The sequence below is a fragment of the Cupressus sempervirens genome, chromosome 11 (assembly GCF_028749045.1).
Source record: "Cupressus sempervirens isolate cs-2001-9-10 chromosome 11, ASM2874904v1, whole genome shotgun sequence".
Taxonomy (NCBI): Eukaryota; Viridiplantae; Streptophyta; class Pinopsida; order Cupressales; family Cupressaceae; genus Cupressus; species Cupressus sempervirens.
This window is the reverse complement of record NC_143128.1, coordinates 216,921,647-216,993,735: the sequence shown is the minus strand read 5'-3', so window position 1 is coordinate 216,993,735 and position 72,089 is coordinate 216,921,647. Positions and strand designations below refer to the sequence as shown.

Here is a 72,089-nt window from a genome sequence, read left to right as displayed (position 1 = left end):
AGTATTTCTGGTCCCCACACTTATGATGATGAGAGAAAATAAGTTAAGGAACCCATAATAAGTTCACCAAGAGCACGAGAGTAATCGAAGATATAAACTTAAGATATGATCTAAAGCCAACATATATATAGATATCAGAGGTCATGGATATAACAATTGCTATAAAGGAAAAGAAGTTTGCTTCAAGTAAAGGCAATTCAAAAGTTGATAAATAGGAGATAATTTCTACAGTAAGTCAAATTGTGATATTGCTATCAGGATTTAATGGTGTGATTTTGAGTCAAACTCATTGACCCATGTTTCATGAGTAGTGAGCATCACCTAGATCCAATGAGTGCTAAGTGTTTCATTTATTCTCATGAGAGATGGATTCATGTTGAATCACTACTCATGAAACATGGGTCAATGAGTTTGACTCAAGATCACACAATTAAATCCTGATAGCAATATCACAATTTGACTTGCTGTGAAAATTATCTCCTACTTATCAACTGATGAGCTTAAAGGGCTTTCTAATTAATGGTTCATAAGGCACAACATTTAGTGAAGGTTTTGCAAATGGGGTTGCAAGCTTTGGGTTTAACCATGGAAGAAACTCCATAGTTAAGCGCACTCAAGCTGGAGTAGTAGTGGGATGGGTGACCTCCCGGAAAGTTCCCTTCACCCCTATGAGCATCACCTAGATCCAATGGGTGCTAAGCGTTCCATTTATTCTCATGATTCATGTTGAATAAACAGAGAATATTTCACTAAAAGTTTTTTTATAGTATCCTACTATCCACCATGATAGATGACTGATGGCAAAAGAAAATTGGAAAGATTTCATGCAAAGGCATTAACTATTCATGACTGCTAAAAGATAAATTAGCACAAGGTAAAGAAAGATTAATACTTATTTCTTGATAAAGTGTAATTTCTCTTATGGGTAAGTTATCTTGAGTTTTCAAGATATCGGACATGAGTATGCTTTATCATAAATTAGATTACAGCATCGATCACAGAATTTCATAAACAGACACGATTATTTTTTCTTTCTAGATACTAATATTTTTTTTCCAAGTGCCTCAGATCCTACTCGCAGATCAACAATCATAGTTAAGGATAGGCAGAAATAAGTAACAGCTTACATTGAATATATTCAAATTGGCTGTGTTTCAAGCGACAGTGTCCATTACAAACCACACTAGTATCAAATGGTTTTGGGTACCGTGAGCTTCATACAGTTCAAATGAACAACCACCCCTGGAAGTTGGCACAACTTTGCAAATTTATTAATATCCTTAGAATGTACAGCCATCATGAGAAAAAGAACCAAAGTTTTCCTGAATTCAAAAAGCAATGTTGCTGAATATGATGCGATTTTCAACAGCAATGATACGAAGGATTATGATTTATCATAAATGAAAAGAACATTTACATTTGCACCATAAGTTGCTTATGATCAATATAATAACAACTTAAGAAGAGTAAAATGATACAAGGAAATGTTAGCAATGGATTTGACTCTCCCAACCTCATAAACATAAGCAATTTGTCCATGGTTGCGAAGTGAAACAAATTCCAGTATAATCTTGGGAATTCATAATAAGAATAATTTGAACTCTCCATAGAGCATAACATGTTCTGTTCAGGCTTTCATGCATCTAGAAAGTATCTCCATAACATGAGATAAATAGATTCACTTGCAAAATGATTACACAGGAAAATAACTTTCTCCAAGCAAATGCTTGGACTAGTTTTGTTATGTACCAGAAGTCCTATGAAGAGACTTTTGAACATGATTTCTGCATCAAAACTGCTTCCGAATTTTGTAATCTTTAGACATCGAACAGTTAAAATCTGACACTCAGACTACTCAGGTACGATAATGTATAGGGTGACGTTGATTTACCAAACAACACACACCAATCCGGAAGCTTTTCTAGTATTCGAGCCACTTTAGGTGTAATGGTATTTAGATCTGTTCTCAACTTTAAAAGATCATTTTCTTTATTCTGATGTGATTGAGTTGTCAGATTTGTCAATTTATGAGGCCAGAGTAGCGAGAGAACGAACTTTGTGGGTCCACCCTTGTTGCTGACAAATTGAATAGTATGCCACCCATCAACTCCATCAATGTTCCCCTCGGGAACCAAAGTTTCATGTATATCCATCACATGAGAAGAACCTATGCATGTCAAGAATAATTAGATCATCCAAGCTTCAAAACAATGCTAACAAAGATGTAATTTAAGAATAAATGAGACCTCAGTTTCAAATAGAATGAAAAGGATGATGCTTTTGACTATTACATAGTCTCTTTCAATAAGAATTAGGAGGTCTTACAAATCAAAACAGAAAAAAAAAAAAGATTTTATTATATATATTCTTATGGTTTCCTTCTAGTTCCCAATTTTCTAGTAACTATTGATCATAAGCTTTTCGTATACATTAGAAATTTCATATCAGGTACGGATCAAAGAGTGTACAAGAATCAATGTAATCTTCTAGCGATCCTTCAACAATGATACATTTACTTTGGGGCAGAAATTTGCTTCAATGTCTCACCTTGTAGAAGGATTTTACCACTTTTAAAGAAACGAACCACTAAAAAGACCCCTTTGATATTTCGAAAAGAAAAATTACCGAAAATCACCAAGGACTTCAAGTGAATCATTATAGAGTAAGTGTAAGCCTCCACTAAATCCAATGAGTGCCTATCAAATCAACCTTGAAGAATACTTAAGTGAAACTTTCATGTCCATGATTTAAAATTATTGGACATTGAAGGGGCACGGTGGGAACTCATTTGGATCAATCACCCAAAAATCTTCAAAGAGTTCAATGTTGGTTTTATAAGCACCAAACTTTGAAAGTTTATCTGCGGTCTAATTCACATCCTTTAGAACATGAGAAATTTTGAAATCTTCAAATCTTTCTAAGAGCCTCCGGATTTTCTTAATGTGTTCGTTAAGGTTCTAAGCCTCTAGCTTCCCTTTGACTATACCATGAACAATAGCCTATAAATCACCCTCGAGGTGGATCTTAGGCACCCCAATTTTCAACCCAAGCAAGATTTCTTCAATTGTATCTAGGCATTTTTTTAATTGTTGGTGTCATTTGCAATTTGTTTTGAAGACATTGCCACAATGCTTCAAGCCACTACTCTAACTCCAAAGATCTCTGGATTCCCTTTAGGAGCCCTGTCAAAGTTAATCTTAATCCATCTAGATTCTAGTGGAGTCCATTCAATTTTTTCCTTTTTTAACTTCTAGTGATTAGCTCCCCTCCCAAGCCCATTAACGGGTCTAAAACTAATAAACAACCATTTCTTTTGGATCAAAGAATCTAATCGATTAGTAGGAACTTGTTTTGGATTGATTTCAGAGGCTGCTATTGAGACCAATTCTACAATTGTTCTATCCAAATTGTCATGGAATTTGGAGCAGTCTACTTCCTCGTTTTGGAATATCCTTTTATTTCATTCATTCCATAGGGTCCTTAAAAGTGTAAAAGGTAGGATGTTCCAAATAGCTGCAAAGGTAGAGGTCTTAGATTTTATTGGTCATGATGATATCCATTCTCTAATTCTCTAAGGTATTGGCCCTTGCCAAAATGGCCTCCTAGACTACTTTTGTGTAGTCATAGAGTAGAAATAAGTGATAAGTTATTTCTTTGTACTTAGAATACAAGACATGCCTAAATTCAACAAAACCAAATCACATCAGTCTTTAACCAATCAAGACTCACTCGTTGCCTACTAACCATGTGAAGGTACCTGCCTTGGGCATTCATGAATTTGTGCCCACATAGGTTGTTTTTCTATTCAATTTTCCTTTGATTATTTTCCAATAGTGAGTAGCCGACCTTAACCAAATATTCTCCATTTTTTGGCCCACACTGCTTGATCACATCTGGCCCTATAGCTCCATAAACTACCCTGTTCCTTAGGATTCCTTTGAGCCTTGTTTGATCCTCCATAGACAGACCCAATCTGGCAACATTCTTCCAAACCATAGCTTTACCCATTTGATTTGAACCATGCTCAATGAATTCTTTAACCTTCACTCCCCAGCTTCTGGTAATAGCTTCAATAATATTGTTTGGTACTGCTTTCTCTAGCACTTGGAAGCCTTACCAAGAATCCTTCCAAAAGTCTTATTTTTCTCCATTACCTACTTGCCAAGTGATCTTGTCTATGATGAGACTTCTATAGCTGATCGAGATGTTCCAAAGTGTGGATCCTCTGGGTGGATTATCTATATTAATAATCCTATCATCCTCTTGGATGTCTAGATATTTTGATCTTAACACTTGGACCCACCTCTCCTCCAGATTTGTTTATAATTGCCAAAGAATCTTAACACCTAGTGTTGTGTTGAGAATTTGTGTGGGATTTATCCCAATCGATGCTTTGTTCTAATGCCACGTTGTAGTTATTTAACACATTTTTCATCGTACTTGCCTCTTTTGTGGAGGCTAGGCCAAAAAAGCATGTATCATCAATGAATTGTGAGTGGGGTGTGGCTTCTAGGCCCTTTGTAATGTGTATCCCTTTCCACTAGCCACTTTTGATTCTCCTTTGGATTTCTCTCCCTAAGACTTCTACTAGGAGTATGAAGAGAAATGGTAAAATGGGGTTACCTTGTCTTAACCCCAATGATGTGGAGAAAAAGCCTTGCAGGCTATCATTAACCAAAATCAAAATGTGATAATCCATAGTCATACCCCCAATCCACTTCACCTAACCTTCACAAAATCCAAATTGCCTCACTCTTATTCCTAGAACCTTGTCTACTTTAGCATAGGCCTTCCAAATGTCAAGTTTCAATATCATGTATCTTCTTTTGTGAGTTTGATCAGAATGAATAACTTCATGTGCAACAATAATCCCATCAACAATGTTTTGATTAGGGTTAAAGTTGCTTTGTTCAAGGCAGTGAGCTTGTTGATAATTAACTTTAATCTATTTGCCACAATCTTAGATATAATTTTATATACAATATTATACAAGGAAATCAATTTGAATTCCTCATAAGATGTGAGCTTCTCCTTCTTGAGGACAAGAGTCACCATTGTGTTATTGAAATCTCTTAGGATGAATCCATTTTTATGTGATTCTTCAACTATTGATAATAGTTCTCTGTGTAACATTAAAAGCATGCTTGAAATCTATCAGGACCTATAGACTTATCACTTCCCAAGTTGAAAATAGCTTGCATCAACTCTTCCAAGGAAATCAGCTTCATAAGCATCTTATTGTCGTCCCTTGACACTAATTCCAAAATTACGTGGGAGATCTCCTCTTGTTCTTGATTCCTATCTTCGTTGTTTGAACACCACAGATCCAAAAATAAATTTATTGCTTTGTGATTGACAGCATTAGAATCTTTGTATACTATTCCATTTGAATCAGTGATTAATTCTATTTATGGATTTTTGAGATTTAACCGAGCAATGAAATTTTTTTGTATTTTTGTTGCCTTCCTTTAGCCATGTCTCTCTGAACTTTTGCTTACAATAGACTTCTTCTCTTAGAAGAATTTCCTCATATCTTCCCATAAGATCTTATTCTATAACATATTCTAATTCATCCATACCTTCTAACATTACTTTGCAATTTAAAGCTTCCAGGTTTGCTTTCAATTTCATGTTTTCCTTTGAAGATGTCACCCAAAGCGTTCTATGTTCTAAGTTTTGAGGAGTTGCTTCTTAAACTTTTCAAAGAATTTGAAAGTCACATTTCCTTCTTTTAAGGGGGTTGATTTCCACCATTCCTCTACCATTTTCATGAATCCATCTACTCTAAACCACATTTTTTTTGGAAATTAAAGGGACACCTTGCTGGGAGGCCATCCTTGTGAACTAATAAGGATACTAAAAAATGGTATGATCCGAAGATGCCTAAAGTGTCTACTTCAAAAATTAGAGATAATGAGTTTCAATTCTCTACTAAGAAAAATCGGTCCATTTTTTATGCTATGATTCAGAACCATTTTTCCTGCTATGTTTGAGAACCCTTGTCTTCTATTTGCCCATGTGAAGAGATTGCCTTTGGATTCCACTTCCCAAAAATTGCTGGATAAGACAAATTCCTTAAAGTCCTTTTGATGTTGACTGATCTGAGAACAACCCCCTCTTTTTTCATGAGGGGAGAGAGTTGCGTTAAAATCTCCAGCTAAAAGATTTGGCCCCGAGTTGTGCTTGTTGATAAAGGCTAAAAAATTTTCCCAAATTCATTGCTTATCTCTTGTTTGAGTGGGGCCATAAACATTGAACAATATCCCTACAAAGTTGATGTCAAAGCATTGAAGACACTGCTTGCCATAGTCTTGATTTTAGTAATGGATCTAGCTTCATTATCCTTGGATTCCATGAGATCCCAAGTCCACCTGAAGCCCCTACTGCATTCGAGAAACAACCCATCCAATGTTGTTGCCCCCCAGATATTTTGTTCACATCAACCTCCAAGAGTTTTGTTTCTTGCATACATACCACATCTGCTTTTTCCTAGACCAAGCCATGCTTAATCGGAGGCTTCTTGCCAGAGGCCAGAGGCATTGCAGCCCCTGACATTCCAAGTTAAGAACTTCATAATGTCAAGTTAAGAACTTCATTTCGCCTTGGGAGAGACCGTGTCCCTCCCTAATCTTAACTTAGTCTAGCCTTTGGAATTCCCAACATCTTCCGACAATTATACCATGTTCTTTCTACCTCTTTTTAGATTGCATGTGCCTAATTTGGTTGATTTATTCTTAGACTAGTTTATGGTTCTCTTTTTCAATCCCAATTTCATTTGAAATCCCTAAGGGGTCTTTCTCAAAGCTACTCTCATTCTCTAGAGTTCCCGCCCTTTCCAACAATGTCCCTTGATCCAATAGATCTCTGGATGGGCATGCTCCATCCCATGGACAAGATGTTGACCCAATAAAGATTTGTCCGACTTCCCCCAGAACCCTAGAGTTGCTAGCCTTTTCTCCAGACTTCGTTCTAATAATTACTGAGGCCACCTTGAACCGAGGGGTCTCCTTGTCCTTCGAATGGTCTGCGAGTATTCAATTAAGATCATTTAAGATTAGAGGTTAGTGTACTAGACTCAATTGGACCTCCACATTCTCTAAATCTACTTCCCATGTTGTTTCCTCAAGGTTTTGGTTGTGTATATCCTACTTGTCATGATTCTCCATGTTCAATAATTTTGATTCCATGGCCCTATCTTCATTACCTTCAACTTTTTTTTGGATCGAGCAATCTTGTTCTAAATGCCCCCATTCTTCACATGCTTTACATTTTTCCATTAGCTCCTCAACCTAGATTTCCTGCCTCCATAGCCCTTCGATGGTTCTAATCTCTAACCTTTGGCAAGAGCATATGTGATTTCCATAATATGCATATCTAAGCATAAATACTAATATCTTCTTTCGCAATCACTTCATCGGTCTTAATGAATTTACCTAGTTTATTTCCGATGCATTCAAATATTTCTTCAAACCAATATTCGTGGAGCAAGTTATATAAATGGACTCATAATGGTATCTCTTCCATAGATTCCTTAGCGAGTTATATAAATGGACTCATAATGGTATCTCTTCCATAGGTTCCTTCTTCAGATTGAAATTTGGGATCCAATATTAGATGTAGAAACCAACCCCATCCATAAGGAAAGGACCAGCAAGCAGAATTGGATCCTTTTCCATGATAGACCCTGTGGTGATGAGATAAAAGCCATTTGGTAGGGTTTTAATAGAGATGTGTTCTCCCCATTCCAGATCGACCCACTTCTGAATTTTTTGAAACGTCAGCCATGCTCTACCCCATTCCATTAAAAAAGTTCTTTCTTTCATCATTTGTGTAGTGGCTTTGTTTAATTCAATACTTATGTTGACCGCTTTCCCATCAAAGGTTGAGAATTTATTTTTAGGGCTTTGTGTCCTATGTCTTGTTTTTTTCCTCCAGACCATTTTCTCCTTTACTCTAGATCCCCTTTTCACCTTGTTAATTATACTCGCACTCCCCCATTTATTGAACTCCAATTGGATTATGCAGCCTCCATGATTTTCCATGCAATGGCTGCTTCAAATTTGAGTACCCATCGTGTCTATCTGCTTATCTGTTCTCTCTTGCGGGCTTGTTTCGCTCCCATTTTTCTCCAGACTACCATCTCCCTTGTGCGTCCAAGTTCTGATATGTCTGTCTAAATGGCCCTAGTGGCTTCGCTTGTCGACTCTGTTGTTGCCCCTACCTGCAATCCCATGCGCTCACCATTTACAAGTATGTCGTGTATAGACTTAGGAGGCGAAAAGTCTTTTATATTATCAATATTGAAGTTGTAAATTACAGAAAACTTACAAGAAATGTTTACAACTACATTCTTGAATACATCATGAAGGATTGGTCATTTATAGAATTATTTTTTGAGGTTCTATTGAAGCATTTATTTAACATCTTAAATGAAAAACTCATGAAGTTTTTGGAGGACAAAAGAAAGGATGATTAAACCTATACATTATTAACATTGCTCATTTTTGTAAAACAATTTATTTATATCATAAATCATTATTAATATGGTTAATTTGAACTTTCTCCATTTTTTAATCCTATTTTTACCCTATCAGTATTATTCAAATATATTTTACAATTAGTTTAACCATTGCACCTCCCCCTTTTGGTGCAAGTGCTAGTTATATATTCTCCATATCTCACATCTTCAATTCTATCATGTTGTATTTGTAATGTCTCTCTCACTCTAATCTACATAGTAGCTAAGCAAATCCCCTTCGTAGCAACCTATATCTCATTTGTAAATTCCTTGTTACTTTAAGGATATGTTCAGTAACTTTCCTCCTATTTATGATCACCCATTAAACTTTGACTAATATCCTTATATGACACCCATATTAACTCCATGTAATGTCCTCTATCTCAATGAATTTTAATGCAAACTCAAGAATAATCTCTTTGGTTTGTATTGAGTTTCCAAACAATTTTGATATGATACCATGAGGACTTTTAGTGACATGGTCTTTTACTTCAGATTTCAATATGATGTATTTGTTAAAAATGTTTTATCTTTATTAATATAAAATTACTAATATACTTGATTAAGATTATAGTTAAAATATTTCTATTATTTATTATTTATTATTATTAATTATTTATATATAATTAATATTATTTATTTATTTTGTTATTTAATATTTTCATATTATTCTTTTAATTTTATGAGTACTAAATAATGTTTGATTTAAATTTATCTAGTAATTATATAATTATTATTATGTATTATTAGTCATTTAAAATGTAATATTTAATTTTTATAAGAGCTTAATATTATGAAATATTCATTAAATTAAGGACAATGAATTATTTGATACTCAGTAATATTCTAATGGAAATCAATGATAGTATTTTTGGTCCCCACACCTATGATGATGAGAGAAAATAAGTTAAGGAACCCATAATAAGTTCACCAAGATCACGGGAGTAATTGAAGATACAAATTTAAGATTTGATCTAAAGCCAACATATATATAGATATTAGAGGTCGTGGATATAACAATTACTATAAAGGAAAAGAAGTTTGCTTCAAGTAAAGGCAATTCAAAAGTTGATAAGTAGGAGATAATTTCTACAGCAAGTCAAATTGTGATATTGCTATCAAGATTTAATGGTATGATTTTGAGTCAAACTCATTGACCCATGTTTCATGAGTAGTGAGCATCACCTAGATCCAATGAGTGCTAAGTGTTTCATTTATTCTCATGAGAGATGGATTCATGTTGAACCACTACTCATGAAACATGGGTCAATGAGTTTGACTCAAAATCACACAATTAAATCCTGATAGCAATATCACAATTTGACTTGTTGTGGAAATTATCTCTACTTATCAACTGATGAGCTTAAGGGGCTTTCTAATTAATGGTTCATAAGGCACAACATTTAGTGAAGGTTTTGCAAATGGGGTTGCAAGCTTTGGGTTTAACCATGGAGGAAACTCCATAGTTAAGCGCACTCAAGCTGGAGTAGTAGTGGGATGGGTGACCTCCCGGGAAGTTCCCTTCACACCTATGAGCATCATCTCAATCCAATGAGTGCTAAGCGTTCCATTTATTCTCGCGATTCATGTTGAATAAACAGAGAATATTTCACTAAAAGTTTTTTTTATAGTATCCTACTATCCACCATGATAGATGACTGATGGCAAAAGAAAATTGGAAAGATTTCATGCAAAGGCATTAACTATTCATGACTGCTAAAAGATAAATTAGCACAAGGTAAAGAAAGATTAATACTTATTTCTTGATAAAGTGTAATTTCTCTTATGGGTAAGTTATCTTGAGTTTTCAAGATATCGGACATGAGTATGCTTTATCATAAATTAGATTATAGTATCGATCACAGAATTTCATAAACAGACACGATTATTTTTTCTTTCTAGATACTAATTTTTTTTTCCAAGTGCCTCAGATCCTACTCGCAGATCAACAATCATAGTTAAGGATAGGCAGAAATAAGTAACAGCTTACATTGAATATATTCAAATTGGCTGTGTTTCAAGCGGCAGTGTCCATTACAAACCACACTAGTATCAAATTGTTTTGGGTACTGTGAGCTTCATACAGTTCAAATGAACAACTACCCCTGGAAGTTGGTACAACTTTGCAAATTTATTAATATCCTTAGAATGTACAACCATCATGAGAAAAAGAACCAAAGTTTTCCTGAATTCAAAAAGCAATGTTGCTGAATATGATGCGATTTTCAACAGCAATGATACGAAGGATCATGATTTATCATAAATAAAAAGAACTTTTACATTTGCACCATAAGTTGCTTATGATCAATATAATAACAACTTAAGAAGAGTAAAATGATACAAGGAATTGTTAGCAATGGATTTGACTCTCCCAACTTCATAAACATAAGCAATTTGTCCATAGTTGCGAAGTGAAACAAAATCCATTATAATCTTGGGAATTCATAATAAGAATAATTTGAACTCTCCATAGAGCATAACATGTTCTGTTCAGGCTTTCATGCATCTAGAAAGTATCTCCATAACATGAGATAAATAGATTCACTTGCAAAATGATTACACAGGAAAATAACTTTCTCCAAGCAAATGCTTGGACTAGTTTTGTTATGTACCAGAAGTCCTATGAAGAGACTTTTGAACATGATTTCTGCATCAAAACTGCTTCCGAATTTTGTAATCTTTAGACATCGAACAGTTAAAATCTGACACTCAGACTACTCAGGTACGATAATGTATAGGGTGACGTTGATTTACCAAACAACACACACCAATCCGGAAGCTTTTCTAGTATTCGAGCCACTTTAGGTGTAATGGTATTTAGATCTGTTCTCAACTTTAAAAGATCGTTTTCTTTATTCTGATGTGATTGAGTTGTCAGATTTGTCAATTTATGAGGCCAGAGTAGCGAGAGAACGAACTTTGTGGGTCCACCCTTGTTGCTGACAAATTGAATAGTATGCCACCCATCAACTCCATCAATGTTCCCCTCGGGAACCAAAGTTTCATGTATATCCATCACATGAGAAGAACCTATGCATGTCAAGAATAATTAGATCATCCAAGCTTCAAAACAATGCTAACAAAGATGTAATTTAAGAATAAATGAGACCTCAGTTTCAAATAGAATGAAAAGGATGATGCTTTTGACTATTACATAGTCTCTTTCAATAAGAATTAGGAGGTCTTACAAATCAAAACAGAAAAAAAAAAACAAAAGATTTTATTATATATATTCTTATGGTTTCCTTCTAGTTCCCAATTTTCTAGTAACTATTGATCATAAGCTTTTCGTATACATTAGAACTTTCATATCAGGTACGGATCAAAGAGTGTACAAGAATCAATGTAATAACAATCAAGTAGACTTTAATAAACAATCCTTGCATAAATAATAGAAGGGATAAGGGGAATCAATATGCTATGGAAGGCCTTTTCTAGATTTAAATATTCATACTCAATATGTTGGACATAACACACAGGAGTCCATCACAACTTTACTAAGAAAGCATATAGTAGCGGAATCAAAATGTGATTAACAGACCAAATATCATCTTCATGCTCAATACCAGAAAGAGAAAGAGTTGCATATCATTGTGTGCATAATCTTTAAAATATTTTTAAAAAATTGAATGAATGAATGAATGTTTTTAATAATATCCATGAGGTCAAACAGTCTATGGGACCCACATATACCCAGCAAAAGCAATAATAAGCACGAGAGGAGCCCACAACAGAAAAACCTGAAGACACTGCATGTACTTCGATTGACTACTCCAATTTCTTTACTATATCCAGATACAGATTTTTAACCATAATTTGCAGAGACAATAATCAAATGTTTTCTTTTTTTTTGTTAAAATATAACTAAAGTTTCTATAGCATTAATCTGTTCATTGACAAGTTGTTTGGACACCTATTACTTGTTTTAAAACAGCACAAAATTCACTGAAAAAAACAAAATGCCTTCACAGGCTCACAAGTGCCGAAGTAATGGCATAAGATTAACAATAAATATGTTGTCCAACTGAAAGTCTCAGCCATAGCAAAAATGAAAATCAGTATCCAACAGGTTCTCTAGCCACCTTTATTTACATCTCCAATAATTAGCAAATTAAAAAAATTAGAATATCTTTTGCTTTCGGTATGAAAATTTTAGAATACTTAACAACATAACAGCTAATATCTCATTCTAATTTTCTGTTTACTCTTCTCACTAATTAAATGAATACATGAATTAATAACAGAGATGATAAGGCGCAACACACAGAAAGTATATCTTTATAGACACATGAAGTGATTAAACAAGAAAACAAGAGATAATCAGCCTAGGATCTGATCATACAGCTTTCCTTGACGACACACCATCTATTTAAAGAACCTAACAATTGTCAAAGGAATAGAACCACTGAGCACTGACACTTACAAGTTTATAACTACCCAAAGCTGACAAGCAAGTAATAGATTGCCGGACAACCCATACTATGAGAATGTAATAATACTAATAGTCATTGACAATTGTACACTAACTACATCATCCCTCCTTCAAAAAGAAAAATGTTTTCTAGACAAAAAGGAAAACAAGAAAGCATCCAGTAAGTTGTCTTATATCTCATATAATTGGAAACTTGATGAGTTGTACAATACTACATTGAATATTCCCATAGGGAATGTACTATAAAACACAATTATACAATGAAGAACATATTGTAGAACATACTGTCGATGGATTCTTGACTGAACTTTGTTCATGCCCTCTTCTAGGGCCACTTTTTGTTGGCATGACGATGGAGGGTGGCTCTTGAAATAGCTCCTCCACATGATAATTCTGCTTTTGAAGTTAACAAAATCTGATTTTCGCGTTCAGACCTTTCTAATGCCATTTTTTAATGGTGTGTGTTTTATGACACAGACAACAGGGAATGAAATACCAGGGCTACTTATCCTCTCTTGAACAAAATCCTCTAATGTGCTCAAGAGACGAACTATTTAATCACAGACGAACTATTTAAACACAAAGATGACTGCAAGGTTTCAAATGCATGTGTTGTTCAGGATAGACTCTCATGGTATGATGGTTTCCTCAAATCCTCCAAAGGGACTTACATAGTTGTTCAAGATTTTATCCTTCAAATAATTTTGCCTTTGAGCTTCTGGATTCTACTTCTACTAAGATCTTGAAAAAGAATAAAGATTAAGGGTTGAAGAAAATTATTTAAACTCTAAACTAGACCTACGAACCTCTGGAGACTAGACTGCAAAAGAATGGAATCTGAAACCTACCCTTGCTTTGCCAAATTCAACAACTCTACAAGAACGGTGCACTCTTCTAAGATTTTCTAAGGATATCCAAATCACAAATATTCACCAACATTCTAACAATGAATACAATAATGGAAGTTAAGTTTCTTATCACAAGTTTAGACTAACTTTGCAAAATAGTTGAAAATCATCTAACAATCAAAAGTATGAACATATTGATTCTATAATGAACAATTTCATTGAGTCCTTCATTCAATATAACAACTTGACAATAAAATCTACTCTAAGTGAATGATAGGAAAAACCATGGAACTTAGAAAAGACATTAAATTCACCAACAATTCAACAATGAATTTACTTAAGAAGTGTTTTATGCAACAATTTTTTAATCTCCCTTCACAAATGAGACGAGTGGGGTTTGTATAGGAGCTCTAAAGAAAATGAAGGGTACTGATCAATTAAGATTGACAAACAAGATTAAGATAACTATACCCTAATTAGGATTTGCAATTCTTATCTAACAAGAACCAACGAAAAATAAACAACTCATCAATTGCTTTCTTGTAGAAGAAAGTGCCTCTTATCCTAATGGAAGAAAAGATTAGGTTCATTGAACTTGAACGCCTTGTCACGAAATATTTGATTGGTGTAGACAGGTAGTTGCTATCTCAGCATGCTTATCTCTTTGGCTTTGAACAATCCTTATTCAATTTTGGGAATTTAAGATTTTGGAAAAATATTACCAAATTATACCATCTTTAAACCTTCCCAAACTTGGAATTTTCTGCTTTTTAAATATTCTTTTTTGATATAGGAATTTGGACTTGCTCGTGTGAACTTTGAAATTAGGAAGACGTCTTTGAAATCTTCACTTAATCATCCATCCTTCTTTTGTCTTGAAATTCTTTGTAGGTGACGAAATCCTTCCCTTGTTTTTCCCATTCGTGAATTTTATCTTTTCTTATACCATTTGAATTCCTACCATTGATCTTAATCTTTGGAAACCTAAGGTTGTTGTAGCATCTTCTTCATCTTTGTCTTAAATCTGGAGGTGGTCTTGTGAATTTTGGAAATATTTTACCAACGAAGCTAAAATTATTATCTGTTCACTTTGACGATAATTTAACGCATTCCCTTTCTCACACCTAATAAGATGAACCAGACATATGAGAGGTTACGTGCAGTCTGATGAATGGAGTAGTGAACATCTAGTTACGCCCAACAATTATCTTATCCTTCAATAGTGTCATCTGTATTTTACTAATGTAAAGAGTAACATCTGACATGCTAAACATTGAAATCATTACAGCCGTAGTTTGTGTGCAGATCCTAGAAAGAATGGAAAATACCCTTTGCTATATCACTATGGAAAAGGATGATATGAGGTAGTTTCCTAATAACGGTTTTTCTATCAAAATTATTTCTGATTGGTGTACAGAAATTTGTGACAGAACTCAGGTAATTTTAATGGCATATCCTACAACGGCTAATGAAGTAAGATATTGTACCTGATGCAAAGATCTCCCGCAGATCATTACCTGATAGCAAGTATGCGTCCATAAGATTGAAAAAATGTCTTGAACGAGTTTCTAATTAGTTGAATGGTTGATCATCACAGTTGACAGTTTTAATTCCAGCATCTGGTGATTGTATTACGCTTTATTCCTCGTAAATTTGAGAGATTTTTTAATTGCATGAGGATTTTGTATTTGAAGTTGGCTGATTGGGATTAATATTTATAATATGGTTGTGTTGATCCTTGGCACAAGACATTCATTATATCTCTGTGTGTGGCCATCTAGAGTCAATCATTACGCAGAACACAAAATAGTATTCGACTGGAACATTACCAAGGAAGCAGAGCTCATTCACAGGAGTTAAGGTTACATGGTCATCCTCGATATAATTCTCCTCACCCGCTTCTTTTGATTATAGTAGGTTCATTGTTATTTTTTCCTCTTCATTTTAGGACCAGAAATGACATGAAAATATAGTATGGCAGCAAAGTATTCTAAGACGTGTCAATTTCTATTTGGTGTTGAAATAATGTGCTAAAGACGAATAGTTTCTCTATTTAGAAAATTTGAACTATACTAGCGAGTTTGGAGTGATAAGGGAAAATAAGTTATTTGTGCATTTCACCACTCTAATATGGTGAAATCAAAATTCATATGACAAGACGGAAGGAATGACCAAAGTTATTCATAGACTGGGAAATGTCTTCACCACTCCTATCAAGTAGACTATTGAGTTTGGACTGATATGTGATCTATTGGTTACACATATTAATATGTCCAAAATGAATGATTCATGCCAAGAAGAATAGAAATTGCAGCAACCTCTTCATATTTATAAGTATCTTGGTGAAGATATATTGCTAGGAGTGACTAATTTGAGAAAATGGTATGGCTATCCTCGACAGAAGTATCAAGACGTAAGCCTCATTGTTCTAAACTTGTTATCAAGTTCTGATGATGAAAGTTCACTTGATGACACAGATATTACGAAAAAAATAAATTAATGATGCTAGCAATGCATTAGCACTATAAGCCTTTAAAGCTATGGAGGTTGGTGACATCGGAGGATGGAGGAGCTTCCATCACCTCAAGTCAGCCTCTCATTTTGAGATGGTGCTCTATATGAGGAGCATTTTTGGAGTTTTTGATTTTTGATTTTGTTTTTCGTTTTGATGCTCACAAATGTGAAGAATACATGTTTTGTGAAGCTTCATTTTGGAGACAAGTTTGGGACTTTATGGATTGCTGTCAAGCTAACTTCGAAGTATATGATCAGAACTATACTCTTTCATGGTCACTAGACAATGATAGAGGTTTGTCGTATCTCTTAGGGATCATTGTTAAATAATTCAAGACTTTGTGGTTTAAGAACATAACTTGATGCTACAACTTTCCAACAGTCACAAGACAACTTGAGGGAGCCTTTCATGGTTCAGGGTCTGCTACTTCAGAAAAAGCATTTTCTCAAAAAATGTATTTATATTATACATTCAGCATGTTTTGCTATGTAAGCCTTAAGGGAGGGGAGCCTAAGGTAAGGTGTTATTTGATGTCTTTAGGATCAGCGTATTAAGGGGAGAATGTTGGCATAATAGCATTGATGCCATAACTGTCTAACAGCTACGAATAAGTTCATATCAGTTATAATAATACAGTTATCAAACTGCATATCTCTTCTGTATAAAATGATGAATATCTGTTGAATAAAATAACTAATGCATTCTCTGCTTTCAGATATTTAAGCCTTCCCTATTTGAGTATCACGGAGATACAAAATTGTAAAAGTGGAGTTCTAAAATATCTAGAGAAAAAGCACAATTTAGCATTTACTAAATCTAGAGAGCACAGCCTTCGAAGACAATGCTACAGGTCGTTTGCTGCTGACTGATAGCATTGGATAAATATAGGACATTTGTATACTATCTGAACTTCACATCGCACTTTTTCCTCGTGATGGGATCGAGTGAAGGCTCGTTGGAGAACTGTCAAAAGAGAGATACATGTGTCGTTATTAAACTAAGTGATGGTTCAAGGAATAACTATTATTAATTAAGTGTTCTTTAGGGAATGTGGTGTCCTACATAGGTGTGTCTGGCTTGTTCTCCGCTGGCTCATCACTGTGCAATCTACATTAGCCATTTGTTTAAGGAGGAAATCAGGGTTATGATGCAAGGGGAAATAAGTGGAGATGGCCTCAAAGTCAAGGAAGAGAAAGGTACTGAGGGAAGAAGCTGTGGCGAGTTCCATGATGAATTTAGATAAAGAAATGAAGGATTCTTATTTAAGGTCATTGGTGGTCAATATACTTAGATATGAAAATAGGCCAAGAGTTTGAATGAGTCTCCTGGATTGTGTATTAGATAGGCATTGGGCAAGTTACTTTAGATGTGGAATATACTTCTGGACACTAACACTTTTTGATGCTACTCATTCAACATCCTATTTGGCCATTCTATCCATTGTGTCAAGATCGTACATGTTGCACAATGATGTGCTGGAGCAAGGAGAGGTTCATTTTGCCAATGTCATGGACCATTTGCATGTCATTAAATGACGACAAAAAAATTCACAGATTGCAGATAGGTGATTGTGAAAAAGCTTCAGACAATTCTTACAGAAGAGGCCATTCCTCTGTTTCTGGGTTGCTAGAGGAGGATGAACTCAAGACAGAGAAACAGAGAAATTCAAACACAAATGAGACAAACGTGGCACATCCAAAGTGTAAATGTGAATGTATTAGAACAGTGGGCAAGAGGCCAGTGAGATTTGCCTATGCCCCTGCTTCATAGGCTGAACTCAAATTTATTGTTCATAAGCATTATAACGGTGGCAGTAAAGAAAGCAGCCTATCTGGGTATGGGGATTTATAAGTCTTCCTTTTTGGTTTGATAGCTCGCAGACCAAAAATACTTCATTTGTGGATGTAAAACAAGTTTTAATAACAAAAGAAATTTAACATAGCACTTCTTAGAAGCAGGTCACCATCTACTTGTAAGATGTACAAGGGAATATGGGTCAGAAAATTTTATTTACCGCAATTCTTACCATTTCCTTTAACAGATAGTATGCAAAAAATATTGAGATAAAGCAATCTACATCAAAGGACATTAACACTTGCTCCTACCATTGAAAATAGTAGTTTAAAATTTAAACTTTTCTTTGCTGATGTTTGGAATGCATTCAAAGTTCAAAAACAAACCTATTTGAGCCTGAAGTATGTATAGTCCCTAGAAAATACATATAATTCAAGGTTTTTCATCTGCGCAGGTGAAAGGAAGTAGCATAATAGTTTGTTTCAAGATAACTCCGAACTGAAACTCTATGCATTATTTCCATTCCATGTAATGAACAAAACTATAATATCCATATACTTTTTAGTACTAACCTTCACCTGCAGCCACTTCTAATTTAAAGCCTTTGATCTCCAGGGAATTGATTGCCATAACCCAACGGATGGATAACATGGTATCTACAAAAATAACTGTCTTTCGCTTTCCTTCAACCATATTATCAGAATGAACCTGTATCACTGGACGGTCTCTTTCACTCCATCCATTGCTGGTATCAGCTGAACTAATACAGCCATAATGAACAGAATATGTTACAAAATCGGTAGGTCTGGCCCTTCCACAAGTGAAATTCTCATCATTCAAATATTTTATTTCCTTTGTCAGTTTCCCTGCAGTTAGAGATGACAGGGAAATATAAGACTCTGACTGAGAGTGACTTTCACCATTGCTCGGGGTTTCCACCACATGAACAACCTACAAAAGTGAAGGAAATGATATAAAGCTTTATGCAAGCATGATCACAAACTTTTATCCGATACACTCAGCCCAAATATGCAGAATAAAAACAACAATTAAATTATGAACTCATCCTAATATTGCCATTACCAATTATGACAGTATAACTCTAAGATTTCTTATGTCAACCTGTGTAGCTGATAGACAACTAGAAGAATTTTCTGCAAAATTATGGTTTAGAGAGACAATCTGAGAGCAGTCTATGATTTTCTAATTATTCTCTAATTACCCCTAACAAGCTCTGTGCCCAAGTCTTGCACATTATAACAAAACATCCTACACATTTTTAAAATGCTTTTGGCATCAGGGTCATGTGAACAACATAGAAGGAAATCATTACAAATATTGACATAGAAGAAAAAATAAACTTCCCATGTTCAATGGACAAAGAGGCCTTTATGGAAAATCTGCATTCTAATATTATACAAGCTTATCAATGATGCCAGTCTGATATACTCGTTAGTTGCCACAAACAAAAACTAGAACTTTAAGGGCGGTTCATATTTGCATTGGAGATTAAGACTTGTGTAGCTAACTGCATCTTCCATATTAGAACATTGATAGATCTCAATGCATTTTGATCCAAATCTCAGGAGCAGTTTGGGGGATGACACTAAGTTTATCATTTTTTTTAAAGATGGAAACAATTTGTACTTCTATTTTTCAATAGAAACTAGAGACAATGAAAAAGGAGATGAAATTATAAACATGTCAAGAAATAAAACATGTGTTCTGGACCACACATATACCAAAATTCAAATAACTTTAACTCAGTTTAATAATCGATAAAAAGATGTGAAATCTAGAAATCTATGGACATAAACACTTTTAGAGCTAAAGACCAAACCCATTTAAACTTCCATGTCACATTATTAAAAACCTAACTGATCCGTAACTGCAAAGATTAGTCCCTTATACAAATTATCAACACACAGCTTAACAAAGATTACTACTTGATCTGTTCCCAAATGCTGTAAGACAAAGAACATATGAAATTGAACATACATGAACAGCTATAGCAATCACACAAATAGTAAACAACAGAATAATAGTTATATATGTTCATAAAGCTGCTATACCAACAAAAGTATACTTAATGTGCAGATATTGAATCAACACATAACTGAAGTAACTTAATTGCATGCTACAACACTAGTGAACCACTGAACATACGCAAAAGGGAAAAAATCAATAGCAATCGCATTGAAAAAGGCCTGACCCCTGCTATCTTCAACTTGCCAACAACTAAAGTGAAAATACAGAATTATCACTCCAAAAGAGAGCTATGGATCACTGTGACTCCATGCCTGAACTTCATTGATATTGATAAAAAGTATGATATTCTTACTCCATCTTCCATATCAATTTATGTAGGAATGTCATGTGGCATTGTTGCTTCTTCAGCAAAGGACATCTGATATCTGATTTAAAAACATCAAGCTTACACGGATACGGGGGTACTCTGAGACTTTGGAGACAGGTACCAGTACCATTATTGCGATTTTTTCACAATAGATGGGGATACTTGGAGACATCAATGATGGATACCTATACCATTATGGCTATTTTTCAAAATAGACAGGGGCACTTGGAGACACCATTTTTTTTAATATAATTTAATAATTGATAGAAAATCTGAAAATATAATAACATTGAATTTTCAAAATGAGAACAGTGATGACTTTTACTGCTAAACATTAACTTCAAAAATTAATTACACAAATATCATACAACCATTGTGTCACAGTTTCAAACTGATTACATATTGAAACAAGCTTGATAAACAGAAAACCAACACGTAAACAAAAAACTGAAACAAAAACAGAAATCTTAGTCTAGTTTTATATGCCTTCATCATCCATATCATGGTCCTTTGGTATGATGCTCTCCAAATAGTCATCACTCTCAAACTCAGGTTCCTCTATTGGTAAAATAACAGACATAAATCAGTAATGTGATCTGCTTCAACAACTTCATCCACAATGGCTGCAACTTCTCCATTAAGTGAAACTTGATCCCATTTTGATGAAAGGCCCTCATTATATCCAAGATCTACAGAAGGCAGAAGACAAACTGAGCTATGTACGCTAGGTTCTCCGCTTTCTTTGACCCTGAACAGTTCCTTTTTACTGAATGAATGAATCCATAAGTACTCTAATTTATCTCACAAGATGAAGAGCTATCCACTTGTCAGAGCAATCTCATTGCTTATGATTGCAATTTAGGGGTTTCACCTCCGTGGTTCCGCCACCACTCTATAGGTTCTTTCTCTACTTTCATATCATATAAAGCTTCCATGGAATAAAAATCACCTTGTCCACGTAAAAAATTATTCCATTGACTCCTCAAAATTAAAGCATCCTCACCTCGATCACAAACCTTTTTAATTGCGGCCCAAAATCCTTTCATCACCTCTCTATCCTAAATTCAGGGCCTCTAAATAGTCACTCGTATATCATACTATTTAGGATTGAGGGAATAGGCAACACAATAAAGAGACATGTTAAGCTTATTTCATCTTCTGCGTAGCTTTTCCTCTATCAAAGGATACAGATAAAGATACTTTTGCATTTATTTGTGTCTTAACTCTTTCACACATGGAATTTGTTGCTTCATAAACTTCTCCCAAACATGCCTTGCTTGAATCTGCAAATCTGGTTAACTCGTATATGGGCTTAATAAAGTCCACACCAAATCTAATATCAGCCCAAAATGCACACCAAGAACCATACCTCTTACCTCGGTTGTAGTATCTGATGTAGATTATCTCCAAGCTGCCCATGCATCACTAACAAACCGTGGAAAGAAAAGCTCCTTTGACTTCACAAAGGCAGTCAAGAAGAATAAAGTAACTTGATAAATTTACAATAAATAGATTGTGTGTGATGATGGTCACATATGATAAGATAAAATATTAATGTCTAACAAGAGGCCACAAAAGGGCCTACAGGATTGAAAGTGCAAACAGACACTAGAAGGCAGGGGGACCACCAAATGTTGTCCCCTATACAAGATAAGCTACAAAACCGCCAAACAACCAATGGTTTGTAGTCGTCAAAAAGTAGCTCAACACCAAAGGATAACTATCTATGTGCAGAGAAGCCCAAACCCATCGCCAGAGAGAGGAGGGTTGTTGTCACTGGTGGTGCATGTGTGTGTGATCTCTACACAGTCTCATCGATTTGATGTGAGTAGAACTAGACGGGCTCCCACACTTCTTGATTCCTCTAGGAGAGGTAACTAGATTGAAGAAGTGATAAGTTGATGAAAGGATGCAAATCCAACAGGGGAAGACTCCCAAATAGTGAGATCTTGAAGACAGAAGGCCTCCTGCAGATAGAGTGCAAGGCATCATCGATCATCATACCTGAAGGAGGATAGGAACTTTCACTCTTTGAATATGAAATGGAACTTCCCATGAATCTCATAGTAGATCAAATAGTAGAACAAGAAATGGATCTTAGTCTCAACCACACCCAAGTCAGAACATTGACAAAACCACTCATCTCTATTGGTTTGGTGATCATTTTGGATACGGAGTCGGTGAGAACTAACTCTGAAGGAGCCTAACTATATCTATAAGGCATGAGGCCACCACCAATAAGAATAGTAAGGTCGAACAATAATACTCTCTTGAATGTCAATATAGTGTTCCACATAGAAGGCCATACGTGGGCGGAGGCCCCTAACAGATCGACCCAAGTCACATGAATAAACTTCCTATAGATGACCATCTTGGTAATCTTATTCAACTCCAACCGAGGGGGGATGAGATGAAAGCAAGTGTCCATGGAATACTAAAAGGGAGGAAGGTGGTCAATATTGATACCCACAGAGCTAAGGAGGCTGGAGGCTTGAGCATACCAGCACCGAGCATCACCAGTAGGGTATGAGGCTGGAACCGAAGATGAGGAACCATAGGCCGAGTAGGAATAACGGTATCTGTCATCAACAGAGGCCGCAAAGCCCTTGAGTCTATGAAATAACCAAACCAGATAAAAGATCAGGCAAAGTCTAAAGGGATGAGTACCAAATTCAGCCAAGATAGTAGTGGTAGGAGTAGTTGACTGATAACAAATGAGGCGTCAAAGAAGAAGAGTTTGCACCCTCTTCACCAAAGCCCAGTCAATGGCGAACGGGGAAGGCCCCTAGACAGTCATGCCAAATAGGATAGTAGGTCTAACTGATATACATCTTAGACATGGTATTCTAGAAATGGTGTCTGAAGCATTGTTTGTCAAGTAAAGCATGTGAACCTAAAGCCTTGCTAATCCACGGCATCATGGTTGGCCTTAGACTAAAATGCGACCCAGAAAACCCGATGCCCAAATAGATGTAGCTGGAAGTCATCTCAATCTCGGTCCCTCTAAAGAAGAAATGGAGATGAGAAGTTTTCAAGCAATTGAAAACCATAACCCAGGTCTTGCCCAAGTTGACCACCCACTATCAAGAATCACAAAGGAGGCCAACCCATCCAAAAGACGTTGTAATCCTTCAGAGGAACACAAAAGCACCACATCCTCGACAAAGAGAAGGATGGAAATCAAGACTTGATGAAGATAACACCCATCCTTAAGAAGCGAGAAACTCCTTAGATAGGTCTCAAGATCATTCAATGTAAATACAAAACAATGTAGGAGAAAGTGGGCAGCCCTACTTAACCCCAATAAAACTTTGAAAAAAATCGAAGAAGCCTAGAGGAGTCTTGATATGACCAACAACCCTCTTGTAATGTCTAATAATGACCACAAGTAGAACCTCGCAAACCCCAATATCCCAAACTCTCTGAACTAATGTCGAGCGGGAGACAAAATCAAAGGGCTTTGCCAAAGTCTACAAAGCAACAGTAGCTTTTTGTCAAGTAGTGTTGAACCTCCTCAATAATGGTCTTGAGAGTGAGAATGTGGCCAGTAGTCTGAAAATCCCCTCTGAAGCCAGCCTAGCCTCTAGCCTTGCAACATAGTCTGTCTAATTGTCTCGTGAGAATAATGTGCAAAAATTGTGGCATAAAGTTTGGCAAAGGTATGTCCAATCATAATGGTCCTATAGATCCCCGGATTAGAGATTGGCCCGGCCTTGTGCACTAGATCAATAATATGGTGAGACCATGACAGTAGAAACCAGTACACAACACTTTTTTCAAGAGATCAACAAGATACAAACCAAGAATAGAAATCCCCAACTTGAAGAGGTCCACCCAGAATCCTTCCTCATCTATAGCCTTGCTACAACTCATGGCTCTAACGGCCTTAGCAATGGTGGAAATGTAGAAGAGGTGGTAGTAGAAGGGGGTAGGTGGGAGGGGAGAGGGGTGATGCAAAGGGGAGGTCGACCAAGAATTTCATAAAGGGTTACAATGTAGGAGATGAGGGAGCTGAAATCTAGGTCAGTAGGGAAACAAGAGTTGTGTGGGAAGAGCATACACCAGTAGTGCTTCGAGGAGGCTTGAAGGGAAGAGTTGAGGGACCTGTGATGCTCATGTTAAAAGAGACGTTTCTTCCAACAAAGGAAGCTATGGTAGGAGAGCCTAACCTAGGGAAAGGAGGTATTCTAATTGGTGAAGGTGGAGCGAACAAGGCGATGACAAGACTTGCAATTGTCATCAAACTAAAAATTCTTGGGACAAGAGCTGAGTCGAGAGGGTCGAGCAGCAAGAGGGGTGGAAAAGTGTAGGAAAGAGAGGATGGTGTCCTCCCAGATCATAGTTGAGATGGTATCAAACATGGTGGAAGCATGGGACAAGTTTGTGAAGGGAATGGCTCGAAGAGAGCATCTGAGGTGGCTGATGAAAAGGTCACAATTGGCATCCATGAAGGAAAAGGTGGTGCGGAAAGGGTAGCACAAGGGGGTTGAGGAGGGGGCAGACAGGGTGGCAGAGGGCATGGGATAAGGGGCACGAAAGGTGAGACTAAGGAAGGAATGGTCAGCAAGTCGAAGGGGGGAACAAATAAGTGGCTAATGAAGGGGATGAACGAGGTGCAGGTGAGGGCGTAGTCAACAACACTAGCACCACCACAATGGGGCCAACAAGTAAACAACCCAAAATCAAGGAAGCAAGGGAGCCATCTAAGAACCACAAGTAAACAATATTGGCACCCTGGCTGTGATTTGATATAACATTCATGATCACAAGTTTGACGGTAGTCCAAATTTCACATGTTTGCAATGGAATGGATTCAAGACCACTATTTGTCAATTTTGTGACAGCTTGGCATTGCAATATCGATGGGAAGCCATCAAGAAATAGTCTAAAATGTAGTAGTGCTCATTTAACCTTAAATCAAGGATTTAGTCTTTAATCAAAATAGGTGGAATTGCTCCAATTACCATTCTAATTCCAATTTGACATAACTGAGCATTATATATTAAATTAAATATAAAAAATTGAGGTGTACTTTACATAAATTGATCACATTTTCCTCTGCTTTCTCATTGATCTGCTAAAAGCATTCTGATAAATTGTTGTTTTCACAGTAAAAGGATCAATATTTTGTATGTCATGATGTAGTTGTCCAACATCTCCAAGTTAAATTCATCTTAGACCATGTATTACCCTTAACTAGAGTAGGGAGGGGTGTGAACTAGTGATAAATTTTGTGGTGTGAACAACTCTTTCTTTGCACTAGTGGGGCATAAAGGAGATAAAGAATCTTCAATCGTAATTGACCATGAAATATCTAGAGCTAGGATAGTATCCAAATGAAGGTAACCATTCACTTAGGTTCTTCATTTTAAAACACTTTGATTCCATAGAGGTATTATAAAAAACTAAATACAATCTAGAATCCAAATTAGGCAATACTAACACTTTCCCATGTTGATTGTCCTTTGCTTTTGCAGATAACAAAAAGGATGTTGTTAATTTTCCCAAGGAGGATATCCTCAGTAGCCTGGATGAATTAAAATATTCTATTTAGAAACATTTTGACAAACCTACATCCACTAAGGTATGTGGAATTCATATATGACTTGAAAATATTTAAATGTATTTCTTATCTATAATGTAACAAGGTGCATCCTCTTTTTGTTTCTCTCCAGGCATAAGAGAACACATATTGAGTGGATTCTTCAATCATGTATGGAAGCTACTTCCTAAGGAATATACCGAAACATTATAAAAAGCCTTCTTTTAGGGTATTGTTATAGTGACCATTCTATTAGTTTCAATGGTTTATATTGACCAAGACATCTTCAATTAGAAATGTGGGCATGTCAAATGACAGTTCCATAAGAACTAGACTTCACAAGGAATGACTCCTTGGCTAATGCCAGATTTATGGCTAAAAAAAATTTAGCTTTCATTATACCATATCTCTAAAACAACTCAATTTCAATTACCCCAAACAATCACCTACAAATCACCCTCGAGGTGGATCCTAGGTACCCCAATTTTTAACTCAAGTATGATTTCGTTGATTACAGCTAGGCATTTTTTCTAATCATTGGAGTCATTTGCAATCCATCTTACAGACATTTCCACAATGCTTCCATCATTGTTTCAAGCCACTACTCAGACTCCAAAGATCCCTAGATTCTCTTTAGGAGCCCTGTCAAAGTTAATCTTAATCCATCTAGATTCTGGTGGATTCCATTAAGTTTTTTCCTTTTTTAGCTAATGGGTATTAGCCCCCCTCCCAAAACTAATAAGCAACTATTTCTTTTGAATCAAAGAATTTGATCAATTAATAGGAACTCGTTCTGGATTGATTTTAGAGGTTGTTATTGAGACCAATTCTACAATTATTCTATCCAAATTTTCAAGGAATTTGGAGCAGTCTACTTCCTTAATTTGGAATATCCTTTTATTTCATTCATTCCAAAGGGCCCATAAAACTATAGAAGGTAGAATGTTCAAAATAGTTGCAAAGGTAGAGGTCTCATATTTTATTGGCCATGATGATATCCATTCTTTAATTCTCTAAGGCATTGGCCCTCGCCAATTTAATTTTTTTTAAATGGCATCCTAGTCTGCTTTCATGTAGTCATAGAGTAGAAATAAGTGATAAGTTATTTCTTTCTCCTTAGAGCACAAGACACGCCTGAATGGTCCAACAAAAGCAAATTGCATCAGTCTTTTTCCAAGAAAGACTCACCCATTGCTTGCTAACCATGTGAAGGCACCTGCCTTGGCCATGCATGAATTTGTGGCCACATAGGTTTTTTTCCTATTCAATTTTCCTTTGATTATTTTCCAATAGTGAATAGCCCACCTTGACCTAATATTCTCCACTTTTTGATCCACACCACTTGATCACATCTAGCCCTATAGCTCGATAAACAACCCTACTCCTTAGGATTCCTCTGAACCTTGTTTGATCCTCCATAGGCAGACCCAATCTAGCAACATCCTTCCAAACCACAATTTTACCCATTTGATCTAAACCATGCTCAATGAAGTCTTTAACCTTCACTCCTCAACTTCTGGTAATAGCTTCAATAATATTGTTTGGTACTTCTTCCTCTAGCACCTAGAAGCCTTCCCAAGAATCTGTCCAAAAGTCTTCTTTTGCTTCATTACCTACTTGCCAACTGATGTCATCTATGATGAGACTTTTGTGGCTAATCAAGAAGTTCTAAAGTGTGGATCCTCTTGGAGGATTATCTATATTAATAATCCTATCATCCTTTTGAATGTCTAGATATTTTGATCTTAACACTTGGACCCACCTCTGCTCTGGATTTGTTTATAATTGCCAAAGAATCTTAGCACCTAGTGTTGTGTTGAGAATTTGTGTGGGATTTATCCTAGTTGACACTTTGTCCTAACGCCACATTGTAGCCATTTAACACATTTTTCATCATACTTTCCTCTTCCATGGTGGCTAGGCCAAAAAAGCATGTATCATTAGTGAATTGTGAGTGGGTCATGGCTTCCAGGCCATTTGTAATGTCTATCCCTTTCCACTACCCATTTTTCCTTCTCCTTTGGATTTCTCTCCCTAAGACTTCTGCTAGGAGTATGAAGAGAATGGTGAAATGGGGTTACCTTGTCTTAACCCCCGTGATGTGGAGAAAAAGCCTTGTGGTCTGTCATTAACCAAAATCAAAATGTGATAATCCTTAGCCATACCCCCAATCTACTTCACCCAACCTTCACAAAATCCAAACTGCCTCATTCTTTTCCTTGGAAACTCCTGTATACTTTAGCATAGGCCTTCCAGATGTCAAGTTTGAACATCATGTATCTTCTTATGTGAGTTCGAGCAGAATGAATAACTTCATGTGCAACAATAATCCCATCAACAATGTATCAATTAGGGGTAAAATTGCTTTGTTCAAGAGAATGAGCTTGCTGAGAATTACATTTAATCTATTTGCCGCAATCTTAGACATAATTTTATATACAATTTAAACAAGGAAATCAATCTAAATTCCTCATAAGATGTGAGCTTCTCCTTCTTGGGGATAAGAGTCACCATTGTGTTGTTGAAATCTCTCAGGATGAATCCATTTTTATGTGATTGTACTGATAATAGTTCTATGTGTAACTCTGAAAGAAAACACCTAAAATTTGTCAGGACCTGGAGACTTAGCACTTCCCAAGTTGAAAATAGCTTGCATCAACTCTTCTTAGGAAATTAGCTTCATAAGCATCTTATTGCCATCCCTTGACACTAATTCCAAAATTACTTGGAGGATCTCCTCTTGTTCATGATTCTTATCTTCTTGTTTGAACACTACAGACCCAAAAAAGAAAAATTATTGCTTTGTGATTGATGGCAGTAGGATTTTAGACTACTATTCCATTTGAATTAGTGATTAAGAGAGTTCTATTTATGGATCTTTGAGATTTAACTTAGAAATAGGAATTTTTTGGTATTTCTATTGCCTTCCCTCAGCCATGTCTCTCTGGACTTTTTCTTCCAATAGACTTCTTCTCTTTGAATAATTTCCTCATATATTCCCATAAGATCTTTTCCTATAACATAAACTAATTCATCCATACCTTCTAACATTACTTTGAAATTTAAAGCTTCTAGGTTTGCTTTCAATTTCATGTTTTCCTTTGATGATGTCACCAAAGAGGTCCATGTTCTAATTTCTTAGGAGTTTCTTAATGTGCGTAAGCTTTTCAAAGAATTTGAAAGTGGCATTTCCTTCCTTAAAGGGGACTTACTTCCACCATTCCTCTGCCATTTTCATGAATCCATCTGCTCTAAACCACTTTTTTTTTTGGAATTTAAAGGGACACCTTGTTGGGATGCCATTCTTGTGAACTAATAAGGATACTAAAAAATGGTATGATCCAAAGATGCCTAAAGTGTCTGCTTGAAAAATTAGAGATAATGAGTTTCAATTCATTTCTAAGAAAAATTAGTCCATTTTTTCTACTATGTTTAAGAACCCTTGTCTTCTATTTGCCCATGTGAAGGGATTTTCTTTGAACTCCACTTCCTTTTGAAGTTGACTAATCTAAGAATGACCCCCTCTTTTTTCATCAGGGGAGAGAGTCATGTTAAAATATCCGGCTAAAATAATTGGCCCCGAGTTGTGATTGTTTATAAAGGCTGAATTTGTTTTCCCAAATTCATTTCTTATCTCCTATTTGAGTGGACCCATAAACATTGATCAATATCCCTACAAAGTTGATGGTCAAAGCATTGAAGACACTACTTGCCAAAATATCAATTTTAGTAATGGATCTAGCTTCATTATCCTTGGATTCCATAAGATCCCAAGTCCACCTGAAGCCCCTACCATGTTCGAGAAACTATCCATCCAATGTTGTTGCCCCCCAAATATTTTTTCGTGCATCAACCTCCAAGTGTTTGATTCCTTGCATACATATCACATCTTCTTTTTCCTGATCCAAGCCCTGCCACGTCTTCTTTTTCCTAATCTAAGCCATGCTTGATCAAACACATTTTGCCAGAGGCCAAAGGCATTGCAGCCCCTCACATTCCAAGTTAAGAACTTAAGTGCACCTTGGGAGAGACTGTGTCCCTCCCTATTCTTAACTTAATCTAGCTTTTGGAATTCCCAACATCTTCCAGCAATTATACCATGTTCTTTTTACCTCTTTTTTGATTGCCTATGTCTGCTTTGGTTGATTTATTCTTAGACTATTTTATGGTTCTCTTTTCCTCAATCCCAATTTTATTTGAAATCCCTAAGGGGTCTTTCTCAAAGCCACTCTCATCCTCTGGAGTTCCTGCCCTTTCCAACGATGCCCCTTGATTCAACAGATCTCTAGATGGGGACGCTCTATCCCATGGACAAGATATTGACCCAATAAAGATTTTTTGGGCTTACCCCAGAACCCTAGAGTTGCTAGTCTTTTCTCCAGACTTCGCTTTGATGATTACTGATGTCACCTTGAACTGAGGGGTCTCCTTTTTCTTTGAATGTTCTACAAGTATTTCATTAAGATCTTTAGGATCAGAGCTCATTACTATTGGACTTAATTGGGCCTCCTCATTCTCTAAATATACTTCCCATTTTTTTTCTTCAAGGTTTTGGATGTGCATATCCTACTTATCATGATTCTTCATGTTCAATAATTTTGATTCCATGGCCCTGTCTTTGTTACCTTTACCTTTTTTTGGATTGAGAAATCTTTTTCTAAATGGCCCCATTCTTAAAATGCTTTACATTTTTCCATTAGCTCGTCAACCTAGATTTCCTGCCTCCATAGCCCTTCAAGGGTTCTAATCTCTATCTCCTTTGGCAAGAGCATATGTGATTTCCATAATATGCATATCTGAGCATAAATACTAAAATATTCTTTAGCAATCACTTCATCCGTCTTAATGAATTTACCTAGTTTATTTCCAATACATTCAAATATTTCTTCAGACTAATATTCTGTGGGACAAGTTATATAGGCGGACTCATAACGGTATCTCTTCCATAGGTTCCTTCTTCAAATTGAAATTTGGGATCCAATATTTGATGTAGAAACCAACCCCATCCATAAGGAAAGGACCAACAAGGAAAATTGGATCCTTTTCCATGATAGACCCTGCAGGGATGAGATAAAAGCCATTATATTAAAGTTGTAGAGATATTAGTTATAGAAAACTCACAAGAAATGTGTACAACCACATTCTTGAATACATCATGAAGGATCAGTCATCTACAGAATTATTTTTTGAGATTCTATTGAAGCGTTTGTTTAACATCTTAAATGAAAACTTCATGAAGTTTTTGGAGGACAAAAGAAAGGATGATTAAAACTATACATTATTAATGTTGGTCTTTTTGTAAAATAATTTATTTGTATCATACATCATTACTATTAAGGGAAATTTGAACTTTCTCCATTTTTTAACCCTATTTTTACCATATTAATATCATTCAAAAACATTTTACTATTAGTTTAACCATTGCGCCTCCCCTTTTTGGTTCAAGTTCTAGTTATATATTCTCTATATCTTACATCTCCAATTCTATCATGTTCTAATTGTAAAGTCCCTATCACTCTAATCTACATATTAGCTAAGCAAATCCCTTTCATAGCAACCTATATCTCATTTGTAAATTCCTTGCTACTTCAAGGATACACTTCAGATATTTATGGTCACCCATTAAACTTTGTTTAATATCATTATATGATGCCCATATTAATTCCATGAAATGTCCTCTATCTCAATGAATTTTAATGGAAATGAAGAATAATCTCTTTGGTTTGTATTCTAGGTTTCCAAACAATTTTGGTGTGACACAATGAGGACTTTTAGTGACCTAGTGAATTCCTTGCTACTTCAAGGATATGTTTGGTGACTTTCCTCATATTTATGGTCACCTATTAAACTTTGATTAATATCCTTATATGACACCCATATTAACTCCATGTAATGTCCTTGATCTCGATGAGTTTTAATGCAACTCAAGAATAATCTCTTTGGTTTGTATTGGGTTTCCAAACAATTTTGGTGTCAGACCATGAGGACTTTTAGTGACATGGTCTTTTACTTAACATTTCAATATAATGTATTTGTTAAAAATGTTTAATCTATATTAATATAAAATTACTAATATACTTGATTAAGATTATAGTTAAAATGTTTCTATTATTATTATTTATTTATTTGAAGTGCAACACAATTACAACTAAACTAATATCATCACATGATATTTTCTTGGTTAATATTTATATTTGTGTAGTTTTCTAGGAATCCTTAACTCAATAGTAAATGGTGAATCAAGTCTATTATATGATTTAAAAATATTTGTAATCATTTTATTTTATTTAAGCTTGAGAAATTACATTTTTTTTTCTACTAAATATGATTCTTTAATCCTTTTCCCCCCTAAATTTAAAAATATTTTGTGATGATATCCAAATGAGGGACTAGTCCAAATGATTTACTTTTTTGTTTCAACATCCATTCTCTCTTGATATCAATCATTAAAGATTGATTAATGTATTATACGAGAAGAGTTACATTCTTTAATAGAAACAACTGTGCTCTTAATGTTAAAAACTATCTCAAATAAAAAAGATCATTTTTTCAATTCAGCTGGTCCATATCATTAACACAAATGAGAAGTCATATTATATTATCGGAGACATGATACCATTTTAGTTCAATATTTTTTGAAGTACATAAGTTGTAACACAATTCTCATTGGTATATTAGAATTGACCCAAAAGATATCAAGGTTTTAATTTGAAGTATGAGATATTTTATTAAAGTAAATTAAAGCCTTGATATCAATAGGCTTTCTCATATATATATATATATATATATATATATATATATATACAGAGAGAGAGAGAGAGAGAGAGAGAGAGAGAGTAGCATTGGAAGTGGTGAGTCCTAAGAATTAAATTACATAATTTAAAGTTTAATCGAAATACTTCTCTAATAAATTATTACCATTATTTTGAACCTATTTGGTTTAGTTCTTAAGCATGTTTAGGGCTTGTCCATGGACAAATTTTGGGTTCAATTATTTTTAGTATTAAGGTTAGGGTTAATTTTAATTAGAGATTTGGATTTAATAGTATTTTGGGTTACTATTTGTTGGAACATGAGGTTGATGGTTATGGTTTGGTTGTCATTGATGTAAAAATGGTTTTCATTAGTGACAACATCCTCATTCCAACCTTGTATGGTTCATTGGTGCATCAACGATTGTAAATTGAGTGGTTTCTACCAATTGATATGTATCAGTTGAGGTGATTGTAAATCAATTAGTTTCATGCTTCGTATGTTGTACATTAATGTTGGTTTAGAATTAAATGTTCTACCATTTCATGTCTACTAATTATCTAAATCATCATGGTGATTTAATGGAGCTTATGTTTTGGGTCAATACTTTGTGAAGCATTTGGATGATTTTTGTGCCACCTATTTTTCTTAGTTTACTTAAAATATCTTTGAGAACTGAATATTTTGTTAACATGTTGGCATGCTTAAGGATCATTGTATTTCTCAAAGTTTCATCTCCCATCTTAAATCTATTTTGATGAATATGGTTTGGTCATGACTTTGGTATACATGTAAAAGTATTTCATGATGTATGGATAACAATGAGAATGTATATAATAAAATGCATTTATATCTATAATGAAAGTGTGAACTAATCAAACAAGTTGATTGGGGAGGTGCATACAGTTCTTAACTAACATTTTTAGAGATCTAGTACTATTTTTTTTTTTATGTTAATCATTATTTTAGTAGTAATACTTTTTATTGATAGTGAGCCTTTATATATTTCAGGTGCAGCTATTTAGATAGTTATCTTATGAACAATACCATTTTTCATGTAGCTAGCCTTTATGTAATAATTCACCTAATCAAACATTAACCATAATTAAAATCTAAAATACACTAACCAATTACATATACTCATTAATAGATGCAATGATAATGAGTTTACCTATTTTATAAAATATAAAATAGTAAACAAATAACCATAATAAAATCATACATCCACACATAACTTCATGATTTTTGGCCTCTTTGAAACCTATTGTTAGAGGGAAAAATGATGAATTCATTTGGAAGGCCACTCCAATGAGGAAGTTCTCTATTAAGTCTGCCTATAAACTAAAGTTTAAGAAAATTTTGGAACCCAATCATTAGGGGAATATATGGTTTAGTTATCTAATACTTAAGATTAATATATTCTGGTGGACCACTATCCATGGGAAAATACTCACCATAGACAACCTAATGAAATGGGGGTTCCAAATACCAAATGGATGCTACTTGGGTAAGATGGAGGAGGAGAATATTCCCCACTATTTTTTGCACTATAAGTATGCTGCTAACATTTGGGGGAGGCTTTTACAGAAGTTGGAGGTAGACTGGGTGTTTAATAAGGATTTGGAGCAATTTGTGGAGAACTGGCAAGTCCCCTTTACTCACCCTCTCCTTGTCAAGTTGTGGAAAGTTATCCCCCCCATGTGTGTTGGGGTGCCTGGAGGGAGAGAAATAACAGGGTGTTCATAAATGAAGAGAGAGAGGAGGAAGTTATGGTGGAAGAGATATATAAACTTATGGTAGAGAACATGAGTTGTAGCAAGTAGAGAAGGCTGGCATTCCCCCTGGGAGAACTGGAGATCAGAGTGGCCAGAGGTTGGAAATTGGAGGTAGATAACTCCAACACGTTGGCAAGGAAAAGAACTAGATGGAAACCTCTACCCACAAATTCTATTAAGCTTAATTTTGATGGTATGGCTAGGAAGGAAGGCTTGGCGAGGGGGGCATGGTCTAGGATAGCAAGGGACAAATGCTTTTTTTGTATGACGAGCAACTAGGGAAAGTTTCAAAAAACACTATGGAGGTGATGACACTGTATTGGGGTTTAAAGCTAGTGGTGAGTGTAGGGTGGAGATATGTGGAAGTTGAAGGTGATTCCAAAATTATCATAGAAACTGTAAAAGGTAATATGAAAGAAGGGTGGGCTATAAAATGTGTGATTGGAGATAATAGACACCTATTAGCCAATTTTAATAGGTTTGATTTGAATCATATATTTTGGGAGGGAAATAGTGTGGTAGATAGTATGGTGGCGTTAGGTCTAAAGGTGAAAGGACTAAGGTGCTGGAGGGAATTCAAAGGCTTACCAAATTTGCAAAGAGATTTAGTGAACCGAGAAATAAAGAATGATGAATCCTAGATGGAGACATATTTTAAATTTTTGTATCATGTTGATGAGTTGGTGGAAAGGACAAAGCCAGGAAGGACAGATGGCTAGGAGTGAAGGAGATGGTACTGCCAATAATAAATTCACATGGGTCAAAAAAGAAAGATCTTTGAAGTTTGAAAGGAAAGTTTTTAATAATTTTCATATGCGTGTGCTCGTATGCCAATCAGAAAAAAGGTTCAAGTTTTAAGTGGTTTGTGTGTTTCAAGAATGATGGAAGAGATTGGGAGGAAAAAGGTGGCATTGAACACATGATTTGAACTTATACTAAGGATACTAATATTATTACTAATAATAATGGTCATTATTGTAGCCTCAAGGATTTTTAGCTTACATGTGGTGTCATTCTTAGCAAGTGTTTCTGGGTTCTAAAGAAGGTGAAAGGATTAGGAAAATTTGTAGAGATGGGTGGTGACCTTATGCGCATTGAGTTGTCCATGATTGAGGAGACTGCGAGGAAGCCGCTGGTGTGGTATATGTTGAAGGAAGGCATGTTTGTGCCTTTTATGGAGGCTTTTAATGGGCATGATGAAAATTGTTCCACGTAATTTGTTAATTATTGGGAGGACTGAAGAACCATGATCAATGGCATATCATTCCATATCTTTGAGGAAGTCATTTTTGGTGACGGTTTTAGCCATGAAGGGAAGGAAGTGGCAAAAGGTGACAAGGGTAGCCGATGAAGCAACCCTGCAATGCTTCTTCTTGGATAGAGAGGAACCTATTCAACATAGAGGTGGTTTTATGTAGGAGAAGCTCCCTAAGCCATGGAATGAGGTCTATTTGATGTTGATGAAGTACCTAACATTAGAAGAAAGGTACGGTGTCTGTTATTACTACCACTTTCCCCTTCTAAATCATTTTTGCCACTAGGATTTAATTTCCATTTCTTTTTTTATGTTACATGATTTAGGAGACATGGTAACTGATGTAAGAAAAAATGAGAAAAGGGGATAATTTTACCATTTTACATCAAGGGTTAATTTTTCATTTGTATCAGTTCCACCTTGCCCTAGTCCCCCCTAGGATAGTGGAGGTTGATATTCGGGCTCATCCCAACCCTCGTCCCCAACTAGTTCCCCTTAGGATAATGGGTCCCAGAGCCCCAACCCTACAACCTTCACCTAGCAGGTCCCCTATGGAATTAAAACCCACTCCTCTTGGGAAAAAAGGGAGACAAGATAAAGGGAAAGAGAAAGAATCGATAGATTTGGAGGAGGGAAGAGGGGGGAGGAGGAGGTCGGGAAGGTTAGCAAAATCTAAAGCTAAAAGGAAGTTGAAAGAAGGGGCTTCGCAAGTGGAAGAGATGGATTTGGAAGACATTGGTCACCCCAAACAAAGAATGAAGGAGAAGGCTTCAACCTTTGGAGAAGGGAGAACAGAGGAGAACAAAGAGGAGATCTTGGATTCTTCTCAAATGCTGAGATGAGGGGTTAAAAGAGAGAAAGGAGGTGTCACATGTGTCAACAACCATCAGGCTGGGATGTGTGGAGTTAATGAGGGACCAGTTCCCTGATACGGTGGATAGAGCTCCCTCCCCCATAACTATTCCCCCCCACCCCCTGTTAAGGCCTTTTCTAAGGATAATGCTAACCCCCCAATTGTGCAAGAAGTTACTATGATGCAAGAAAATGGTTTTCCTAGTGACATGCAAGAGGTCAATGTGGAGGTCATGAAGAAGGCTGGCAGTGAGGTCTGGGAAAGAATTCATATGCTGGAGGGGAGAATGCGCCTACTGACAAAGTTCACTATAAAAGTGACACATGTTGATGCCACTACAATGAACCTACTCAAGGACTTAGAGGGGAACCTACCTAAGGAGGATACTAAAATGCTATTTGACTTCATTGCCGAAGATTGGGTGAACATCCTCCTAGGGAAGAAAGAGGCTAAGAAGCCTTAATGGTTTTTTCTTGTTTCACTTTTATGCTATTAATTTGTTGGTCTTTGAACTTGATGGGGTTTGAGGTTGTCATGCCTTTGTTTATATATTACTATAGATTTTATAGGTTTTACATAGGAAGTATGTATGTTAGGCCTACTAATACTCTTTTAATTAGGGTTCGGAACCTTGTTTTTGTTTTATTAAGTGGTAGGGGGTAGTGTTGTTTGATGGTTATCTGCTGGTAGTAGTTGAGTTGAGTTTGATTGTTAAAGGGCCAGTCCCCTAGTTTTGGCTACTTTTAATTCAAAAAAATCTTTATCTATTCAATTCCTAATTATCCTAATTCCCAAATTTTATATCATCTATTTCTCTCTTTGCCTTATCTCTCTTCCTCATCTCTCCCCTTCCCCATCTCTAGTCCCCCCCCCCCGCCCCTCCCCTCTTAAAAATTTATTATTATCTATTTGATTAGTAATTAGGATCCTTCAAAAATTTTAGATCACCTATATTTGTCTCTCCCTTCTCTCTCTACATCATCTCTAGCCATCTCTCTCTCTCTCTCTCTCTCTCTCTCTCTCTCTCTCTCTCTCTCTCTCTCTATCTATCTATCTATCTATCTATTTAATTCCCCATCGCTATATCTTTCTATTTCATGCCCTAATTATTCTCCTTTATTTACCTCATCTCTCTCCTCCCCCCTTCTCTTTGTCTACCTCATCTCTCCTAACTCCCCTGCTTGCTATCTCTTCCCCATAATTAGCATCTATGTCTATATCATCTCTCTCTCAATTGGCAATTTTGTATCTTGCATGAAATCATATAAAACCTACATATGGGGTTAACCATGTCACTGAGATATTAAATAATTTGGGTTGAAAGCCCAAGATAAGTGCCCATTTGTTTACACATAATTGATCTCAAATAATTTATGATATATAATTATGAGTATACTATTTACGTATAAGTAAATAGAGTAACTAAGTTCAACTTAAATGTGATACTCAATATCATGGTGTTTTGAATTATCTGCCATGAATGTGATATATATTTTAGTGTTAAAATTATTGTGAGGGAAAAATCACAATGGAGATCTCACCATAGCTCTTCACTATAGTAAAAGGGTTTTTTTCGATTAACAGTTAAATTATCATCAATATCTAAGTGACTCACCTAGTTAGGAGTAACTAACACATTGTTATATGTATCTAAAAGTTCTATTAAAGACTAATTTTTTAAGAGATTTTATGAAACTTATAGAGTGTTCACCTTGTTAAAGGATTTACAATTAACTCTATAAAAAACAATCATTCTTTTCAAGAACAACCCAGTTAAGGACTTTCACATACACTTGCAAAAACTAATAAGTATTCAAGCCATGTATTAGTGACCTATAAAATGCTTTCTACCTAAAGCTATTCATATCCCTTTTTCTTTGTTTCTACTTCCTCAATCCTTTTTTAGGCTTTGTATAACTAAATCAAGGTTCATAGTATGATTCTATATTAAACTCTTAACTCTTCATCCTCTCATCAAAACTCTACTTGATCTCTTCTTTTATCCTTCTTATGTTTGCATACATAAAACCTAATTTTGGGTTTGTATATCTTCCTTAGCTTCAAAATAAGTTCTTCTCATTCTCTTTATTTTCTTTTGAATTTGTGGTACTAGTAGTGTCAACTTAGACTTTTGATGATGTGACTTTGTCCTTATTATATTTTCAATGTTTTATTATTTCCTATTCTTTTTCTTATTCCTTATTATATTCATATTGTTTATGTTGTTGGTCAATTTGTGAATCAATATTCTTCTCATTAGTATCCTTGACATTATCAAATCTTTCTCTATCTCTCTATCTCTCCTCCCCCTCCCTCTCCTGCGATGCTTTTTTTCATATAAACATCTTATCTATTTGATTCCTAATTACCCTAATTCCCAAATTTTATAACATCTATATCTCTCTTACTCATATCTCCCTTCCCCATCTCTAGCCCCCCCTCCCTCTCTCCTACAAACAAATTTATCTATTTGATTACTAATTATGATCCTTTATAAGTTATATATCATCTATCTCTCTCTACTCCCCCTTCTCTCTCTACCTCATCTCTAGCCCTATTTACCATCTCTCTCTGTATATACTCCCCATTATTATATATTTCTATTCAATACCCTAATTATTCTCCTTTATTTACCTCATCTCTCTCCTCTTCCCCCTTCTCTTTATTAACCTCATCTCTCCTAACTCTTCCCCTTGCTCTCTCTTCCACATAATTACCATCTATGTCCATGTCATCTCTCTCCTAATTAGTGATTCTATCTCTTCTAGGAAATCATAATTTGATGAATAAAACCTATATATGGGGTCAACCACATCGCTGAGATATTAAATAATTTGGCTCCAAAGCCTAGGATAAGCACCCATTTGTTTACCCATAATTGATCCCAAATCTAGTCCAATCACCAATGTAATCTACCTTTAGGACACAATTATTTTTAAATTTTTGCCATCCTTTACCTAATATTTTATATATTGGACAATATTATGTTTCCATTAGAATAAAAAAATCCCTAGGGCCAAGCATCTACTAGTTTACTAAAGTGTGTCTCTAACTACCCCTATTTAGCCAACTATTTTTTTGGCTTTGGGACATGTGTTCTAAATGTTGGGAATACTTAAAATTTATGTTATAATGTTTAAGATTAGGCCCAAAATAGACTCTCTCTCTCTCTCTCTCTCTCTCTCTCTCTCTCTCTGCCTTCCCTTAAATGCTCTATTCCTCTCCTTGTGTATTTTAATTTATGTTATAATGTTTAAGATTAGGCCCAAAATAGAGTTCAGACTCTCTCTCTCTCTCTCTCTCTCTCTCTCTCTCTCTCTCTCTCTTCTGCCTTCCCTTAAATGCCCTATTCCTCTCCTCATGTATTTTTATTTCATGCCCTAATTATTCTCCTTCTCTAATTTCCTAATCCATCTCCTCTTCCCCCTTCTCTTTTTCTACCTCATCTCTCCTAGCTCTTCCTCTCACTTTCACTTCCACATAATTATCATCTATGTCCATGCCATATCTCTACCATCTCTCTTTTTACTATTACTATCTTTCACTATCTCTTTATTGGAAATTAGCTCAATGCTCCCCTTGAGATTTGTGACAAGGGCTTAACCACCTCCTATGTACTATAAGTTGAGTGGTTGTATCGGGCATTAAAATATCAATCTTTTGGTGTAACAGAAACCCAATTCTAACAATTGGTATTAGAGCTTGGTCACAGGTTTGAATCCTCAGACCCTCAGGTAACACTAAGGGGGAGATTGTTGGAAATTTGGTTAGTGCTCCCCTCAAGATTCGTGACAAGGTCTTAACCGCCTTCTATATACTATAAGTTGAGTGGTTGTATCGAGCATTAAAAGATTGATCTTTTGGTGCAACGGCAACCCCACTCTAATACTCTCCTTCCTCCTCTCTCTCTCTCTCTCTCTCTCTCTCTCTCTCTCCATATATATATAATTATAATTATAATGTTTGTGTTTATAACTATAGTTATGATTATATTTTTAATTTTAATTTTTTTAGTATTAGGATTATCACGAGGTTGACAATTTATATCATGATTATATTTAAAATTAAAAAAATTATGACAAATCTTCAAATTCATTTATTAGTTTTAAAAATAGACTTTCTAATTTCATTAGAAAAAAGTTGTATAATGTGAAAAAAATAAAAAATTTAATTAAAAAAATCTTTAAATAACTTATTTTCATTATAAATTTAATTAATTTATAACCTATTTTACATTATAAAATTTTTATATACTATAATTTTCATTTTATACATTTTAAATCCATAATACTTTTCCCATTCAATATTTTTGAATAAAGAGTTTTAAACAATTTTTTTACTATAAAGATTTTAAAAATTTTAATTAATTTGAATAAATTACTAATCAATAATTTCATTCCTATTAATCAATAAGTTTAAAATGTATATAAAAATAAAAAACAACAATGAACATAAAATATATAGAGTCAATGATTTTTAATACATATTTATATAAATTTTGACTAATTATTAATCACTTTGTATTTTTAAGACACAAAATTCTATTAAAAATATTCAAAATTAGTTATAAAAAATGCAGTCAAGAAATTTATAAAAATTTTAAAACTTAAATTTATATTTTTTTACAAAAGTTTTATTTTTCATTGTAATTTTTATTTCTATTATAAACTAATGAATAAAGTTAAAAATAAATTTCTATTTTTAATTTTATATTTTCTTCAAATATTTAATATTATATTATTTCAAAAGAAAGCTATATTTTCTCATTTTAAAATATAACTTTATTAATATTTATTTATATAAAAAAAATTATTTTTTTGATAAATATATAATTTTAAGGTCATAAGTCTTGTGAACATTACTTTAGATACCATTGCATGAAGGCTGAAATTAAATGCCAAGGGCCTTAGCTTTGAGTTTCATTAATATAATCAATAGGCCTGTAAGGAGTAAGCCAATATGTGAATTGTTGTAATTATTAATTATTTTGGATTTGTGGGGAGTCACAGGCGCAGTTAGTAGGAATCCTGAAAAAATAGATTCTCTTACAAAATGTAACTTGTATAATTCATCTTTATTCTTTGCTAATACTATTATATTAAATAATTGAATGACTAGATGACTTTATAGTTTATGGATTCATGTAGGAAACTGAATGCCTAAATGAATGTGCCCTGTGCTTTGAAATCTTCGTGTAGTATTTTTAGCTTAACGATGTACAATAGACCATTTGATTTGGCAGAGATTAGTTGTAGAAATATATTTTAATAGGGTTTGAAGTTGAAGGAAAACTTAGCAAAACAGAAATCTCAAATCATATTCTAAAGAAACATTGAAGGTTGCAATCCAAAATTCTTTGGCACTACAATGAACAATTATTTTTTTTGATGAATAGTCCTTTTCAATTAATAAAATTTACTAAGATTACAATTCACAAAAAAGGGCTGGGGGATACAAGATCACCCCGCGAATGAGTTCAATCGGTCGAAGCTAGAATGAACAACATGGCCGCAGCCAGAAACTATAAACTATTCATTAAAAAAAAACATTTTAAACAACCTCATGCTGCCAAGGCACTACCAGCAGAGGGAGGAGGATCATCTTTATCAGGAAATCCCCTCACATCAGTGCGATTGTGAGGTGGACTGGGAACAGTCCAGCCGTCAGCAGCATCTGCAGGATCTGGGGTAGTTGCAATCTCCGCATCCTTCTTGTCTGGCCGTGAAGGAGAAATTGCCAAGGCCAACTGGGGAAACTTGCCAGAGTGCGCCCATCCAGGGGGAGGAGCCGGAGACCAGCCAGAAGCCTTCCCAGGGGGGGAGCCAGGGACCAGCCAAAACCACCACACGGTGGGGAAGCAAAGCGGTGCCTCCAACCGCCATGACCACTGCTAGGAGAGCGGTGGCGAGGACCCTGGGAGCGCGACATGTGTGAATGGCGGCCAGAGGACTGGCATCTAGAACGATGACTGGGAGACAAGGAGACATCAGCCAAGGCATCCGGAGGCACTTTGGCAATGGTACAAGGAGCATTGCCCCAGTGATTTAACAATTCCTGTAAGTGGGCAACCTCCAGGGAAACTTTATTAGCTTGCACCTATATCTGCATAATGACATTGTTACAAATGCATGCCTTAGTGTACATTGCAATATTAACATCCATAAAACTATGAGTAAATAAAATTGCATTCCTATCTTTCCATAGAGAAAACAACATTTCCATCCTGAAAGTATGCCAAATCTAGGAAAACTTCCAAGGAAATCTGGGGGAATCACCCAGCAGGATCATGTGCCATGAAAAAGGTTTGGGCTTGAAAGGCTTGAAAAAATCATGAATCCAGTGCCAATAATTCTGAGCACGCTTGCAAAACCAAAAAATATGCAAAAAGGACTCAGGTTGGCCACAGAAAGGGCATCTGGGATTAGGAACCCCAATGTGTTTGAGTCGAGGCCTCAGGGGAAGACCTTGGAAGGCAAGGCACCAAGAAAAGTGAGTAATCTTAGGTTCTCTAATGGCACTCCAAATGGTGTCGAACCGTTTTCTCCACTGAGAAAGCGAAGAATGCAAATTCCACCGTTGATTAAGCGTGTCCACCATCGAAACGTGGGGCGAAAGCCATCTGTATCCCATATTGGGCTTATAATTGGTAAATGGAGTGATAGGAAACCACTTCCAATCATACCACCAAGGTCGAACAAACTGAATCCTCACTTTATGAAGTAAGTGCACAAGTATGGAAGACAACAGAAGGTCATAAGTCTGGCGATCGGCACGAACAAGGCAGTATTGAACTTGCATATCCTCCCATGACCTAAAATTCATGGTGACTCTTGAAAAAATGTCCTTGGTAGTGCAGATGCCATGTTTAAAGAAACACAGAGCACTGGCACCTTGAGTTTTGGCAAGAGGAATACCCTGGAAGGCAAACAGGGGAGACCACCAAATGTTCTATTGATTTAAGGACAGCCCATTGTGAAACTCATCACCAGCCCAATGAAGCCAAGGTTTAACAGCTTCCCAGACTTTCCAGATGCTCTTTATAACAAAAGAGCCCTATATGACCATTGGTTCACACATAGTGAGAAGGGTCTGAAAACCAATCCCCTTCCACGCCGGTTTGTTAGCAGGGAAGCCTGAAGAGATGCAATTCCTAACAAGAACTTTCCATGCTTCATCTCCAGAAATAGCTCTGATAATCCATTTAGCATAGAGGGCAAGGCCCTACTTTCGAGTGGAAAGCAGGCCAAGACCCCCAGATTCCCTTGGGAGACAACAAAAATCCCAAGCAACTCTGTGAAAACCATGATGGTCAGAACCAGAGGCCCAAAGAAAATCTCTGAGCAAATGTTCTAATTTGAGATACGAAGCTTTGGAGGGAGCATAACAAGAAGAATAATACACATGGGTGGCAGCCAAAATCTTAGAACAAATCTGGAATTTACCAGCAAGAGAAAGCAGCTTAGTGATCCAATAATCAAGCTTTTTGCTAATCTTTGTAAGCACAGCATTCCAAAGTTTCACAGGGGAAGCCTAGAAAGCAAAGGGAATGCCAAGAAAGCAGAAAATTTCTCCATGAGTAACCCATTTCCATTGGAATTGGTTGAGCCAAGGTGGAGCTGGCGAAAAAGACTGCCGGTAGCAGAGCATTTTATGCCATTGAATGGTAGAGCCAGAGGCTTGACAAAAAGTGTCAAGACAATTTAGAGCATTTTTTATGTTTTCTTCATCTTCAAGAAGAGTAAGAAAAGAATCATTAGAAAAATGAACATTGACTAACTGGGAGGAAGAATCAGGCAAGGAAATGCCACAAACCAGTCCTGAAGACACAGAGTGAGCAAGTAAATAACCAAAACCTTCAGCATATGGACATAAAGCACTGGAGCTAATGGACAACCTTGTCTGATGGAACAAAGAAGTCCAAAAGCTTTAGATTATGAATTATTGATGGTGATGCAAGCATTAGTGTCACCAAAGAGCATCTCCACAGACTAAAAGAAATTGGGACCAAACCTAGAGCCTGAAGCATAGCCAAAATGAAAGGCCATTCAATGCGATCATAAGCTTTAGCGAAATCTATCTTTAAAAAGATAGCCTGTTGCTTGGACTTACGAGCCCATTCCATACCTTCCCAGACAGCAATGATGTTGTCAAGATATACCTAGATTTGATGAAGCCAATTTGTTCAGGCCGCACAATTAGAGGAAGCATATGGCAAATTTTGAGAGAGAGCGCCTTAGCAATGATCTTATAAGACACATTGAGGAGGGTGATGGGCCTCCAGTTGCAGATGTCCTCAGGATCACCAACTTTAGGTATGAATTTAATATTGCCTTTATTTATGATCGCTCCTAAACGTTTAGAATGGTATGCTTCAAGATAGACTTTGTGCAGATCAGGACCAATTTGCTCCCAAAGATGTTTGTAAAATTCATAGGGAAATCCATCACACCCAGGAGATTTGTCATCCGCCATGGAATAAACTACCTCTTTAAGGTCTCGGAGGGAAAGAAGTTTCTCACAGAAAGCGCGTTGCTCAACCATGAGACAATTTGGAGTAACAGTAATACACTTTCTGAGAGCCTCCTCCTGAGCAATCGAATGGCCCTGTGAAGCAAAAATGTTCTCATAGTGAAGAACAAAAGCTTGCAGGATGTCTGGCAGACTGGAAAGAACATCAGTTCCCTATTTTATCTTTTTAATCCCAACATTGGTATGACGGGCTCAGAGAGCCTAGAATAACTCCTTCGAGGCTTTGTCGTCAACCTCCAACCAGTGGAGATGGGCTTTGATTTGAGCTCCTCGGGCAGCATAGTTATCAGCAATTTTCTTTTCATGGCAAAGCTTGGCAAGCTGGAGTTGAAGATCCACATCAAAGGGGTTGAAGGTGAGCGCTTCAGAGGCTTTTTTGAGGGCAAGGGTGTTGGCTTCATAAGACCATTTTTTGAAAATTTCCAGTTGACGCCTATAGATGCGCAAAAAATGAGTCATTCTGGTAATGGCGTCATTCCACCATTGAATCGAACCTCAATGGGAATGTGGACGTGGTTCCAAATTCCAGACACGTTGTATGTGGGAGATGGTGGAGGCATGCAAAAGCAGACTTGTTGAGGAAGAATTGAGACTTGACCACTTTGGGAACAGCTGTTTGCCAAGAAATGCCAAAATAAATGGGATAGTGGTATGACAACGTCACATCTATCAGGGGAATGACAGGTAGATCATGATCTTTAGTAAAGTAAAAAAAATATTGTGCCGAGATCATAGCACGATCAAGACATTTCAATATGTGGTCAGGACTGGCTCAAAAATTGGACCAAGTGTGCCAAGCCCCATTATCATGATGGCGGCTAGTATTGCGATCAAAAAGGCCCAATTTATGATGCATGTAAAACTAGGCTTCTCTTTCCCCAGCTATCCAACGGAAAGGCAGAATGCCATCTTTGTTAGAGGCCACTTCAACCATATTGAAGTCCCCACATAGGACCCAAGTAGCTGGCAGCAGGTTGTCAGCAAGCCAAACCCACATTTGTGCCCTTTCCACAGCATCATTGGAGGCATAAACATTAATGACTCCAAAAGAATGATTGTTAATGGAAAGCAAAAGCCAAATAATACGGTGTGTGGGGTCAAAACCATGCAAAATAATAGAAGAATGAAGGAGAGGTGACAGGAGAGTAACAGAAAACATGACGCTATCCTACCAAATGACACGACATGCAGCAGAAAGCATGAAACCAGAAATCTTAACTTCTTGCAGGCAAAGAAAATCTAAATTCCCAAGTCTATGATGGGTATCCCAGACATAGAATTTTTTGGGGAGGTCTATAAGAACTCAAACATTCTAAGAGAGGAAGTTCATGAGAACTCTTCCATATCATCCTCGTCCTCTAGAGAGGAGTAACTATTCTGCAAAAAGGTAGAAATCGGGTGAAAGTCAGACGGGAAATCCTCTGGACTTACAGCTTACCATTTGACCCCTGATATCTCCGCACGTCCAAGAGGACTATGAGAATGCCTTGTTGTTGGTGGTACTATGGAAGAGACTGCAAGAGGAGAACAAGCCCCAGCCAAGGACAAGGTCCTGGTGATCGCCTTAATCCCCTATGAACTAGTAGGGTTTGAACCCTGTGAAACCGAAACAAGTGCAATAGAAGCCGCTGGCATCTCCACGCTAGCAAGCACTGAAACTTTGGTGGAAGTAGGAGGAATCACGGTAACTGTCGCATAGGATGGCTTGGGGGCCAAAGGATTCAAGGCAAGCTTGCCTTTGCACCCAACAGTAACCCATTCTTCTTTTTTTCCTTCGACCTGATTGACAGGCATCGCTTTAGGCTGGGGTTTGACCCTAGGCATGGCCAAAGGGAAATCCCTGATCTTGTGTTCCACAGACTGGCACCTATAACAGGTGTTAGGTAGGTTCAAGTAAAGCACCTTCTATGCGAAGGTTTGAGCGCCAATCTGGATTTCCACAGAATCCTTGAGATCTTTAGAAAGATCAACTTCAATGCAAACACGCTGCTGAGGGCGAGCATTAAAAAATTTCTTTGGCTCCTTGGTAACAACTTTTCCAAGGGCTTGGGCAATAGACTTAATAAAAGGCTAGTAAGGCAAGGGTAGACCTGGGAATTTGACCCAAACAGCAACCCTAAGCTTTTTATCATCCGAGACAGAGAAGTTTCAGGACCATTTCTGAAAAACAAGCAGAGAGGAACGCACAGACCAAGGGCCGTTGGTAAAAATCACGTCTTCTTGAGACGGGTTAGCAAAGTGAAATAAAATAAAATTTTGGTAAGGTTTTGCATAGCGTCAAGGTGGACTCCATGAGGAGTCCAACTTTTGTTGACCCATTCTCTGAGCATAGCTTCAGGGGGAGTCCTACCAACAAAATACCCTATCAAGGTATGTTGTTCTAACCAGTCACATTCAACATCAAATTCTTGCAAAGGAAGGACAATATCAGGATTACCTCATGGAAAACTTTAAGGACAATTTTGAGCGGAAGTTTGTTCGATGGCGGCACCATGGCAGTCTGAAGTAGCAGCATGAACACCAGAAACAACTGGTTCACCACTGGCCAGAGCCATTATATCCTAACCTAAAGCTCCCACAGTAAACTCGGTATGACAAGTGCCGATAGAAGGGGAGTGCAAGCGAAGGGCTGTATGCAAAAAAAATTGAAAGTTCGCATGAAGCAAGAAAACCCTAGCAGAGCCTCCAAGCAAAAAAAATCATCGATCAGTTTTTCTAATCAATGAACAATTATTTAGTAAATGCATTTCAATTATTTTACCCTGTCTGATCCTTGCAATTGTAGTATTAAATACATGTTCGTAATGATAGAAGAAATTGATCCATTGATGGACCAACTTAACCTTCATTATTCAAGTTCTTGAATGACAAAAGAAAGAAAAAATTGTCAGTAGAGGAATAATATGGTTTAGATTCACATAGTTGGCTCTCAGTTTTCATAAAATTCTAAGGGCTTGAGTTTCTTCCTTGACATGAATACATGTCATAAGAAATTTGATGCTATAAATATTTTTAGTTTTTCGATCTAATATTTCACCTGTTCTTTTTTCTAGACCAGGTGATCAATAATAAAAATTTAAAGAGAAAAAATTGCAAATGCAACAGCTAATATGTCATATTAGAGACTATAATTTCTAATGAAAGCAAACATTATCTAGTCATAGTAATAAACAATTATCTATCATAATTTAGAATTAACAATTGAGAATAAAACCATTCTAGACATAAATTTCAATAGAAAAAAAAAACTAACCTTACCCTCGGGTCTTTTTTTGAGACAATCTTCATTATAAATTACAATTTTGAATGAAGCAAAGACAACAAACTCTGACAAAGTAGTTCCTTCAAAAACCCTACCTAAAAATGTTGAACTACCATTGAAAAAAAGTATCTCTTTCTTGGTCTCCACAACTCCCTTTATTTTCTTCAAATCCATAACTTCCTTTGCCCATAGCAAAACTCATAATCAAAGGTAGATATGAAGGCTTTTTGAAGTCTAGATGTGAAGAAAATCAATTCTGAGATATTTTCTTGGCTTTTGTAGGCCAGTTAACTCATTTTCACTTTTTACCTTGCGTTTATTCTAACATCAAAAATCAGTTATGATGATGAATCATTTTTTTGATATTCATTATGCCTTTAAGAGCCAGAATCACGGGGATTTGATTTATAGTTACAGAGAGAAGGTAGAAAGATTATTTTCAGCTTCTTGAGGAAGAATTCTAAAGGGACACATGTTAGTTGCATAATGAATCTGAGAATTGCTTCTTCTATATTTATGCTTTCTTCTTCTCTTTTGTAAGGGTTGGGAATTTTTGAAAGTTTCTTGGTATGAAGATAGTTAGTAGAACTAACCTTGGAATTGATGAATTCTGAATGGAAGACTTGGGGTGTGCTGGTTCCAGACCATGAAGCTTTGCTTTAGCTATGATACCCCTTTCCCATCCCATTAGTTTTTCATTGCCGCCATTTTCTCTCTTGTATGACAGCATATGTTATTGTATAGTCTGGTTAATTAGATTCTTTGTGAGTTAATTTCATGCATTTTTATGTATTATTTCAAGGAGATCAATTCAAGGAATAACAAGTGTTTAGTTTCAGTTTGAATCTTGTCTCCACTCTTAGTGAGTTGTAATGTTTTATGATCTTTGAACAAAGAGCTTAGGTCATAAGTGTAGTCCCTTAAGGCTGTAAGTTGCTTCATTGTTGCTTGTAATTCAAGGAATCATGTAAATGCTTTAGAGATTCAATAGGGTTGCAAGTTTATTGAGGAGGATATCAGGTAAGAATGAGATTTAGATCAAACATTGACGTCTATTTACAAGGTGAATGGATAGATCATATATCTGAATATATGAATAAGTATCAGATATCCAAAATGCATTAGGGAGATTCATGAATTGCCCAATGGATCAGGCACTGATCACCTACAGGGTCATTAAGTTGTTGTCTATACATGGTTTTCATCCACTTTCCCCACCCACATAAAATCAAATCAAATTCAAGTCATCTTTACATTTTATGTTGAAGAGCTATAACAATTTAACCCTCACTCAGCTTATGAGATTCATAGATTTGCATTTAGCTACTGTAGATCTGTGTCATTTCATGAGTTATTAGGAGATATAAGGGGTTTTCATCTGCAATAAATAGATTTAGGGATATGTTTTGCACTGGTATGATATCAATTGAATTTGAGGTTCACCCGCATAGGTTTTGCAGAGCCTGAAGTGAAGAAGGAGTTATGCCTTATAGTTGGCCCAAGAATACAGTCTAGTGTATCTGTCATCAAAATTTGCTAGCCTTAGATGCATTGGTCTAGTTTCTTGGTCATTTTCAAAACTATTAAATTAGGAGCCAACAAATATTTTGTAAACTATTTTACAATTGAAGAGCCTTTGGGCTAATAAAGTGTCATCATTATATTTGTTTGGGGATAAAATAATAGATAATAATATTGAATGTTTTGGTCAAAAAGTATTGATTAGGCTCAAAATACATGAATAAAGCAAGGAAAAAATACCTAGAATTTTAATCAAGCACAATGGATAAGAAGAAAACACAAACAAAAACAAAATATAACAAGGATGGAGATTGTGGTTGTGGTGAAGAAAGTAAAATTAATGAAAACAAGTGGCATAATAATAAAAATAGTGTGTATAGGATCAATGGTTGTTCAAATAAAATGTGTTATAGTAAATAAAGATAATTATCAAAAAATTTAATTATATAAATTGAATATTATAATATCTAATTGATATAGTAAATAAAAGATGAAAAAAGATAGATCTATAATAAAATTATTATATTAAATTTATATATGAGAGATATTTATTTTGTATGAAAATATTTTAAAATAAGATATATGTCAAATTAATTATTAAGATAAAAAGTAATATATTATATGGTAGATAATATTATTAACTTTTAATAATTATTCAATTTAACATAAAAGTTAATACATTGTATAGAAGAAATGTTAATATTAATAAAACATACTAACTATCTATTATTATTATTGTATAGAAAAAGGGTCCACGAAATGAAATGAGTCAATTATGATTGAGATAAATAGTATAGGTAATATATTAGAATAATATTTAATAATAAATTAAGTTTATAAACATTTTATTAACTTAAAAATAGTTCATTTTCATTGGTTCATTGATGGTGAACTAATTCACTATGTGTGCAAAGTGAATAAATAGTACAAGTGTCATATAATGACTTAGTACTTGCCATAAATATAGTTTGTGTAATCTTAAAATATAATATTGAAAATACAATATTAAAAATCTTTAAAAGTATCTCTAATTTATTAATATAATCTAAAGGCTTTGACAATCACACAAAAAAGTTAAAAGTATTAAAGCATCATGTTTGACAATCAAGAGTTAAAATGATATAAATGGTATTATTAAAATATAATTCTTAAAACATATCAAGTTTTACAATCATAAAAGTTGGTCCATATAAGAGGTAAAATAATTCATCCAATCAAATCATAGAAAAATATTTAATGAATTTTTAAGAAAAAGTGTGGTAGAAAAGGATGAGAAGTAGATAGTTATAGTTATTGGTGAAGAATGAAGCATGATAGAGAGACAATGAGAGAATCATGTTAGAATTAAGTGTTTAAAAGTGGTAGAAAGGGAGGACAATTAGATAGTTCTAGATATTGCGGAAGAGCAAAGCATGAGAGAATGATGTTAGCAGCAAGTGTTTCATGTCAAATCTTCTCACCAAAGAATTCTACTTCCTATGTTCTTTAAATTACTGCTAAAATTTGACAAATAATTATACATGTGTAGAGGATAAATATTATTACCAAACTTTCCACATCATACAGAAAACTATCCACCTAACCCTTACACCCTTCTAAGATGCAAGTGCTAATATGTATTCATTTTAATATAATGATATATTTTTATAATATAATTGATTATATCCTTATTAATTTTATCAACCTAAATTATTAGAAAGAATGATGTTCTTGAATCTTAGAAATCTTTCCTTGATATTCAATATCTATATTAAACAATAGTTAAGAAAACATAAAAATTAGTTTTCTAATTGCACGCTTCTCATTTATCAACCAATCATTTATATACAAACAAGTTTTATAATATGATAACACTATCATACTATATTCTCAGAGTACAGTACGTTACAATAATAACAAAGAGAAACTTCATAGCACACATCATATAATAAAATAATAATAACAATATTTTGTTATAAAAATGTACAAAGGTTTCTAATTTAAATTTAGTTAGAGTTCTTGTTTAAGGTTGAGATATCCTGCAACGCAGTGGAACCTGAAGTGTTGAAAACGTTGAATATGTTCCATTGACACATCTTGGACTTGATCTAAGGCTTTATTTAGGTTATTCCATCCTGAAAGATCACCATTTTGTGTATTCCTATTTTCTTTCTCGTCCTTGGAACCGACTTCTTTCTTCCCCTCTCCTTCAGAATCAGCTGCATTCTTCTCCTTTTCTTTGCACCCTTGTTTCTGTTTAATATAATTAGCAACAATTCGCTTGAGGGAAGGTTCTTGTTTCATTCCATCTTCTTTGACATCAACGTGCACATGCCAATCCTTAGAATAAAAGAAAATTGTCTCAGAATAAAAGTTGCAAATTTGAAAGTACTATTTCGAGAAAGAAAGATGAGGGTACCTGAATGAGAATATCCATTTCTTGTTTCCACTGGGAGCATATAAATATCCAAGCTACTAATTCCTTACGCCAGCCGCAAGATTTTTTAATGGAATCCATTTGGCTTATAACATTCCTTGCAAATGTGTGGTATTTTATATAGTTCTGATGAAGTCCAACTATCTCTCTAGAAAAGCGACTGAATCGGTTGAATGTGGCATCTTCGTCATCGTTATTTTTCATCATTGACATATCTCGAACTTGAGTTACACGGCTCAATAGAAGTTCTTTACATTCATTTGTACTTCTGAGCCTGTGCTGCTTCTCGATATCATTTGTGGTATTGTCTATGAGACATCAGAAGAAACAACCAAATTTAACATAAATGATGATATAAAGGACAACATATAAAAATTTCAATGATAAGTGATAAATAGTGCCAATGGCTTAAAAATCACATTCTAATATTAAAAATGTTCAATAGTCAAATTTGACTTTTTTTTCCAAGCTTAATTTTCTACTTGTGATGTTGAAGAGTGACCAAAATAGTAATGAAACAAATCTTTCCACAAATATAATAAATAAAATATATTTTTAACTAATTTTATGTCTTCAAACTGATTTTCATATATTAATTAGCTTTTCAAAATTAAAAAATTAATAGAGATTGTTTGGAGTTTTGATTGTATATTAATTTTTGCATTCACTTTTAAAACTATCATTCCTTAAAAGGTAATCTAAAGTACCAAAATGTATAAACATTATTTAAATTAACTAAGATTTTCATGCATAAGTACCTTGTGTTGTAGAGTTGGCTCTAAAAACTGGATATAAGGTTACTGGAAGCTGGATAATTTGACTAATCAAATGATCAGGGTCACCCTCTTCCTTGGAAGAAGATTTGAATGCTTTTCGGATGATATTCTTGTCTAGTGCTAAAACGAAGTTAATTTCACAGGTTTTAAGCACTGTGTTTAAGGACTGCAAAACCTGTAGCATAGGGTGAATGAAACATCTTATATTTAGTACAAGGTAATGGAAATGGAAATGGAAATGGAAATGTGACAGTTAATGTAAGAAGCATACCCGCACTATAACTGAATCTTCGTAACGGTCAAGGCCGTCCATGAAGGCTATTATTCGGAGCTTCTCCTGAGGAGCTGATCCATATTTTGGAACAGAAGTCTTCTCAATCTTCTCCTCTTTAAAACCCCACCAATAACTCGATTTCTCACCTGCAATGAAGGAGAAAAATGGGGAGGGTTTTCCCCCACATTCTTTTTTCAGAAGTTTGATCTTTGAAATGACCGTCTGTTGCCGGGCATACTCATCTGAATTGCTCGACCTCAAATGATCACCCACAAATTTGCTCACTTCCTTCCAGTTATATGAAGAAACTACTTGCCTGAGTGCTGGGGCAGCAACTGAAAATATAAATGCAAGTATAGTTCCATATTTGAAGTTTGAGACATTAAAGTGGTCTATAACACTCCATGCTACGAAGACCACTGCAAATATTCCAGCAGCAATTAAGAGATCAACTAGTTTTAAATAGCTTTGTTTGTTATGTCTCCAGAAAGTGCTCCACCGCTGGGCGCGAGTCAGAGAATTCTCGACTGCTTTAGTTATCTCAACTACCAGACCATCGCAAGCTTCGTGAGTTCCCGTGTAATCTTCAGCGCTGAATTTCAGAGTCAAAACCCTCGGGATTTCGATTAATTTTTCGGTTTCGAAATCTTTCATCTGGAGAGCTCAGTACAATGAACAGAGATTTATAACAATTAGAACCTTCAAAGTTACGAAATTTGTAAAGATTTATGCAAAAGTTTTTCTTTAAATTGCGAGAACCGAAAGTTAGAACCCTAGATCTTACCGATGAATTCTCCCTGCTCTCATGTCTTTGATCCTTTCCCTAGATAGTTCAAAAAAAACATTCCTTCTTTTCAGATAAATGCTTTTCTGAAGAACTCGAGGAATAAAATTTACAGTTAAAACCCTAGGAACTAAAGAAAATTTCGACAAACAGTGATATATTTTATGCTTTTATTATTTAAAAATAAATAAAAAATCCAAATAATCATTCAAGTAACAATTTTTCTAAAGAATTCAAGTAGTGTAAAAGTTTTTCTGAAGAATTCAAGGAGTGAAATTTACGGAACTTCTGGATCTTTTACTTGAGCTCGGGACGAACAGAGATATATTTTATGCTCTTATTATTTATTTATTTTAAATCATTTTTTTCCTAGATAAAAGCTTTCCTGAAGAATTCGAGTAGTGAAATTTACAGAACTTCTAGATCTTTTACTTGGAGAACTCAGAATGAACAGAGATATATATTTTATACTCTTAGTATTTCAAAATAATCATTTTTATCAGATTATCATTCAGGTAAAAGTGTTTCTGTTCTAGTAGTGAAATTCCCTAGGAACTTCCTTCTTGATCTTTTACTTGGAGATCTTACAACGAAAAAATATATGTATTCTATACCCTTATTATCTAGAAGGGAAAAAAAATGTACAGATCCCAACCACTGAAATTTAAAGTTAAAACCCTAGGAATTACCGACAATTTCTCCTTCCTCTGATTTTCTTGATCTTTCACCTGGAAAGCTCACAAATCAACAGAGAAATATTTGTTTTAGAGCCGTATCATTTATAATATTGAATTCAAATATTTTCTTCTGCAGATCTCTTACCAATTGGTTCAACTCAAGGCATGCCAAATATTTGTAAATGGCTTTGTGCTCTGGTTGATATTCCTCCAAAAAGTGGAGCAGTGTACGTTCCTGTTTGTTATGAAACATACAATTGAATTCTCATATTACATTAAATTGACATGGACGACTATCAACTTAATCCACAATTTGATCTTACTTGTTCAGGATTTTGTTTGGGCAACAAACTGGCAACTCCCTCGTCGTTTCCATTGAAATCCTTACTTGGCCTCACTTGTTTTTCCTCATCTTTTTTGGCCAATAAATTGTCAACTCCTTGCTTGATTCTTCTACCCTTTTCAGTGAGGTCTGTATCTGCTTTCCCATTAAATTCTGTGGGAAACGCGCCTTGAGCAGCTGTTAGGAGCAGATGACATTCTATCTGGAAGCACACATTGTCCAGTATAATTTCAAAACATATTATCTTAAATTGTCAAAATTTTAATACTTATTATCTTAAAGCTAAACACCAACTCTTCTATAGGGAAAACATCCACTTCAATGGATAAACTTTGGACTAACCACACTAACATATAAGCACATCGTGAAAATAGACCTTTGACAACCAAACGTATCCAAAACTATTTTTAGAATAAAATCTACTGGAACTTAAGAATAATTAATTGCAATCAATAATAATAATTAATCTAAGCTTCAACAATTACCAATCAATAAAAATATACCGATAAAAAAATAATAGTAATAACTGTTTCATACCTTCTTCATAAGACTGGTGACTATCTCACCAGATCCACAATCACCAGCAATGCCCACAGTGATTGGAGTTTTTATAGATGGATTTAGTAAATGTGCAGCTATGCCTTTCGCCAGATCATCCTCAACTGTTCCCATATTTTATATTTCACGGTCATGAGAATTGCACATATTAATTTCGCAAACGTATCAGACATAATTTTTAACAGATCTTGCTCAGCCAATTCAAACGATAAAAGCTTTATAAAATGTTTTAGATCTAAAAATAATTATCACTTACTGGCACATTGTCCATCAACAGCAACCATATTCTTTTCCATCACTCAGTACTATGGAAAATTTCCTCCCCTCAATGGAAAATTGAAGAAAAATCAAAGTTGGGTATTTTCCTTCCTGCCCACTGCCATCAAATATAGTCACAAATTACTATACAGAGATGCTTTCTGCTCCCCACCGAGCGAAAATATATCAATCATTGGACAAAATTTGACGTCAGCTATGGGATAACTTATGTCGTCAGGGATGAGATTTCATTTGAATGTCGCAACTATTTATATGACTATTTCAACAATTTTACAACAAATGTGAATAATTCAGCTCTATAGATTCTCCACTAAACAAAAGAGCTATCAATGATAGAAATAGAAAATGTTCACAACTTTAAGTGGGGCAGCAATGACATTATATCACCTTAAATTTATGTGATTCAGAGAGTTTTTGATTAATTTATATGAATTATTCTGAGAAAATCAAAAAAATGTTCACAGTTTTAAGTGGGTCAGCAATGACATTATATCAACTTCTAATATTTTATTTTATTCTATAAATAATTTTATATTCATATTATCAAAAAAAGGTGGAAATAATATATTATATAGAAGAAAGATAATATAATAATTTTCATGTTATGATGTAATTTAATTGTATAAAAATAGATTGGAAGATAGAACTGATAATATAATACTTTTATTATTATGATATCATTTCTTTGATAGAGGAAAAAATAAAAGTGTTTTTTATCTTTTTCTATAAATAGTTGAGAAAATAATAACATTTGAAATCATTTTTATAACATAATGTGATTTCAGCTCCCCCTGACTCTAATTGGGTAAGTTAAACTTTGATAGGTCATCCATGGGTAACTCGGGTTGGGTGGGCAGGGGTCACCTTTTGAGAAAATCAAAAGGAGAGATGTGCGCGACCTATCCTATTGACCTTGGCATAAAAATTGCCTATGTGATAGAATTATTTTCTCTATACCATCGGGTGGTTTTGTTAATAAGGAAAAAATTGAAAATGGTGGTCATTGAGGGGGATTTGTAAACATAATTAACATTTTAAAGAAGGTAGCAAACATTGGGTGGAATAGAAGTGATCTCATCAGTATGATAAGATGCATATTGATTTTGGTGGATGAGGTGTCATTTCTTCACAATTGTCATGAAGGTAATCATGTTACAAACTGGTTGGAAAATGTGGGAAGCTTTACATAAGGTTTTAAAATTTGGGAAGACATCTTGTTCATCTCTATAGAAGTGTTTGAAGTGATCATACATTATCATAGTGTTAATCTTGCATTTATGATGATGTTATTTTTATTAATTTTGGGTTTGAAGTTCCTCATCAATTTTTGGGCTTTGAGTGTACTTTTCCTTTATGAGTTATTTAGCTTGGTCATGAAGCTAAAAGAGTAGCATTTTTTTCCTTTTTCTCTGAGTTATTTGAGTGGTTTTGAAGTTTGTGAGTATTGTAGAAAGATTCACAGTAAGAGGAAGAACATGGGGGGTGATCCTTTTCAGGTTGAGCATGACTAGTATACATGATATTGTCTCTAGTGATATATTTATACCAAATCACTCTATTGCAATTGGTTGCAAGTGCTTATTCCAAGGCATTATTGTTCTTGGGATCTAGATTAGTCATTTATTCTATAGAACTCATTATTAGACATTATCCTAGTAAAAGTTAGAATACGGCTCTTATGGGTGGTTTAAGGAAATGGATGAAAATAATGACAATCTTTTTTCTTCTAGGTACACTTTCTCTATCTGGTATTCCATATTTTACAAGTTTGTGGTCCAACAATCAAATTCTTAGTGATAGTAACTTTTTTTATTAAAGGAAAAAATAGGTTTTAAAGGGACCTAGAACCCCATGTATAGTTGTTATATAACTTTGAAGCTCTAAAAAATATCATTGCTAGTCAAGACAAGCATGGCTATAGCCAAAAACCCCCGACAACCAAAAGTTTCCAACCACAGAAATAAAACCACCAAGAAGACACAAAAAAAAAAGGACTACCAAGACACAAGGAATTAGTCCAACTTCTTAAAACCAACTTCTAGCTCCTCCTTAAGCTCATTCATTTTGTGAGGAACATTTTTTATCTCCACAAGGTCTAGAGAGGTATTGGATTCATGCTTCTTCTAGGACATCTTCTTTTGCGTACCTTGAATTGAAGATGATGTGCCTTGGCAATAAGATGCAAAAGATGGAATATCACCTACTTGATATGTTGATGTCATGTTGGTCGGATCTACAAATTAGTGTCTCTTTAACATGAGAGGATGATATGACTCCAGCATTGGAAGATGGTGTAGCTTCACAATTCAATTGTCTTCTTGAGTGTAACAGTCTCATTTGTTGTCTTTGTCTTTCCAATTCTTCCTCTTTGTTTCTTTGTATCGGTGGTTCTTGTTCCTCTTCGAAAGTCAATTCTTCATTATTGCTTTGCAATTTTTTTGTTCACATAGTAGTTTCATTTTATCTCTTTTAATTGCCAAATCTCTCTCCCTCTCTTCATTTGTTTGAGCTTTTGGTTTCTTCCTTGGCATGATGATGATTTCTATATATCAAATTATTCAAACATCTCAATTACTTACAATTTGTAAATTACAAATCATTCAAATACATATAAAAATTAGAATTTTTTCAATGAATACACAATATATATTAAACAACTTGCCAAATTTCTAACCATGTCCAAATAACAATTCATTCAAACATACAAATTTCAATGAATTCACTATATATTAAACAACATGTCAAGTTATAATCAAATTTGTCTCTATATAAAAACAAAGAATATTTTAAAAGGATTGCACTAACCCTTTCTATAGAAATAATATTAAAAAAGCCTTCAAATAGCATATCCAATGATTGAATTTGGTATTTGCTAACTTCAAATAGAATGAAAGAATCTTCGAAAAGCCTTCAAATAGTGTTTGCTACCTTCCAACAGCTTGAAACCTATGTTTTATGTCATAACAATAGAATACACAATAGACAAAAAGTAGAATATGCATCAGCAGGGACCCAAACTTGCTTTATGACCATTTTTTGGTGTTTTCATATAGTGCATACGCACTATAGTGCATATGCACTATGTGAAAAATAATCTCCCCCTATCCCACTATCCCCCATCCCCTACTCTCTCTCTCTCCCTACTCTCTCTCCTCTCCCATCCCCTACTCTCTCTCACTCTCTCTCCCCTCCCATCCCCTACTCTCTCTCTCCTCTCTCATCCCCTACTCTCTCTCTTTCTCTCCCTCTCCTACTCCCTCTCCCACTGCCTACTATCTCCTACTCTCTCCCATACCCTACTCTCTCTCACTCTCTCTCCTCTCCCATCCCTTACTCTCACTTTTGCTCTCTCTCTCCTCTCCCATCCCCTACTCTCTCTCTCCCTCTCCTACTCCCTCTCCCACTACCCACTCTCTCTCCCATCCCCTACTCTCTCTCACCCTCTCTCATCTCCCATCCCATCCTCTCTCTCAAACACACTCCCATCCTCCCTCTCTCTCACACACACTCCCATCCTCCCTCTCTCTCTCCCTCTTCCATGGCCTGCTCTCTCTCTCCTATCCCCTACTCTCTCTCTCCCCTCTCCCATCCCCTACTCTCTCTCTCCCCTCTCTCATCACCTACTCTCTCTCCTCTCCCATCCCCTACTCTCTCTCACTCTCTCTCCTCTCCCATCCCTTACTCTCTCTCACTCTCTTCTCTCCCATCACCTACTCTCTCTCTCTCACTCTCCCTCTCCTATTCCCTCTCCCACTGCCTACTCTCTCTCACTCTCTCTCACTCTCTCTCCCATCCCCTCCTCTCTCTCACTCTCTCTCCTCTCCCATCCCCTACTCCCTCTCCTCTCACATCCCTTACTCTATCTCTCACTCTCCCTCTCCTACTCCCTCTCCCACCACCTACTCTCTCTCTCCCATCCCCTACTCTCTTACACCCTCTCTCCTCTCCCATCCCCTACTCTCTCTCTCTCTCTCTCTCTCACACACACACACACACACACACACACACACACACACACACACACACACACTCACATCCCCCCTCTCTTTTACTCTCCCACTACTTACTCTCTGTCTCCCATCCCCTACTCTCTCTCTCTCTCTCTCTCTCTCTCTCTCTCTCTCTCTCTCTCTCTCCCCCATCCCCCACTCTCTCTCACTCACACACACTCTCATCCTCCTCTCTCTCTCACTCTCCCTCTTCCACTCCCTCTCCCACCACCTACTCTCTCTCCCATCCCCTACTCTCTCTCTCTTACACACACTCCCATCCCCCTCTCTATCCCCCTCTCCCACTCCCTCTCCCACCACCTACTCTCTCTCTCACTCTCTCTCCCATCCACTACTCTCTCTCTCTCTTGGGATACTCTCTATCTCCCCTCTCCCATCCCCTACTCTCTCTCTCTTTCACACACACACACACACACTCATCCCCCCTCTCTCTCTCCTCTCCCATCCCCTACTCTCTAGATCTCTCACACACATTCCCATCCCCCCCCTCTCTCTCTCCCACTCCCTCTCCCACCACCTAATATCTCTCTCTCTCTCACTCACTCTCTCCCTCTCTACTCTCTCTATCTCTCCCATCCCCTACTCTCACTCTCTCTCCCATCCCCTACTCTCTCTCTCACTCTTACACTCTCTCCCATCCCCTACTCTATCTCTCACACACACTCACATCCCCCCTCTCTCTCCCCCTCTCCCACTCTCTCTCCCATCGCCTATTCTCTCTCTCCCCTCTCCCATCCCCTACTCTCTCTCTTTCACACACACACACACACCCATCCCCCCTCTCTCTCTCTCTCTCTCCCCTCTCCTCTCCCATCTCCTACACTCTCTCTCTTACTCACTCTTCCTCTCCCACTCCCTTTCCCACCACCTACTCTCTCTCTCTCACTCTCTCTTTCAATCTCACTCTCTCCCTCTCTACTCTCTCTCTCTTCTACCCCCTACTCTCTCACACACTCTCACACTCTCTCACATCCTCTACTCTCTCTCTCTTACACACATTCCCATCCCCCCTCTCTCTCCCTCTCCCACCGCCTACTCTCTCTGTCCCATCCCCTACTCTCTCTCTCTTGGGCTACTCTCTCTCCCCCTCTTCCATCTCCTACAATCTCTCTTTCACACACACACACTCCCATCCCCCCTCTCTCTCACCTCTCCCATCCCCTACTCTCTCTCCTCTCCCATCCCCTACTCTCTCTCACTCACACACTCTCATCCTCCTCCTCTCTCTCTCTCTCTCTCTCTCTCTCCCATCCCCTACTCTCACTCTCTCTCTCTCTCCCATCCCCTACTCTCTCTATGCCACCCCCTACTCTCTCTCTCACTCTCTCACTCTCTCTCCCATCCCCTAGTCTCACTCTCTCTCTCCCATCTCGTAAGTTCTTTCTGCCACTCCCTACTCTTTCTCATCACCTACTCTCTCTTACACACACTCCCATCCCCCTCCTTCTCTCTCTCCCTCTCCCACTCCCTCTCCCACCACCTACTCTCTCTCCCACCCCCTACTCTCTCTCTCTCCCCTCTCCCATCCCCTACTCTCTCTTTTCTCTCATCCCCTACTCTCTAGATCTCTCACATACACTCCCATTCTCCCTCTCCCACCACCTACTCTCTCTCTCTCTCCCTCCCTCCCTCTCTACTCTCTCTCCCATCCCCTACTCTCACTCTCTCTCTGCCACCCATACTCTCTCTCACACTCTCTCTCATGCCCTACTCTCTCTCTTACACATGCTTCCATACCCCCTCTCTCTCCCTCTCCCACTCCCTCTCCCTACACCAACTCTCTCTCTCTCTCTTAGTCTACTCTATTTCTCTCTCCCCTCTCCCATCCCCTACTCTCTCTCTTTCTCACTCACTCACACACTCCCATCCCCCCCCTCTCTCTCCTCTCCCGTCCCCTACTCTCTCTCTCTCTCACACACTCCCATTCTCCTCTCTCTCTCTCTCTTGCTCTCCATCTCCCACTCCCTCTCCCATCGCCTTCTCTCTCTCTCTCTCTCTCTCTCTCTCTCTCTCTCTCTCTCTCTGTCTCTCTCTCCTCCCCCCCCCTCACTCCCTCCCTCATCCCCTAATCTCAATATCTCTCTCCCATCTCGTACTTTATCTTTGCCACCCCTACTCTCTCTCACTTCCTCTCTCTCCCATCCCCTGCTCTCACTCTCCCCTCTCCCATCCCCTACTTTCTCTCTCTTCCACCCCTACTTTCTCACTCTCACACTCTCTCACGTGCCCTACTCTTTCTCACACACACACACACACTCCCATCCTTCTCTCTCTCTCACTCTCCCTCTCCCACTACCTACTCTCTCTCTCTCTCTCACATTCCCTACTCTCAATCTCTCTCTCCCATCTCGTACTCTCTCTCTGCCATCCCTACTCTCTCTCAAACATCCTCTCTCTCCCATCCCCTACTCTCAATCTTTCCCTCCCATCTCGTACTCTCTCTCTAGCACCCCTACTCTCTCCCATCCCGTACTCTCAATCTCTCTCCCATCTTGTACTCTCTCTCTAGCACCCCTACTCTCTCCCATCCCGTACTCTCAATCTCTCTCCCATCTTGTACTCTCTCTCTACCACCCTTACTCTCTCTCTCCCCTCTCCCATTCCCTACTCTCTCTCTCTCTCTCTCTCTCTCTCTCTCTCACACACACACACACACACACACACACACACACACACACACACACACACACACACACACACAGACACACACACACACACACACACACACACCCATCCCCCCTCTCCTCTCTCTCTCTCTCACTCTCACTCTATCTCTCTCCTTCCCTCTCTATGCACTATTTAGGTCTTAAAGGTGCATGTGCACTAAAGCACGCACATGCTATTAAAATTCAAATTTTAAAAAGTTTTGAATAGGGCATGCATGCTATAGTGCACACAAGCTATTTAAACCTTTGCACTCTACCAAACCTAAGGCTTGGTTTTTCCTTGGAGATCCAACCCAAAGGTTTGAAGTCTATAAATTTGTTTGAGACGTGTTTTGCTACAAACATACAAAAAATAATTGATTTTTGTTGTGTGCTCTTCTTTAAATTTCCTCATGGTTGAGCATCGATAAAATTAGGTTACATGATATTGTAGGTCTCTGTGTTAGCTATATAACCATATAATTTATTTTTTATTTGAAATATTTCAAACCTTTCAACTATAATTTTTTTTGAATGTTTGTCCATTTTTTGTCAAAAACCAACATGTACTAATTGGGTTGTAGATTTTAGCTCATCCATCAAATTTTGCAACAACTTAGTTTTTTAGAAACTAGACTCCATTCTACACACTTTGAAAAAAAGAAATTTTTATTTTAGATTAGTTTTCAATCATTTGTAGGGGGAGCACACAGATATTTCACATTTTTGGGATGTGTCTAATTAAAAAATTCATTAAAAAAATACACATTATAAAATTACTTGAAAAATCTAGGATAAACTACACAGTGTTAGGTAACTTTTCACTAGAGCAATTAAAGAATTTCAAAAAAAAAGTTAAAATTTTAGGGGGGCCACACTTTGTACTATGTTATGTTTTTTTTAGAATAAACAATACCACTTTTTGTGGCCCCCTTTTTTGAGGACCTAAAACTAAACCATTTTGAAAAAAAATTAGTAGTTTAGAAACTAGATTCAAGGGACTACTATTTCTTTTTTTTGTCATATCTTAAAATTTTGAGCATAACTATCTTCAAATTCTTGTGGAAGTTTAGAAATTGTTGATTTCAAAAAAAAAGGTGTCCACTTATACCCCTCTTTTGGTACCACAACTTAGTGCACTTACTTGGTGGTCAGGGGTTCAACCCCTACCGGCTTCAATCCCCCCATTTGTTGGCTTTGTTCCAATCCTTTTCAAGGTGCCTCCTCATCATGATGATGTCAGGTCTTTCATTTGAAATCCATTATTCACCACTTTTGAGATGATTTTTTTTTTCAAATTTTTATGGCCTATGGTCCAGTTTGACCAAACTTTAATAAACCATAACTTTTTCTTTTGAACTCCAATTTTTCCCATTCAAGTTGCATTGGAGTCAGAATTGTGAACACTTTGTAATAATGTTGATTCTTGAAGCATTGGATACATTTTAATTTTCACTAATTTTTATCCCCTAGATTAATTAATCAATAAGTTTGAAATGTATATAAAAATAAAAAACAATAATGAACATTAAAAAATATAGAGTTGATGATTTTTTATACACATTTATATAAATTTTAACTAATTATTAATCACTTTATATTTTTAAGATACAAAATTCTATTAAAACCATTCAAAATTAGTTATAAAAAATGTAGTCAAGAAAGTTATAAAATTTTAAAAACTTAAATGTCTATTCTTTAATATCTTTTTTAAAAGAGTTTTATTTTTCATTGTAATTTTTATTTCTATTATAACTAATGAATAAACTTAAAAATAGAATTCTATTTTTAATTTTATATTTTCTTCAAATATTTTAGATATTGCGAACTTTCAATTTTCTTGTGTACGACTCTTTATCTGAGCTTTCCTCCTGTAGGCACCACTTGTCAAACCACAATTACTACGAGAGCTTTTAGGTTAGGATATTATGGCTCCGACCAGTGGTGAACTAGTTGTTTTTGGTTCTCACACTACTGCTTTGGACAACCATGGCACTACCTCAAAACAAACACCCGTGCAAGTTTGTCCTGAAGGTCTTACATGAGGTAATCCTGTCATTATCCTTCCTTTAAAAGAATTTGATGTTGCTGTTGACTGGTTAGAGAAAAATACCTTGATAGGTTATTTTGTTGGTAGGACTTGTCCTAAAGCTATGCTCTGAGACTAGGTTAACAAATGGTGGACTCCTCATGGAGTCCACTTTGATGTTGTGTAAAACCTTACCAAAGGTTCTTTTTAATTTCACTTTGCTAACCCGTCGCAAGAAAATACGATCTTTAACAACGGACCTTGGTCTATGTGTTCCTCTCTTCTTGTTTTCCAAAAATGGTCTCGAGACTTCATAGTCTCAGATGATAAAAATCTTAGGGTTCCTGTGTGGGTCAAGTTTCCAAGTCTTCCCTTGCCATGCTGGCCTTTCATTGAGTCCATTGCCAAAACCCTTGGAAAAGTTGTCACCAAGGAGCCTAAGAAATTTTTTAATGCCCACCTACAGTGACACGTTTGCGTCAAAGTTGATATTTCCAAGGATCTCAAGGATTCTATGGAAATCCAAATTGGAGCTCAAACCTTCTCCCAAAAGATGCTTTACTTGAATCTACCTAACAACTATTATAGGTGCTAGTCCACAAAACACAAGATCAAGGATTGCCCTCTGGCTACGCCTAGGGTCAAGCCCACACCTAAAGAAGCACTTTCCAAACAAGCCAAAGGAGAAAAGGAAGAATGGGTTACTATTGGGCGCAAGGGAAAGGGTCCCTTGAATCCCTTGTCCCTCAAGCAGTCTTATGCAGTGGTCACCGTAGTTCCTCCTATTCCCACAGGAGCATCCACACCAGCTAGCATGGGGACACAAGTAGCTTCCACAGTGCCTATTCTAAGGGTTTCACAAGTTCCAAATCCTGCTAGTATGCAGGGGATTAAGGTGGCCGCTAGGGTTTCTGCTTTGGCTAGGGTTCGTGCTCCTTTTACAGTTTCTTCCATCATGCCATCAGTGACAAGGCATTCTCGCAGTCCTCCTGGATGTACAGAGAAACCAAAAGTGAAATGGAAGGCTGTTAGGTTAGAGGATTTCCTGCCTGACTTCCACCCGGCTTCTACCTTCTTGCAGAATAGCTACTCCTCTCTTGAGGATGAGGAGGATATGGAAGAGTTCTCATGAACTTCCTCTCCTAGAATGTTCAAGGTATTTCAGACCTCCCCAGAAAATTCTATGTCCGAGACACCTGTCATAGACTTGGTAATTTAGATTTTCTCTGCCTGACAGAAGCTAAGATTTCTAGTTTCATGCTTTCTGCTACATGTCATGTCATTTGGCAAGATGGCATTATGTTTTCCTCTCAGCATGAACCTAGCTGAGCTGCTGTAGTTACTTTCCTGTCACCTTGCCTTCATTTTCTTATTATTTCACATGGTTTTGACCCCACGCATAGAATTATCTAATTTTTGCTTTCTATTCACAATCATTCTTTTGGAGTCATTAATGTTTATGCTTCCAATGATGTTGTGGAAAGGTTCTAGATGTGGGTTTGGCTAGCTGAAAACTTGCCTCTTGCTTCTTGGGTCATGTGTGGAGATTTCAATATGGTTAAAGTAGCATCTGACAAAGATGGCATTTTGCCCCTTTGGTGGACAGTTAGGGAAAGAGAAGTGTGGTACTACATGCAAAATAAATTGTGCCTTTTTTATCCCAATACAAACTGCCACCAGGGTAGTGGGGTCTGGCACACTTGGTCCAAATTTCAAGCTGGCTCTGACCGCATTTTGAAATGTCTTGATCGTGCTATGATCTCTGTGCTATCTTTCTTTTCTTTTTCTGAAGATCAAGATTTACCTATCATTCCCTTGATAGATGTGACATTATCTGACCACTATCCCATCTAGTTTGTCATTTCTTGAGAAATAGTTGGGCCTAAGGTGGCCAAGTCTCAGTTCTTCCTCAACACGTCTGTACTACTACATGCTTCCACCATCTCACACATCTAATGTGTTTGGAATTTGGAGCCACGTCCACCATCCCAGCGGGGATGGATTCAATGGTGGAATGATGCCATTACCATAACTACATGGCTTCTGTACATCTATGGGTGCTAGTTGGAAATTTTTAGGAAATGCTCTTATGAAGCCAACACCCTCACCCTCAAAAAAGCCTCTAAGGCTCTCACCTTCAACCCCTTTGATGTGGATTTTCAAATTCATCTTGCCAACCTTTACCATGACAAGCAAATTGCTAACAACTATGCTGCCCATGGAGCTCAAATCAAGGCCTGCCTCCACTAGTTGGAGGTTGGCCCGATAAAGCCTCAAAGGAGTTCTTTCAGGCACTCCAAGCCTATCATACCAATGTTGAGATTAAAAAGATCAAGTAGGGAATGACTATTCTATCCAGTCTCACTAACATCCTGCAAGCATTCATTCATCATTATGAGAATGTTTTTGCTTTGTAGGGAAATTCAGTTGCTCAGGAGGAGGCTCTTAGAAAGTGTATCTCTATTACTCCAAACTGGCTTGGGGTTGAGCAATGTGCTTTCTGTGAGCAACTTCTTTCCCTCAGAGACCTTAAAGAGGCAATTTACTCCATGGCAGATGATAAGTCTCTTGGGTGTGATGGCTTTCCCTATGAATTTTACAAACACCTATGGGAATAAATAGGTCTTGACCTGCACAAAGTCTATCTCAAAGCATATCATACTAAAAGCTTAGGAGCGATAATAAATAAAGGGAATATCAAATTCATACCTAAAGTTGGTGATCTTGAGGACATATGCAATTGGAGGCCCATTACCCTTTTGAATGTTTCTTATAAGAGCATTGCCAAGGTGCTCTCTCTCAAAATCAGGCACATGTTGCCCTTAATTGTGTGGCCTGAGCAAACTGGCTTCATCAAGTCTAGATATATTCTTGACAACATCATTGTTGTTTGGGAAGGTATGGAATGGGCTCACAAGTCCAAGAAAAAGGCTATCTTTTTAAAGATTGATTTTGCTAAAGCCTATGATTGCATTGAATGGCCCTTCATCTTGGCTATGCTTCAGGCTCTGGGTTTTGGCCCCAATTTTATTTAGTCCATGGAGATGCTTTTTGTTGATGCTAATGCTCGCATTACCATCAATAATTTGTAATCTGAGGCTTTTGGGCTTTTTCATTCAATCAGGCAAGGTTTCCCTCTAGCTCCAGCGCTTTATGTCCTTGCTACTGAAGGTTTTCGCTATTTGTTAGCTCATTCTATGTCTTTAGGGCTGGTTTGTGGCATTTCCTTGCATGATTCTTCCTCCCAGTTAGTCAATGGTCATTTTGTTGATGATTCCTTTCTTATGCTTCTTGAGGAAGAAGAAAATATGAAAAATGCTTTAAATTGTCTAGATACCTTTTGTCAAGCCTCTAGCTCTACCATCCAATGGCATAAAATGCCCTGCTATCGCCAGTCTTTTTTGTTGGCTCACCTTGGCTCAGCCAATTCCAGTGGAAATGGGTTACTCATAGGGAAATCTTCCACTTTCTTGGCATTCCCTTTGCCTTCCAAGCCTCTCCTGTGGAGCTTTGGAATGTTGTGCTTGCCAAGATTAGAAAAAAGCTCAACTATTGGATCACCAAGCTGCTTTCTCTTGCTGGTAAATTCCAGATTTGTTCTAAGATTCTAGTCGCCACTCATGTCTACTATTCTTCCTGTTGGGTACCATCCAAAGCTTCCTATCTCAAGCTGGAACATTTCTTTGGGCTTTTGGTTCTAACCATCATGGCTTTCATAGAGTTGCTTAGGATTTTTGTTGTCTCCCACGAGAGTCTGGTGGTCTTGGCTTGCTTTCCACTTGGAAACAAGGCCTTTCTCTCTATGCAAAATGGATTATCTAAGCTATTTCTATGGATGAAGCCTAGAAGATTCTGGTAAGGCACTACATTTCTTTCGGCTTCCCTATTAACAAGCCTGCGTGGAAGGGGATTGGTTTTCAAACCGTTCTCATCATGCATGAACCAGTGGCCATTTAGGGCTCATTTATTATTAAGAGTATCTAGAAAGCCTAGGAAACTCTTAAGCCATGGCTTCATTGGGCTAGAGATGAGTTTCGCAATGGGATCTCCTTGAATCAACAGAACATTTGATGGTCTCCTCTGTTTGCAATTCAGGGTACTCCTCTCGCCAAGATTCAAGCTGCCAATGCTCTACATTTTTTCAAACATGGCATCCGAACTCCTAAGGATCTCTTTTCAAGAGTCACAATTAGTTTTAGGTCATGGGAAGATATGCAAGTTTAGTACTACATTGTCAGTATGGATCAGCATACTTTTGACATTCTGTTGTCTTCCATTCCTATGCACCTAGTTCATAAGGTGGGGATTCAGTCTAGTCAGCCTTGGTGGCATGATTGGAAGTGGTATCCTGCCACTCCATTTGCCAATTATAAGCCCAATATGGGGTACCAATGGCTCTCACCCCATCTTTTGATGGTTCACATGCTTAACCAATGGTGGCATTTGCAATGTTCACTTTCTCAATGGAGAAAATGTTTTGACACCATTTGGAATGCTATTACAGAACCCAAGATTTCTCACTTTGCTTGGTGCCTTGCCTTCCAAGGTCTTCTCCTGGGGCCTCAACTCAAGCACATTGGGGTTCCTGATCCTAGATGCCCCTTCTATGGTCAACCTGAGTTCTTTTTGCATATTTTTTGGTTTTGTAAGCATGCTCAAAATTATTGGCACTGGATTCAAGATTTTTTCAAGCCTTTCAGGCCTGAACCATTTTCATGGTAGATGATCCTATTGGGTGATTCCCCCAGAATTCCTCAGAAATTCACTCAGATTTGGCATACCTTCAGGATGGAAATTTAGTTTTCTCTATGGAAAGATAGGAATGTTGTTCTGTTCACTCACAATTTTTGGATGTTAACATTGCTATGTACACTAAAGCATGCATTTGTAACAATGTGATTATGCAAATCTAGGTGCAAGCTAATAAAGTTTCCCTAAAAGTTGCTCACTTACAGGAATTGTTAAATTACTGGGGCAATGCTCCTTGTACCATTTCCAAAGTTCCTCTGAATGCCTCAATTTATACCTCTACGTCTCGTGGCTACCCTTCTCATCGCTAGTCCTCAGGCTACCACTCACACATGCCATGCTCCCAAGCTTCCCGCTACCACTCTCTTAGTGGTGGTGATGGCAGATGGAGGCGTGGCTCTATTTCCCCACCCCGTGCTAGTTCTGGCTGGTCCCCGAATCCTCCTCCTAGGCCTTGGTGGGCACATTCTAGGAAATTTCCTCGCCTAAGTTTGGTGATTTCTCCTCTGCGGCCAGAGGTTAAGGATGCAAGGGCTACCCCTAATCCTACTGCTGCTGATGATGGCTGGACTATTCCAAGTCCATGCCATAATCCCACTGATATGTGTGGATTTCCTAATAAAGATGATCCTCCTCCTTCAGCTGGCACTGCCTTGGTAGCCTGAGGTAGTTTATTCTATTTATTTTTTATGAATAGTTCTTGTTTACAGCTAAGGTCATGTTTTAAGTCTGGCTTCGGCCATGTGAACTCTTTCACGGGGTGATCTTGTATCCCTTGGCACCTTTTTTGTGAATTGTATTCTTAGTATATTTTATTAATAGAAAAGGACTATTCATCAAAAGAAAAAAATTATATTATATTATTTCAAAAAAAAAGTTATATTTTCTCATTTTCAAATATAACTTTATTAATATTTATTTATAAAAATAAATAAATTTTAAAATTTTTTATTACTAAAAAAAGATATAATTTAAAACATCGTTGAAATTTTTTAGGTCCATTGAATAGATGAGGTTTAGTAACCTTTAACATACTATATAATCTTATATAATCTTACACTCAATATAATCTCAATTTCTAAATCATTGTCCAATAAGAAAAAAGGTCATAAATCTTGTGAACAGTACTTTAAATACCATTGTATGAAGGCTGAAATTAAATGTCGAGGGCCTTGGCTTTGAGTTTCATTAATATTAATGATAATAAAGAGGCCTGTAAGGAGTAAGTCAATATGTGAATTGTTGTAATTATTAATTATGTTGGATTTGTCGCTAGTTACGGGTTAGTAGGAAATCTGAAATAATGGATTCTCTTACAAAACGTAACTTGTATGCTTCATCTCTATTCTTTGCTAATACTATTATATTAAATAATTGAATGACTAAATGAATTCAGAGTTTATGGATTCATGTAGGAAATTGAATGCCTAAATGAATGTGCCCTATGCTTTGAGATCTTTTTGTAGCATTTTTAGCTTGATGATGTCATGATAGACCATTTGATTTGGCAAAGATTAGCTATAGAAATATATTTGAATAGGGTTTGAATTTGAAGGCAAACTTATTAGAGCAAAAATCTCAAATCATATTCTAAAGAAACACTAAAGGTTACAATCCAAAACTTTCAAATCATATTCTAAAGAAACTTTGAAGGTTACAATCCAAAAAAATTTGGCACTACAAAGAAAAATTATTTGGTAAATGCATTTCAATTATTTCACTCTTTCTGAGCCTTGCAATTGTAGTATTGAATACATGTTCATAATGATGGACCAACTCAACCCTCATTATTTGAGCTCTTGGATGACAAAAGAAAGAAAGTAAAAAATGTCAATAGAGGAAAAATATGGTTTGGAATCACATGGTTGACTCTCAATTTTCATAAAATTCCAAGGGCTTGAGTTACTTCCTTGACATAAGAACAAGTCCTAAGAAATTTTCTGCTATGAGTATTTTTAGTTTGTTAATCTATATTTCACCAATTCTTTTTTAGAGCCGATGATCAATAACAAAAAATTTAAGAGAAAAATTTGCAAATGCAATAGCCAATATTACATATTAAAGACTATAATTTCTAATGAAAGAAAACATTATCTAGTCATAGTAATAAACAATTTGTAATGGACACCCACGAATGCCCAAAAGCTGAACCAAAGTTGAAATTATAATGCTGAGAATGCTGCAATTAATTACAAAGAGATTTATTCCAGAGGCCAAACCCTAAGGGAATGATGTCTAGAATGTTACAACAGAGAATGAACATCCTCTATTGCCAAAAAAAGGAAGTGTGAATCACGCATCCAAGCTCTTATCAAATGCAAGTCATAATCATCTGATGATCAACAATATGACTTTCAGCCCTATTTATCCTTTTCTTCATCCTTCTGGAAGGAACTAAAACATTAATTAATTGCAAGAGCTAGAAGCTTCCTCCTTCCAATAATTAGTGCATACCCTAGAAATTCCTCCCTAGCAATAATTATTTAAATCACGAGAGGCTTCCATCCTTCCAATAATTAATACATACCCTATAAGCTATTAATACAAAGTCACCTATTAATTTTTAATTGAATGACTTTAATTTTCTTATCCTCCA

At 36.4% G+C, this 72,089-nt stretch overlaps 1 protein-coding gene across 1 annotated transcript; it reads right to left on the bottom strand.

Annotated features, from left to right (window-relative positions):
* Positions 1-51,731: 51,731 nt before the first annotated feature.
* On the bottom strand, positions 51,732-56,140 carry LOC149528936 (uncharacterized). Its single transcript, XM_089810797.1, has 10 exons — positions 56,038-56,140; positions 55,761-55,885; positions 55,204-55,425; positions 55,026-55,115; positions 54,893-54,931; positions 54,204-54,242; positions 53,417-54,073; positions 53,128-53,320; positions 52,352-52,677; positions 51,732-52,272 (listed from the first exon to the last, which is right to left on the bottom strand). Exons 1-10 carry the CDS (start codon positions 56,075-56,077, stop codon positions 51,943-51,945), a joined length of 2,061 nt encoding a protein of 686 aa, XP_089666923.1. The 5' UTR covers positions 56,078-56,140; the 3' UTR covers positions 51,732-51,942.
* Positions 56,141-72,089: the final 15,949 nt, after the last annotated feature.

Coding starts and splice junctions, on each gene's coding strand:
- LOC149528936 (XM_089810797.1), bottom strand. CDS start 56,077: ATGGAAAAGAATATGGTTGCTGTTGATGGACAATGTGCCA. Junction 54,074..54,203: donor AGAGCAGGGAGAATTCATCG/GTAAGATCTAGG, acceptor TGAGCTCTCCAG/ATGAAAGATTTCGAAACCGA. Junction 53,321..53,416: donor AAGATTCAGTTATAGTGCGG/GTATGCTTCTTA, acceptor CCTATGCTACAG/GTTTTGCAGTCCTTAAACAC.